At 31.4% G+C, this 56,968-nt stretch overlaps 2 protein-coding genes across 5 annotated transcripts; one reads left to right on the top strand and one right to left on the bottom strand.

Moving 5' to 3' along the window:
- Nucleotides 1-22,101: 22,101 nt before the first annotated feature.
- Nucleotides 22,102-48,761, bottom strand: LOC143048536 (malonyl-CoA decarboxylase, mitochondrial-like). 4 transcript variants are annotated; one of them, XM_076222254.1, is made up of 11 exons: nucleotides 48,549-48,659; nucleotides 48,023-48,078; nucleotides 45,206-45,364; nucleotides 34,450-34,590; nucleotides 32,632-32,772; nucleotides 31,612-31,764; nucleotides 30,663-30,827; nucleotides 27,139-27,277; nucleotides 26,026-26,184; nucleotides 25,054-25,287; nucleotides 22,102-24,562 (listed from the first exon to the last, which is right to left on the bottom strand). In XM_076222254.1, exons 3-11 carry the CDS (start codon nucleotides 45,344-45,346, stop codon nucleotides 24,333-24,335), a joined length of 1,503 nt encoding a protein of 500 aa, XP_076078369.1. In that variant the 5' UTR covers nucleotides 45,347-45,364; nucleotides 48,023-48,078; nucleotides 48,549-48,659; the 3' UTR covers nucleotides 22,102-24,332. The 4 variants fall into 4 exon arrangements, with proteins under 4 accessions (XP_076078369.1, XP_076078367.1, XP_076078371.1 ...); XM_076222252.1 differs by lacking the exon at nucleotides 48,023-48,078 and having other exon boundaries at nucleotides 48,549-48,761; XM_076222256.1 differs by lacking the exons at nucleotides 48,023-48,078; nucleotides 48,549-48,659 and adding an exon at nucleotides 48,370-48,462.
- On the top strand, nucleotides 37,448-56,080 carry LOC143048537 (all trans-polyprenyl-diphosphate synthase PDSS2-like). The gene is made up of 6 exons (XM_076222257.1): nucleotides 37,448-37,468; nucleotides 51,544-51,654; nucleotides 53,099-53,297; nucleotides 53,755-53,985; nucleotides 54,810-54,959; nucleotides 55,467-56,080. Exons 3-6 carry the CDS (start codon nucleotides 53,127-53,129, stop codon nucleotides 55,620-55,622), a joined length of 708 nt encoding a protein of 235 aa, XP_076078372.1. The 5' UTR covers nucleotides 37,448-37,468; nucleotides 51,544-51,654; nucleotides 53,099-53,126; the 3' UTR covers nucleotides 55,623-56,080.
- Nucleotides 56,081-56,968: the final 888 nt, after the last annotated feature.

Here is a 56,968-nt window from a genome sequence, read left to right as displayed (position 1 = left end):
GGTCTTGATGTATAGATTTTGCGTACTGACGTTGTTTATCATCTTAACTACGTGTTATATTGTTCTTTTATTTGTCCTTGTTCAATTATTAATATTACTTATGGTCTGTTTTAAGTGATATCCATTTGACGTGGCTCGGTACTTATACATCCCGTCAATGTGTTTGTATTATCTTTCATTTTTGCTGGTGTGTTTTCACGGTGGGTATGGTTGTCCTGCGAGAGAACGTACTGTGCTGGTGATTCGGTCCTGACGGGTGCTGGTGATCAATGAAAAAATGTAAACAAAGACGAAAATGATGATTTTTGACGTTTTCACTCATAAAAAATGGAAGAAAACAGTTGAGATTTTTCAATTTCGTTTCTTATGGGTTCATATATAAACCATTAAAAAAATGACCCTCTAAACTGTTTCAGTAAGCGTAACACAAAAATGCTCATTTTCAGAAAATCTCGAACTGAAAAAATAAAACAAAAATGCTCATAGAGTCCGCTTTCTATACCGCAATCCACACGACAAAACAATTTTGTGAAAAAACATTGCAATTTCTTAAAATTTAGCATTTTCTCATTTTATGCATGTCCTGATACTGTGCTGGTGGGTCCTGTCATTGTGCTGGTGGGTCCTGATACGGTGCTGGTGATTTTGGATAAGAAGTTGGTCATATTTGAAACAAATGTTACAAAATCAATAAAATTGGGCAGATAATTGTTGCCAACAGGATCTATGACTCCTATTTTAGCTCTTGTGCATCCATTTGGCTGTTTAATATGTGTTTTCAAATGATCTTAACTTGTATTACATAATAACATAAAAGGGCAACATCTTTCGTCCAATATCAGATAACAATATATAGTATCTAAAATAAGTTAAAAATTCCACAATACTATATAATTCATTTTATGTGTCAATTTGTTCGAAAAAAGTCGAAAAGAAGAGAGTTTAAGTTAATGTCATGATTATCTGTCGCTTTCTAGATCTATGCTTAGCATTTATTTCAGATGACATGGACTCCTCACCCTGATGACCCTGCTGCCTTTCAAAACTTCATCCGTATACATATATTAATAGATAAACGAAAGGCTGCAACTGGTATTTTTGTATTTAAAATGATTCGTTGTAACGAGAATATTTGTGGTGAATGGAAACTGTGAGGGTCAAAATCTTAAATTGCTTATAAATGTTGCTGTACCTAGTTTCGTTATCTGATCCGAATTTTCTGAAATGTGCAAGGTAGATAGACATTTTGATTTTTTTACTCGGTAATGAACCCTTGTGTTGATCCCATGGTAAACATAACAAAAATCTCTGTACAAAGGTCTGTGAATTTTCTACAAAAATAGTGATTTTATTTTCACTAAATTCTCTTTTTTTCTACTAAATACAATAATGAACTATAATAAATAATAATGCTTTGCAAGAAGTTTCCCCTTGATATATGCACATTTCGTAATTGACATTGTCATAAACCGTACACGAAAAGATAAAATATTGATATAAGTACTTAATTTGCATCTTTGAACCCCCACCCCGGCTTGTTTTGTAGGAGCCTGGGGTGTTTAAAAATGGTCGATTACAGACAGCCGAGTACGCATTTTACTTTCCAGGCGTGTTTATGTTTTTTAAATATAAATTAAGGCTACATTTTAATATAATAATTCTATGAATTCACAATATAAAAAAATGCAGAAAAAAAATGAATGAAGTGAAATATCTTAGTAAGGAGTCATAACTACAGAGATGGTGTGTTTGACACACAAAACTTAAAAGCTTAGTGATATTACCAATATTAAAATAAAAGTGTATTTTAGTTGGGTATTTTTTCCATTTACTCATTTTCAATTATAATCAAGGCACATTTGATTTTTATTCATGAAAAATATTTAAATATAGAAAAGTAGGACACATTGTTCACTTCCTCCCCCGTAATTCTTTATCAAAAATATTTATTTTGAAATGAAAAAGCTAAGAAATCTTAGGTTTTTTAGTGTTTTCTAGGTTATCTCGTCTTCATTCTCTGACATATTCTAGCTTGCCCTTTCATAAAATAGTGATTTTTTTAGTGTTTTATCGAATTTTCGAAAAACAAATACCTGATAACCGCTTAGACAAAAAAAAAATATGTTGGAAAAATCTTACAGCAAGTGATTCTTAATAGCTATAGCCTCGGTCACACCTTACCGGATAGCTCGAACGGACGCCTAACGGATAAAAAAAAAGTTATCCGTTGACAAAATTTGTATCTGTTGGGAGTCCGTTGGTGTACTAAGGAAGCACTCCACAGTTAGAAAATAAAATTAAAAATGAGCCCCAAAATGTTTTATCATCTCCTATTCCTGGATTTCTAATACATTAACCGAACTGTTTGTGTTGTACATGTGCATATGTATGTAATCAGTATCTTCCATAGATTCAATTTTCCAAAGTTAAAAGGGTGAAAATTAATTCCTTTTATGTGTATCCATGGCAACATTCAGCATTTATTTACCATAAAATATTGCAAAAAGGGGGGTGAACATGTCATATATCCCCCAAAATTCGGATCAAACTAGAATTTCAATGCCTTTGAGTGATACCTTTTTAGAAACTGTTTTCTTAAATCTTCCTAATGATCAAATATAAAATGGGTGTCTTTCGCCTCATTTTTTCGTAAAATCCAATCACAAAGTTCGTGCGATAAAAAGTTGGAAAAAAACATTACAATAATTGCCGGACCAATGTATGGTATGGACATGCAAATACGGACTGTCATACAGAAAACAGCCTATATTACATACATTACATAACCTTGATGTTCATATAAACCCAATACAAAGGCTATTTTAATACTCAGCTATCCAAAAATGAATTTTATTGCACACTAGCTCTCATATTTAAAAAATCCACAGGGGCCAAAATGCGAAACTACACACCTAACTGTGGAGTGCTACCTTAAGGTTAAATTTTTCCTCTCCTGCCTCAACTTTTTTTATGTTTTCTGTGTTATACTAGTTGTTACGATGAAAATGGTACCTTAGTTTTTAAAATTGGTTCAGTAATAAAGATTTTATGAAGGTTAGCAGTTGGTGTTGAAACGCGACAAAAAGTGATTTTAAAATAAATGCTGGATCATAGTGAAAAACTTCAAGTCTGTCTCATTTTTGGGGTAAATTTCTAAAACTTTTCCCTTTTTTTTATTTGAAATTATAAAATTACCTTAAAAGAGGACAAATTGTACAAGTTTTAGGTGTTTGAAAGCACTTATAGGTAATTTTTGCTGTAAATAGCATGCCTAACCTTGGTTTAGAAGCTCTCAAGCAGGGTATAAATTTCTAACAGTACTGGCATCATTAAATTTAATTAATGCCAAATTATGATATAAAATCCTGCTAAAAATGTTTATTTGACTTATTCGCATTCAAAAATATAAAGCGATACATTCTGAGATTATCATATAAAGCGCAATCTTTGGTTACAAGGGCAAAGCTAACGGGGTACAAATTTAAGACCGCAACATGTCTAAGTGTCAAAATGTGTATATTTGGTTGCTAAGGACAGTAAACAATAAAATTAACATAAATTGCATTCCTAGCAGGTTTTTTACCTTCAGAACTAAAACAAGAACATAAAAGACTAAAGATTTGTGGTCAATTTTAACTTTAAAAGTGCATTTCTGTGCTTTCTGATGTGCCATAAGGTAGCACTCCACAGTTAGAAAATAAAATTAAAAATGAGCCCCAAAATGTTTTATCATCTCCTATTCCTGGATTTCTAATACATTAACCGAACTGTTTGTGTTGTACATGTGCATATGTATGTAATCAGTATCTTCCATAGATTCAATTTTCCAAAGTTAAAAGGGTGAAAATTAATTCCTTTTATGTGTATCCATGGCAACATTCAGCATTTATTTACCATAAAATATTGCAAAAAGGGGGGTGAACATGTCATATATCCCCCAAAATTCGGATCAAACTAGAATTTCAATGCCTTTGAGTGATACCTTTTTAGAAACTGTTTTCTTAAATCTTCCTAATGATCAAATATAAAATGGGTGTCTTTCGCCTCATTTTTTCGTAAAATCCAATCACAAAGTTCGTGCGATAAAAAGTTGGAAAAAAACATTACAATAATTGCCGGACCAATGTATGGTATGGACATGCAAATACGGACTGTCATACAGAAAACAGCCTATATTACATACATTACATAACCTTGATGTTCATATAAACCCAATACAAAGGCTATTTTAATACTCAGCTATCCAAAAATGAATTTTATTGCACACTAGCTCTCATATTTAAAAAATCCACAGGGGCCAAAATGCGAAACTACACACCTAACTGTGGAGTGCTACCTTAAGGTTAAATTTTTCCTCTCCTGCCTCAACTTTTTTTATGTTTTCTGTGTTATACTAGTTGTTACGATGAAAATGGTACCTTAGTTTTTAAAATTGGTTCAGTAATAAAGATTTTATGAAGGTTAGCAGTTGGTGTTGAAACGCGACAAAAAGTGATTTTAAAATAAATGCTGGATCATAGTGAAAAACTTCAAGTCTGTCTCATTTTTGGGGTAAATTTCTAAAACTTTTCCCTTTTTTTTATTTGAAATTATAAAATTACCTTAAAAGAGGACAAATTGTACAAGTTTTAGGTGTTTGAAAGCACTTATAGGTAATTTTTGCTGTAAATAGCATGCCTAACCTTGGTTTAGAAGCTCTCAAGCAGGGTATAAATTTCTAACAGTACTGGCATCATTAAATTTAATTAATGCCAAATTATGATATAAAATCCTGCTAAAAATGTTTATTTGACTTATTCGCATTCAAAAATATAAAGCGATACATTCTGAGATTATCATATAAAGCGCAATCTTTGGTTACAAGGGCAAAGCTAACGGGGTACAAATTTAAGACCGCAACATGTCTAAGTGTCAAAATGTGTATATTTGGTTGCTAAGGACAGTAAACAATAAAATTAACATAAATTGCATTCCTAGCAGGTTTTTTACCTTCAGAACTAAAACAAGAACATAAAAGACTAAAGATTTGTGGTCAATTTTAACTTTAAAAGTGCATTTCTGTGCTTTCTGATGTGCCATAAGGTAGCACTCCACAGTTAGAAAATAAAATTAAAAATGAGCCCCAAAATGTTTTATCATCTCCTATTCCTGGATTTCTAATACATTAACCGAACTGTTTGTGTTGTACATGTGCATATGTATGTAATCAGTATCTTCCATAGATTCAATTTTCCAAAGTTAAAAGGGTGAAAATTAATTCCTTTTATGTGTATCCATGGCAACATTCAGCATTTATTTACCATAAAATATTGCAAAAAGGGGGGTGAACATGTCATATATCCCCCCAAAATTCGGATCAAACTAGAATTTTAATGCCTTTGAGTGATACCTTTTTAGAAACTGTTTTCTTAAATCTTCCTAATGATCAAATATAAAATGGGTGTCTTTCGCCTCATTTTTTCGTAAAATCCAATCACAAAGTTCGTGCGATAAAAAGTTGGAAAAAAACATTACAATAATTGCCGGACCAATGTATGGTATGGACATGCAAATACGGACTGTCATACAGAAAACAGCCTATATTACATACATTACATAACCTTGATGTTCATATAAACCCAATACAAAGGCTATTTTAATACTCAGCTATCCAAAAATGAATTTTATTGCACACTAGCTCTCATATTTAAAAAATCCACAGGGGCCAAAATGCGAAACTACACACCTAACTGTGGAGTGCTACCTAACGAACATGTAACGAATGCCAAACGGACACTGAACGTACGTGAAACAGATACGTACCGGACAGAATGGACGTCGAACGTACATCCAACGGACGAGTACCGGATAAAACAGACACCGCTATGGAAGCGTAACGGATAAAACGGATGAACAAAATAATCTGAAAATTAAAGGCAATAAACCATCTAAAAATTAAAGGCAATAAACCATGAGAAATTTCAATTGGCATTTGTCCATTTTACATCCGGTAGTCATCCGTTTTATCCGTTATCCTTCCGTTAATATCCGTTTTACATCCGTTTTATCCGTTAGGCGTCCGGTAGACATCCGTTGGTGAATTGGTCTACCGGATCTCCAACGGATGCATAACGGATACGTAACGGATACAAAACGGACGAGTACCGTACAAAACGGATGCATAACGGACGTTCAACGGACATTTTATCCGTTGGACGTCCGTTCAAAGTTTGAACATGCTCAAAATTTTCCACCGGACATAACGGACGTCAACGGATAAAACGGACGCTTAACGGACATGCAACGGATATGGACGGACGCCTAACGGATAGTAACGGACGTCCAACGGACATGAACGGATTGAGAAAAAGTTATCCGTTAGGCGTCCGTTCGAGCTATCCGGTAAGGTGTGACCAAGGCTAATATAAGATACATTTTTCTTTTACAATCCACCTTTAAAATTTTACGGGAAACTATTCCAAGCTTTCACTGTAACCTCGCTCTAACTTATCCCCCTCCCTCCCCCCAAAAAAACACCAAACAAACCCGCAATACTATTGTCATTCTTATAGTCAACACTCAATTGTTCACAAACAAATGTGTTTTAAGCTGCTAAAGACATGATTAAAACGCTCAGAAAGTCCTTTGTTCTATATTTATGCAAAACCTTTCACATTTTTATTTTATGGGTTATTGTTGAAGGTCGTACGATGACGTATGGTTGTTAACACATACTTCCTTTGGTTTCTTATGGAAATTTGTCCATTGACAACAAACATACCACATCATCTACATTATATTAAGTATTGTATAAATTACAACGTATTTTGGTGATCTTGCAAAATGATCGTAATCCCGAAAATCGTAAACATATTTTCTTATCTTAAAAGGGGGCAAGAAGGGTTCCATTAACAGGCCAATAAATAAGATTACAGTTAATTTCATTTTTTTTTTTTTTTAAATAGGGGTATTTTTTCTCTCATAATAACAGTAAACAGATTCACAACAATGTCAATTTCAAGAAAGCAGACAACAGCTAATTAGTAAACAACAGTACAGCATCAATGCTCTTGAATATATGCCACTTTTAACTAAAATATAAAAGCACAGAACCAGGACATTGGAGCACAGAACCAGGACCGTTTTTCTTATCACCAGCACAGCGTCAGGACAATTCCGTTTAACGAACTTGCTCGACTTTTGCAATATAATATTGTTGTAATATACTTTGCATGGTACTTATGACACATCAGAGAAAAATTAAGCAACAAAACAGTCGTTTTATTGCCGTTCTGATACAATGTAAACAAACCCACCAGCACAGAATCAGGACCCACCAGCACCCGTCAGGACCAAATCACCAGCACAGTACGTTCTCTCGCAGGACAACCATACCCACCGTGGTTTTGTATATGCGACTTTTGTGTTTCTTATTACGTGACTCTGTACTTTAAAGATCCCGTCATTATGTTATTACTCTATGGTAAATTCAATAATACAAAGACAAACAACTAAATTATTTTACTCGCGTAGTGGTATTAACCACATATTGATTCTTAAAAATTCTAAAGGCGGTCTGTTTCTGTAATTAATTCTAACATAACTCTTGATTTTTCAACCTTGAATACCACCATTCCCTATGTGAAATTATAATTGTTTTAAAAATATACTTGTTGAACGACAAAAATATCTTCTTATGTGACGTTTACATTTTCTGACGCCAAACACGCGAAAAAATGAATGTGTTACTTAATTTAATAGATGCTTTTTGTGCTTTTTTTTGTTTGTTTGTTTTGAGATTGTAACACAGTAATGACTGCTGTAACTATATTTTGACTATTTTACCGATTATGTCTGTTTTGTTCACACATCGTTGTAAAAATAACGGAATTTGATGCGACTGTCATACAAGTGAGAGGTTAAGCGCTATAAAACCAGGTTCAGGCTTTTCTCATATAAAAAAGCAGATCTTCGTTACTTGAAATAGTTGTCAGTAGAAGGATTTTTTCTGTTGTGTTGAATACCAGTTGACTACCTTGGGATATTTTCTGTTCTTTGATCGGAGTTTTGTCTCTTTTGACACTTTCTCCATTACCATTCTCAATTTTATCCTTAAAAACATGTTTAAATGGTAAAAGTCCATAAATACATTTGAAATCTTTAAGTGTTTGGTTACCGACAGAATTTAATCCGTTCTAACATCACCGAATTAGTTTATCATATTTAAAACACTTGCAATAAGCAATAAAAAGTTTATAAAAAGTAATAAGCCACAATTAGATTGGGGATAGGCCGGAAGTTTTAATATTATTTGGAGCTATGTCGATTTCATAGTAAAACAAATTCCTGTAAACTGTTGTACGATCTCTTATTTTAAATAACCCATGGCCATTCGTTCTCAAACAAGACTTTGTGACAAATACAGAAAGAAAATACATCATGCCTGGAGCAAGCAAACAAATAAACATGTTGGAAAAGGATAGACAATACTATGTCTCAACTTTGAAATAAAATCGAATTCGAAAGGACAAAAATAGTCAACAATCAATTGCACTTATAATAAAGAGTAAAACATAAGGCAATTGGTTAAATTCGTTTATAGATATAAAACTCGAAAGAACGATCAAGTGGTTGCTACAACGAATAAAACATACTTTTGGTCGGTTGTGAAACAATAATAGAGAGGCTGAAATGCAATTGCTTTAAGTTATGCCTTTATACAAGTGTCTAAAATCATTTTAAGCTTTTAAACAACTCAAGTCTAACACATGTAAGTAGAAGGAACCTTTACACGACCTACCATCAACACCAAGTTTCATACAAAGATGTATTCAATTAACAGAAGACTAGCACTGCGGTCAATATGGCCCTTGGCCTTGCACATGTTGAACAGGAAGTAGGATAGAACTTGTAATTTTCAGGTGTCAATCGCTCTTTACAAAGTCAAAATGATATATTGATTACAATACGATATTTCAAAAACAGTCAAACAACTATTGATCCGTCGGTTTAATATTCAAAGAGATGACTTCAGTGATACCATATTCTTCCTGATACATGTTATACGTAGTAATCTTGTATCAAGGAAATCCTAGTAAGGAAGCACTGTAATATTGTCTCAACTAGAAAACATGCAACTGGAAGACATATTAGGTGTTACCCAGAAATAGATATTTCTCAATGGGAACATTAAGGAATCTGTTGTTTCATAATGTAGCTGTCAATCGACCACACCATATATTGTTCGTTGCGAGTCCGTATACGAATCAAACTGGGTTGTTTTTGTGGGCTTTTTTTAATTTCGAGTCCAATGTAACAATGTCACTGATTTTTGAATTATAAAAGAAAGAATAATTTATAACGCGAAAGGTAATGTTTTAGGATACTGATAGATTCTTTCTATGTTGACGAAACGCTCCCGTAAAAAATGTGCCTCGTAAGAATAGCGGAATAAAACATCAAGTAGAGGAGAACAGTTGGTTCCCATAAGACCATCTACTGTTGGTTGAAAACACGTACAGATATCGTCAGACAAAAATAAAAGATATAAGTATTTAGAATAAGTTTCGTAAATCATTTGGTAGACTCAGGACAATTATACAACTGCTATCATATCATTATAAGTCGTTTAATATATGAGGAACGGTGATAGCGAAAGCTAGACGCGAACATGTGCCTTTATCTACATATCAAAAATTGTATTCTAAATATGATGAAGAAAATTTTTAAGATTTTGAGTCAATCAATGCTTGTTTTAGTGAAGGAATATGCAGGAACGAAGATCATTGTAACAGGAGCTTATAATGGTCTTCTTTTGACACTCGTGTTTTTCGTCTTTAAACTTATTTTATAAGTGGTTATACAAATGCCAAAGGCTATAGCGGCTTGCTCATGAACTGTCATCTAATAAATTACAAAATTCATTAAATTTTTAAACCAAAAACCGTGAAATTTTGAATTTTCAGGGTCGATAATGGTCAAAATTCTAACTGGTAGACCCAACACAGTCATTAAGAAATTGATAAAAACTAGATATGGACAATGCCCCATATGCTCTGCCATTTCAATGGGTATAATTCCACATACTTTAGATTTAACAAACTATTATGTTGGAGTACAACTTCAAATTGTTGCGCTGTCTGTATGAAACAATGCCCCTGGCTGACAACTTCCCGGTATTGACTAAATATTTGACAACACTAAACGAATCTGTTTTATTTCATTGAGGACCATGAACTGGAGTATTACAAATCCTATTTATCTGTATAGCAAGTGAGAGGGAAATACAGTCTACCTACCATTTTTTGTCTTATATTCAAGTACACCCCTTTTCTTAATTTCCGTACCAAAAAAGTCTTGAATTTCGAGAATTTTAAAAGAAAATCTTGAGGTCATGCATACATCTATTATGTGTATAAACATCCTACAGCATATCATTAATAGTTATCCCATAAGGACGCGGTGTGTCAGTGTAAGATCACCCCGATGGCCGGAGGCCAGAGGGTGATCTAACACTGACACACCAAGTCCGACTGGGATAACTATTTTACATCCCAGCTGTTTTAGATTAGACGAAAAACCATTTACAATTCATAAAATCTAGTTTAGAACGCCACACAACCATAACAATATACTTTATATATTACTATATGATGTATACCCTTTTTGACCCCCAAACACGATGAGTAGATATCAAAAAATGTCAACTCGCCCCAATTGCCAATCGGCCCACGCTATATCGCCACTTTATAAAAATATCGTCCCAATCTTGTTTACCGACTTGCCCCACTTTGAAAAAGTGTAAAATCAAATTGAACAATCAGTCTGAAAACTCACAAATTAACGTAAAAGGTTAAAACCCCACTGAATAAAGGTTTGACAACTCGCCCCACTAATAAAAATATCTTGCTTCCTTTAAGTATGTCAAATTACTATTATTTCGTATCAAGTCGTCCTGGTGTAGTGGTATGTGTCGTGGCTTGATATGCTAAAGGTCTTGAGTTCGAATCCCAGCCTATCTAGTGGATTTTTTCTACGTGAATTTTGATAGATAGTCTTTTCCGTAAAATTAATTATAAGTTTTATAGTGGATTTGACATTCCCGCCAAAATGTTACAGAACAAAGGAAAGCATGCATAACAAAGAAACTCAAACTAGGGTGATCTGGCAGGGGTGATCCGGCTCAGATCACCCCTGTTAGAACAAAGGAGCTGGGATGTAACAGATGTTCGAGAATGTATTATTAGCTTGACCATTACAAAATGATTCGGGTGCTTTGGTTACAAGGAGGGAAATAAATTGAAAGAGAAACCTTTCGAAAATGAAATAAAACACCAAGGTTTATTCGAAGTTACCTTGTTTCAGATAGCTATTGATTCCCGACAAAAAGTAGGCATGTGGACCTTCTCTCCAGAAATGGAGAGTGTTTTTGGATTTCTTCTGTTATACAATATATATTAATAATAATGTTTATCGGTTTACTGATAATACATGTTTAATAAAAGTTAAAATTCCGCTTTTATTTTCGAGTCCCCCTTTTTGTCTTTGCATTCTGAACTTTGACTGTGTCTGTCACGTGACGTTACCGTATTGTGACGTCACTTCTCAATTTTCTAACGTTTGAACGGGAAGCTTGTTCAAAATTGTTTTTGTAAAATCCAGTTCCATCCTCAACACGGATGAAACCTCAGAATAAAAATAGGCAACCGCTTAATAGTTTACGATCTGGTGCAGAGAAAAATGCTACTTCTAAGCGTAATAAAAGACCAAATGTTAGTAAAAGTCATGTGCATTCTGATCCAAAAAGACTTATGGCTCCTCGTGGGAATCAAAACATTATTGCGGCGGGTAGTCATTCAACTCAAGTTAAGGTAAATGTATGCGGAGACGAGATTATTGCCTCCAACCAAAACCAAAGTGACCGTGCGGAGTTCGACCCTGTGACAGTAGCCATTCCTGGACCGTCATCTTCGAGAGTTCCGAGGTCGAGTACAGATTTTGAGCGACCTGAATTGTACGATGTCACCACAACAATCAACAGAAGAGCAGCCGATAATGTTTCTAGTATAGTTTCCCAAGTCGAGTTGGTTCCACCACCCTTTTATCATAGAAGAAGATCCCAGTCGCTAATTACAGGCACGCACTCGGCCAGTAATGACATTTCCCTAGTTAACCACATTCCGGAAAGCATCCCTATCATATTTGATCCGATTGGGGCTCATATTCCATTAAAGATTAAGGAGAAAATTTGGCGAGGTGAGTTTATTCATTTAGGTTTATTGCTAAAATCTGCTGCATTTTTGGGGTCTGATTCAACTTTTGATGGTGATTTTGTTTTGAAAGGAGGTGCCCTGACTGTGGTTAATAAGAAACCAGATTCTTTGAACAATATAGAACTTTGGACTTCGGTCTTTATGATTTGTATTGCAATTCTATTAGAAAAATGGCCTATGAAAGCCCAAGAGTATTTGAAATATATGCAAAGCATTGGATTAAAGTCGTCTAGAGGTACCAATCATGGTTGGGCCGTGTACGATGATCAGTACCGACTAAAAAAAGAGCGCTTTCCATCATCTTCCTGGGACGTCATTGATCAGGAATTGTGGGTTTTGTGCGTGGTGACGGGGAATGTCAATCAGTCATCGTCTGTAGTCATGAGCAATAATTCTCATCCCTCCTCGAATTATCAATCAGCAAGGAATATGACTTAAATATATCATGGCCTATACAAATTGTTGTGTTCACATGTTTTATAGCTTACTTATCGTATTCTGGATTAACATCATCTACAATCAATACATACATGATACTTATCCGGGATTAGCCATAAATCATAAATTTTTAGGTATAACTGACATTACATGTACTTTCATAGTTTCTAAATGTCAGACGGAGTTCGAAGGAAGAGTCCCAAATTATCAGGTATTCGCGCTCCTGTTAAAAATTTTGCACAAAATTATACGATCACTACCATCCGTTTGCTCCTATCATGAATCTTGTCTGTTCGCTTCTGCATTTAGTCTTGCATTTTTTGCTTTATTTAGAATAGGTGAGATCACGGCCGATACGAGTACATATATCGGAGCCCACCAATTTTCTTTAATAATCTGTCATTGAAATTTTCAAATAATAAATATGAATTGCATTTGAAGATTTGCAGTTCGAAAACTGACCAGAGAGGTACTTCAACGACTTTGGTTATTCCTCAAAGGGAAGCAAATCTTTGTCCTGTGAGCTGTTGCGTGCCTTTTGTGGAATAAGATACCCTGTTTCTGACAAACCCTTGTTTTAACATTTTAATTGGTCTCCATTGACTCGTTTTCAGTTTATTTCTGTACTTAAGAAACCCCCTTTATTTTGTGGCGTTAAAGACCGCATTCATTCACAATTGTTTAGAATAGGCGGAGCATCCCAGTATAGCAGGATGGGGGCTTCGGATTCAGAAATTAAGTGGGGACGGGAAGTTTGGTTTATGTTGATGCATACACTAGTTACATTCGTATTTGATAGATTTATAGATACGAAGATCTTCGAAGCTGTATTTTAATATGTTTTGTAAAGGTTTTAACAGAACATTAAAAATTTTGTCATTGTAAAATCTCGTCAAGTTTTGGTCATGGGATCATCTTTTGTATATTGGGCGGTCAGAAGTGGAGATGTTATCCATCTCCACAAATTTTGATCATCCATTTGGGTTCTAAGTTTTGGGTTTAATCAAAGGAAAAAAGCTAATTGAGCAAATAAAATTGGACATTGTGCAATCACATGTGTTATTGCAAAATATCTCCTTGGTGTGGAGTGAAATTTTGCCTCGTAGATACTGACACTTGTCAGACAATCAGGTGGCTATCAATTCGACTCGTAAACGAGTTAAGGCAATTGTTCAATATGTTCAAGAAGAATTAAATCATGGCCTTGTAATTTGCCATACAAATATAAAAGCTCAAGATAGAGGTTTATTTCAGGCTTGACGGAGTGCACTTGTCAGTTGAAGGTAATGATGTTTTCTTAAATAATGTTCAGGGAGCTTTAGAGTTGTTTGCAAGTTCGGACCGTCGAGTATTTCCTAATTGATGAGACTATAAATTATATTTCAGTACGGTGTAGTAAACTCGTTTCGTTGGGGATTAGAGTGTATAGACCTTCTCATTTTGGTGGGATCTGGCAAGATGACAGGGGGGTCGTGACCCTATAATTCTACGTTAGACCATATGCTAAAATATTCTACTGTGGTACCACAGGGAAGTTGTGTTTTTTATAAACGGCTTTCTCTTGTTTACCAGAGCGGCCGGTTCATCACTGTTACCAGTTTTGAATTTTATCCTCCGAGTACCGAGGAAGCGTTATTCAAGTTATGGCCTAGCGTCAGTGAGTCAAAAATTTGAAATTCTATGACCAAATGTCAAAATCAAAAGCTAAATCACATAAAACTAATGGATAACAACTGTCATATTCCTGACTTGGGACCGTTATGTTATTATTTTCTTATAACTGTGTATGAAAATTCATCTTCTCCTGATGTTCATCTTGTTTGGCTTCCTTATGTCTTACATTTTTTTCCTTTTGTATTGCATCGTTTACACTAGAATGTAAGAAAATAGAAGATAACAAAGGGACTTTAAAATGCAAAAGGCGAAGGTCCTTCCATGGGTTTTCATGTAACTAGATATCTTGAAAATAGCATACATCTGTTACTATTGTAGGAAGTCATTATATGGCCAGTGATGTTCAGCATGTTCAGTATATGAAATGTATGAGTGTTCATTCAGTCGCAATAACATTGTCCTATGAAAGGTATATCTGTGCCACAAGAATATTTCCAATAATTATTTTTGAAGTGTATCTAGTCAAATGGTTAATACCAGCGTCTGTTCCAACATTCCAATCAATACAAATAAATCAACAATAGTTTGTTAAACATACACCACAGAAACCGTAAAGTTATGGACATTCTAAAGAGGTCATTTTATTTGATGCGACTGTCATACAAGTGTGAAGTATAGTGTTATATAACCAGGTTCAATCCACTATTTTCTACATAAGGAAATGCGTATATTAAGTCAGAAATATGACAGTTTTTGTCCATTCGTTTGATCTGTTTGAGCTTTTAATTTGGACATTTGATTAGGGACTGTCCGTTTTGAATGTTCCTCGGAGTTCAATATTTTTTGTGATTTTACTTTTTGATAGATCCAGCATTGATCTTTCTCAGTCTTGATTCCAACGGATCAAGTAAAGGGTCATTGTTAGAAGAATAACCACATCACATATCATCATATCAAAGCTGATCTTTATTTATCTCCTTATACTTTTAAATACGGTAACCGTAATTATAATTCTTCGTAAAGGAAAGGAAATATACCAGTTCAATCTAAATTAAATTACCGATCTAAGCTGAAACATCCAGCGGTAATTCTAAATATGTTCGTCTGATAGTCTTTAATACCTTTGTGTATGTTGAATATCATAACATTTTGTAATCAAGTCTTCGTCCCATATCTTTCTGTTGCATCATTTGTGTATACGTCGGGCTTTTCCTGTTCTGGTTAATACATAAGAGCCCTTTGAAAGCACCAAATGTCAGAAAATATGCTTACTTTGATGAATAAGTCGTTGATTGATTCACTTTTGTCATTTGTAAATAAAAGTGCTCCGGATAAGAAATAGTTAGAAATATGGATAGAATACAGCAATAATTAATGATAATGGTTTTTAAAAGAATTGATAGTTTCAATTGTCTACTAAACAAGTACTGAATAATTTAACACATGACTTTCAATTTAAATCAAGTCTTAACATCCATTTAAAAGCTTCCTCAGTAAAAGGATATTTTTTATGCCATATCACCCATGATGATTGTCTCGCAGGTGATTGTAACAATTTTGCTTGCAGACTAATTCTAAATTTTCGTTTGATATATAATTTGTTAGAATCGTGTACAAGGACTAACACTTTAAAGGAACACGAAACCTTCAAATTAAAACAATTTTGTCGTATTCTGAGTCTATCAGGGCAGTGCATATTAATACTATATTATCATGTGCATGCCATTATTTATTTTGGATTGTATAAGAAATTGAATCTATTAATATTGTTTTTATTTACATGATAATATAAAGCTAGCATACATGGCGTCCTGTCTGTTATGGACGTTCGAATATGTCTGGTGATACTATTCCATCTTTTGCAATATATATACGTATCCCTGAGATACTCTATTTCATTTTTGTAACTTTAATATTATCGAAGGTCGCTTATCTACATTGTAAATTAGTTCTGTTTGTACAATTTTATGCATTAACAAGCATTCTTATAAGTGCCTATAAATAGCAGCACATGCAAATATATGGGAGTGTGGATTAATCAGTACAGAGATTAATTCAATTACACAAATTAAATTATAGATTGCCTAACAATGTAATTTTAACACACTATTTAGTATGTAAATATAAGAATGTTTAAAATATTAACAAAATGATGAAAATAAACGCAATATTTCGCTAGACCAACTAGCTTTATGCATCTATTCAGGTGAAATCGGATGTAGATGATAAGAAACTTTAGCAGCTCAATGTATATGTTGCACTTAGTTGCCTTAAAAATAAGAAAATTTTGCAGCTCAATGTCTACATGTATATGTTGCACTTGGATTTAGCTGCCTTGAAAATACATAATTGGAAGTTGAAAATAGCAACGTCCATTGGCCAATATTACGGGATAAAAAGGATGATGCTTTGTTTTAAGTTATTCTTTATCTTTCCTGTATCTTTTCTCGTCTTTTTCGTTAAGACCATCAGGTTCTAAAGTGTGGAGTTGGTGGATCCAAATGTTTTCTCTTCTCCTTCTCGCCGTGGTGTCCCACTCGGTGTTGACTTCTATAATTTGGAAAGTAACATTATCAAAAGGATGTTCCGTTGAACGAAGATGTCTTGTGAGAGGACAGTTTTTGTTGGTTTTGTACGATGAACGATGGTTATTGAGCCGTATATTAAATTTGTCCATTGTTTCTCCCACATACTGAATGCCTCAAGTGTCACATGTTAATATATAAATTGAGTTCTCCGTTTTACGTTGGAATTGGAGTAGATGGTATAATTTTGTTTAGTAACGGAGCTGATGAAAAAACTGCTTGTGTTGGCAGCTTTACAACACAAACAATTCCTTCGACCACATTGTTTGTAGCAACCGGGCGATGGAGTAGGTTGCTTTGATAATACAGATGTCACTAATTTGTCACGGATGTTTTTAGGTCTTCTGAAGGCCATGACTGGTGGTGATGAAAATACTTTTTTTTAGATTTAAATCATTTTCTATAATTTTCCAATGCTTCTGAACAATGGATGACACATTTTTAAAATCAGGATGGTAAGTGAGTACAAGGGGTATTCTGTTAGCTGCTTTATTCTTATCTTTGTACCCAATAAGTTCTTGGCGACTAGTTATGTTTGCTCTTTCGAAAGCGCTATCAATGATGAAGTTATTGTATCCTCGAACAACTAGATGTTTACGAAGTTGTCCAAGTCTAGCATTTTTCGTATTTTCCGTAGAGTATATTCTCTTGATTCGCAATGCCTGGCTGAATGGGATACCACGGGAGCAGTGTTTAGGAAGGCAACTTTTAGGAGAAAGGAATTGATGTTACTTTGTCCGTTTGTTTGGTATGAAGGTCCGTTATAATGGTTCCGTTCTTGATGTAATTCGAAGTATCGAGGAAGTTTATTTTTTCCATAGATTATTCATATGTAAATTTTATTGAATGGTGGAAAGAGTTACAGTGTTCTAGAAATTCATTAAGATGTTCTTGTGAATCTGTCCATTTGAAATCAATATCGTCAATGAGTCGGAACCATGATATCGGCTGATATGGAGCACTAGCCAAGAGGCGTTTTTCAAGTTGGCCCATAAATATGTTGGCATATGACGGGGCCATTTTTTGTGCCCATACTAGTACCGCTTATCTGGAGATAGTGTTTTTCATTGAAAGAGAATTTGTTATTCTCCAGTACTAGTTTCAGAAATGTAACAAGGCCCTCAGTAGGAGGATTTTTTTCACTACGAGTGTTCCATGCCTCTTGACACGCTGCTATTCCTTCGTCGTGTGGAATGTTGGTATATAAAGAAGACACGTTCATGGATGCAAGTATAGTATTGCTTGGAAAAGGATTGAGGCTTTCCATTTTCTTTAGATACTCAGTTGTATCTTGAATGAATGAGGGTAGTTCTTTCACATGAGGTCTTAGATGATGGTCTACAAATTCTGATACCTTTTCAGTTGGATGACTATTCGCTGACACAATTGGTCGACCTGGATTGCTCGTTTTATGTATTTTAGGCAACATATAGAATCGTCCGGCCTTTGCGTCGTTCTCAAGAGGTCGGAGACAATCAAAGGTTTCATTGTCTATATGCTTATTGTCGAACATCTCTTGAAGGATGAGTTGATCCTTCGAATAGTATTAAGCGTTGGATCTGTGGTCAATTTTTTATAAAAAATGGAGTTTGAAAGTTGACGATTCCCCTCTGCTATATAATCTGTTTTATTCATGACAACCACAGCGCCCACTTTGTCGGCAGGTTTTATTACAATATCCTCTTGATCTTTTAACGCTTTCAAAGCTATACTTTCTGACTTGGATAAATTATAATTTCTTGTATTTGTTATACAGGACTTTATACATGTACATAAATTTTAAAACTAATCTCATCATCGATCAGTTTAAATGACGCATCAGTTATGCTAGAATCAAACAAATTAAAAAAAAAAGGCCCACTATAAAGAACGAAGTTGATGAGCATGGAAGACCCGAAATCTGGAGATGATATGAAAGAATAAATCACAAAAACTATACCGTATCCATGTGATACTTTGATGAACTATATTTCACGTTTATAAGTGTTATATTATCAAAGGTCGTTTATGTGACCTACATCAGTTCTGTTTGTATAATTTTATTTATTAACAGTCATTCTTATACATAAATTTAACAAATAATATCATCATCGATCTCAATCTAAAAAAATTTAACGCCAGACGCACGTTTCGTCTTTTAAATACGCACCAATTACGTTCGAATCAAACAAGTTTAAAAGGCTCACTAGAAAGTACGAAGTTACTGAGGATGGAAGACCCACAATCCGGAGGTATAAGCCAAATGCAACTACGGTAATACGTTGTGGTGGTAAAACATCCTTAGTATATCAATCATTTCAAAGTTCGTAAACATAAAATTTATAATTAAGTATGACCATATCAATGTAAATTCATGTCTACACAGAAGCACTGACTTTTTGGAAAGCGATATCAGTGGTATCGACCCAGTGGTTTTTAACAACCTTATCATTGTTATCATCATGGCTTTAAATTGTGTTTGTCAGACGCGTGTTTTGTAATTTCAAGACACACTAGTAACGCTCAAATAAAAAAAAAAGTGAAAGGACAAATTAAGTACGAAGCTGAAGAACATTTAAGATCCAAAATTTTGAAATCCTTTGCTAAATACAGCTAGAGTAATCTATTACTAAAAGGCAAATTATTTTTATCGAATAGACCAAAACAACAATTCGGTTTGATGTAGTGCAGTGAACAAAGAAAATAATATTCAGCGGATAGGTCTTCAGATTCGGGGTGATGTAGTCTATTTCCATTTCTGATCTAACAACATATTGTTCCATTTTTGAAATTTCAAAACGAAGCATGAATACATATGAAAATATGGTTTTTATGTGCCTAACATGTGATTCTTGAACGAATATTAGCAGGTGGTCATCATATTCGACAAGTAGTAGTGTCATTGGCTGCATGAAAAAAACATTTAAAGACAATTCTACTCCAAAACTTATTGCAGCTGGGTCAGATATTGACGCTATCTAAGTTCTTTATAAACGCAGCATTTTTTAATTGTTGCAATGGCCGACAACTTGGTTTACAGGCCGCAGTATTTGTATTTCTTTTGAAACATCACTCTTTTCATATATAGTAAAATCTGTTTAAAGAGACCATTTTAGGGAGAGCAAAGAAGTGGTCTATTCAGACAGGTGGTCTTTTAATAAAGGTTTAATTTATATGAAATGTACTACAGAGGGATTTAAAATTAATGTTCTTATTACATAGGTTTTTGTTTAATACAGGTGGTCTCTTGAGCAGGTTTGACTGTATATCGAATTGTACTCAACTGACAATCTTTGCAAAGTCAAGATATGATGCAGACTTAACTGTATCTGCTTTAACCTCTATCTTTGATTCGATGAGAAAGACATGTAAAACGTTCAAATATATAATGACAGGATTGATTAATGGATGATTTCTTAAAGCCACATCATCACAAAAGGGGTATATATCGCGACGAGAGCGAATTCAATTTAATGACAGGACGTCATCCATTAAGGGGAAAGTTAAGAAAAAGGATAATGTTAGCATCTTTGTTTTCGTAATGAAAGCACCTTTATAAATAAAGAAACAAGTCGACAAGAAAGAGGTGTACAGTTGTCTCCTATGGTAATGCTTCTTATTTACTGCAAACGTAACAAAGGATGTCATTTTCAGGAATCTTTTTTTAAATCACTGGGTTATTTTTTTGGGGTTAGAAAGTATGAGATTTTTATCTACTTTGTGATTTCTTTAACGTTTTTGATGGGAAATACTTCTGTGAATGATAGACAGGTTAAATATGATTTTGTGCTTAACAGAAAGATACTTAGATTGTATATTACATACGAAAAGGAAACTAGCACAGGTACAATCCAGAGTTGTTGACTTGATGTCGTCATATTGAGACCTGAAACACGTGTTTATCATTGAAACATTTAGTTTTAATAGGTATCATGAAGGTATAAGATATGATAGGAAAGTACTGACCATTAAAGTAGGGAGGTATTTTGTTTACAGATTTATAATGAAGAATGTTGTCTATAGTAATGGCTTTTAAACCTTTGTTTTAGAAAACATTCTTTTCCTTATGAACTTCCTAATATTGACGACAAAAATATATTCATTTGAATTTCTGTGTTTCATTTCTGGTTACATCAGCCAAGTAGGAATGTTCGTATGTACAATCAGCAAACATAAAATACAAAAAAGCGATATGCCCAAGTTGATTGGTCTTTGGTAAGAAACATTACAAACAAGAATGTGTCCATAGTACACGGATGCCCTAATCGCACTATCATTTTCTATGTTGAATGGACCGCGAAATTAGGGTCAAAACTCTAATTTAGCATTTGAATTACAAAGATCATAACATAGGGAACATGTGTTCTAAGTTTCAAGTTTTTAAACTTTAACTTCATCAAAAACTATCTTGACCAAAAACTTTAACCTGCAGCAAGCCAGACGGACTAACAAACGGACGGGTGAAGGAATAAACGGATGGATGAAAGAAACGAACAAACGGGCCAGAGACCAGAAAACGTAAGGCCTATTAATTGGGCATAAAAATGCCCAAAGATGGCTATTTGTCTCCAGTATGTAGGGTCAGTAACATGACTTTTGAACATCGGTATACTACTTTTGCCTCTACTTCCTACCAGAAATTAATGTCTACATCAGTAAAGTGTTTGTATTCATCAACACATAGTTAAAAGCATTTATGTGATACAGAATTAAAATAACCAGTGTGGCATTTAATTCAAAAGCTTGGAATATAATAACAAAACACATTCAGATCATTGATTTTAAAGTAACTACCTTAATGTATTGTTGTACAACTTTTAAAGTGACCATCTATTGGTTATACTATAATTTTGTCTTGTTTCACCCATGGTTTCATTTGTGTTAAATATATATATAGGGTGTTCAACTTTTCTTTGATTGTTTTCCTTTCATTCCAATCTTTGTCTATTCTTCTGCATAATATATATGAAATCTTGTTGCAACAGTGAAACGCATGCATTGTACAAAATACTGATCATGAATAAGGCGCTTTTATCATTTTCCACACAACAGTAAAAACAAGAGTGCACACACTGAAATGTCTCGCCTTTTTTACTGAAGATTGATATTATGTTTTAGTCCTGAATATAAATCTTTACTACAACTATCACAAAAACATAACATGTTCCAACAAAATGACTAAAGTTGCAGGCTCAACAAAATTCAACTGAACAAATAGCAAAGCAACAAACAGAAACTGCATAGATATTTTTATTTATCACTATTTCTAAACATCACCATATCTTTCAATACATTAACATTTGTATATACAATGACTGACGAGTCACAAGGGTGCTTTATAAAGCCAGTTTCCTTCATTGACAACTTAAACATACAAATGTAACAGTAACAATTAATCAAGCTAAGGCTTGAAAACAAAATATAAGTATGTACATGGTAAACATGTATCTTAAATTATAAATAGCACATCATAATATTATATGGCACTGAATCTAAAACGAAAAATGTTTGTGCATTGCATTTTTAAGTGAAAATATAGTTAATATTATTACAAATTAATTTGTATTTACAAATTCTACTTTAATCCACAAAACATGTGGTCTTACACTGTATGATATGTAACACCACTTTTGATAGGATGTTGTTTGCGAACAGAAAAAGGTGGTCAGTCCCAGTCATTGCTGACAATTGTGCACAAATGCAGTTAACATTTCCAAGATATCTAAAATGGTATTTTTTTTGTATTTTTAAAACTAGTATTATATTGTATAAGAATAGAAACAGTATTGTGTCTGAAGAGTTGTAACAGTTTATTAGGAATTTGAAGGGTGGGAAATATTCATTTCATTTAAACTGCACCATATAACTAGTAAAACTGCATTTGCTACCATCAGAACCCCAATTAATAGGAACAAATGTTCACAGTATATCCAGAAAAGCACTTCATGTGTACCAAACTTCATACAGAGTACTATTTTTCTGATTTTGGTATTTAGATCTATTGGAATTAAACAGAAAAACATCATACAATAAATGTGAAAGTTAAAATTTCTAATACTGGAATGTATTTTTTAATCAAATTAAAAAAAGTCACAACATCTAGGAAATCATGAAAGAACATTTATTACTCAAGCTCACATACCTCATACCATCAATTTAGTTTATGAGGGATATTTACAAGTCCCCCCTATAAAGCATACACCAAAACCTTGTGTTTGGTAAAAAAAATTTCCTAAACAAAGAAAATGAAACCAAAACAATCGAATTACCTATAAAGTAGGAAACTAACCAAAGATAGTACATGATGATATTTTCTATTGCTTTAGATTAAAGATGGACATAAGATTTTACATACAAAAAAGTAACCAGCTGTATATACTGTATGACAAAATCCAAGTATACATAACAAATTATAAAAGCAATCATTGAAATACTGAACAAATCTTTAAATAACACAATAAAATGACAGAATTTTATTCTGTATAATTTTCTCACTCAATCATAATATATTGCACTATAAATTTAGAAAAAATATTATTCTGACTATTTTCTTAACCTTTGGTTAAGTGTCTGTTATGATGTTATGACTTTTGAAGTCAGGAACAATTTATGATTTATGATTCAATAGGTTTAGTGGTACACTCTTAAAAACAATCATACTATGAAACATTCACATTCAACTAAAATAAATAAAAGCCTTAACTCTTAAAATGAAACACACATTTCAAATAAACTACATTTAGAAAAATGGATTTCATGAATCTATGGAAGACCATTAATGACAGCTGCCTTTTATTAACTATTTGATTTGCCCTACTTTTATGAACACTTAGCGACTGATAATTTCTGTGAGTTTTCAATGTATCATTCACAATTCTTCAGACTAAGAAACTATGTTGTGTCTTGTATTACAATCTTTAAATCTGAGAAATATAAAGCAAGATCACATTTTTTAAACTTTAAAATGAATAGATGTTCCAGAATTGAATGCATTCGACCATTGGAGGTACTCTTTTTAGACCCTTACCACACAAAAGAAACACAAATGAAACATTTATGATTTCTTATAATTCATGAAAAAATTCTATTGAAAAATACAACCATCATATTTACAATTAATTGGAGTGCCTCCCATGATAACGGCCCTAATTGTACAGGAACTGCTTAATCATAATAAAGTCAATTGTATTTTGGTCATCATTAATAATTATAATTTCCTGTAATTATAGTTTTGGTGCAAAAAAACAGGCTGAAATAAACGTCTGATGGAGTTTTCACCAATAAAAAACTAAACAGGTTAGGGGTTATAATTGGAACCTTTTTTTTTATTTAGCACATCCTCAATTTGTGACAAAAAGAAAAGAAGGGAACATTTTGTTCCTAGAAGCACAACATATCTTTTGTCCTTATCCTCATATTTCTTTAGAAAAGGGCTTTGATATACAATGAGAATAAATAAATTTGTCTATTCATCTGTATCTTTCTTCAAATTTTTTAAACTGCCTAATTCTACGATTTCTGGTGAAGCCTCTATGTGATGGTTCTCCAGGTATCGTTTACTGTTTTCAGTGGTATTGTCCAGGAAGTAGCGATAATTAACCATCATTCCACATGATTGATTGATCCCTCTCATGGACATGTCACTTAACCAGTTAATCCTCCATAGTACTGCTCCATTACTCAGATGAAAATTGGCTGAAATATAAGATATGCACTTATTAAATTTACTGTAACACAAACACAATTTAACTTTTTTTACTTTAGAGCTGAGTTTGATAAGTATAAAGAAATGAAAATATATTTTCTTCAACGGATAATTTGTAAATTCATGTAAATAAAATTGACATTTCTGATTCATACTTCCAGTTGTAACATTTCTTCCAGCAATTTTAATATCAAAAACAATAACTTCCAACATAGTGCTAAAGTACATCATTTGAGTAAGATTCTGAGAAAATTCACATTATTCTCTTAAAAGTTTAAGGTGCAGTATTGGATACAAAAGTGGAACAAATAGACAAACGAATAGGCTGAAAGATACACACCCAAACACTATAATATGTATAGCCTGTTTCAAAAGTAGACGTAAAGTAAAGTTAGACATAAGTAAAAAGTATACATCTCTGAAACAGTGACCATTAACATGATCAATAAAAATCTATGATATAAATTGAAAGATTTCTTACCAACAGGATTCAATGCATATCCTCTTCTTTTTTCAACATACAAATATCTAGCACATAGTCTTAATAATATACTTTGTAGAATTTTACACACGTGTTCCTTAGACACCCATTCATGTGTAGTTAACAGTCTTTTTAAAGCTTCATACATATTTGTACAGTCTGATGAGGAAACTGATTTTAATTTTTCTATTTCACTGTCTAATAATAAAGGATTTTCAACTGTCTCTCCAATATCTGTAAAAATATAAATAAATATAAAAATTATAAGTCTAAAAGCAAAATGTTTTACATAAAACACAAGAAAACTAATCAATTATAAATCATTTAACAGAGTCTGTTGAAAGTATATGTGATATAAAAGTTTTTTAATAAAAAAATTACGAATTCATTATTATTTTGTATTTTTTTTACATCAGAAAACTGGGGCACATTTATTGATCCAATTACTGACTTTTTACCTCAAAAAGATCACTTTTATATGCATGAAAATAGTTACTCTTTTATAAATGAAAAGATTATTTTTTTTCTATAATAAAAAGGTTGACCTGCTGTGAATATTTCATATTGAAATTTGAAATGTATTTAAAAAATGACTGAAATTCTAAGAAAAATTTAGTTCTCATTTGAAAAAATAAGATTCTCACTTGTATTTCAATGTGTGTTTAATATAACTTTACATATATCCTGTTCTAGCTCTATGGTCTTTAAAATTGTTCGGTATTCTTCAGAAAATAGTAAATTAGTATTACATGCATGTTTATTGTAGGGTTCCTGATGCCAAGTCTTTAATTATTATGTTGTATTTTGTATACTGATGTTTTTCTTTCAGACCTTTTTCATCTTTTTCTCATGGCAGTGTCCATTTCTTTTCAACATATGAGTTTGACTATTCCATTGATAAATTTTGCCTCCCTTTTATTGCATTATGAGTAAGTTTTAAACAAGCTTATTGAAAATGAATTAGTTTCATACCGTCTGCATGTAAGTTTCTATTTATTTCCATTATTAACCATTCTTTAAACCCTGGTATTGGCGACAGACTAGAAAACTGGTAAATTCTTGGAAATTCTGACTGCAATTCTCTCACAACCTGTTTTATTAAATAGTTTCCTAAATCTATTCCTTGTAAACCTGTAAATATACAGTTTTAGTTAGGTTTTTTAATCTGCATGTTTCATTTATTTAGTTTGTCAGTATTCACTGTAAATAAAAATTTGATGTTACAAGGAATACTACCAGAAAGCAGTCAATTATTACACTTCTATTAATAGTATTATCCTGTTTATAATTGTTTGGTACCTTATTAACTTAATCAATTAAAAAAAGTCATTCTATGAATCCAAAACTTTCATAAATATAAGTTGATTTGTAAACTAAAATATAAGCACATCCTATTGAATTCAAATCTATGTAGGTAATTTCATTTACATTTTTTTTTTGTAATTTGACTTTTATTTTGTAAATTAGAGTTATCTCCCCTGCACTGTACAATGTACAAATAACAAGAAAAGTATCTAAATTCCAATAACATCTTTACACATTTGTTTACAGCCTTATCAAATTTAAAGAGCATTAGCATAAGAGATGTTCCAGGAAAATGAACATGGGAAGGAAGGGTCTCTTATGATAGCCAAACCTATTAAGTTTTTACCAATATCATTTTCTAGATCCAAACACCAATAGAAATATATACATTTGCACCTGTTATAAGTCAGGAACCTGCTGTTCAATGGTTGTTGTTTGTTTGTGTTTCTCATTTTTTTTTTAATTGTTGTTTTTCATGTTCCAATGGTTTTACACTAGTTATTTTTGGCCCCTTTAATACTTACTGTTTTCAGTGAGAGCCAAGGCTCTGTGTTGAAGACCATACTTTGACCAATAATGGTTTACTTTATCAAATTGTGACTTGGATGGAGAGTTGTCTCATTGGCACTCATACCACATCTTCTTATATCTATTTATTATTATAACAGACATAACTGGCCATTTTTCTGTAAAAACTTGGGGGTTTTCCTTAGACAAAATTTAAAACACTGATGTTGAATGAACATTTTGAATCTTTAAAAACTAAATTCCAATAAGAACCTTTTTGTGTTGATGTTATTGAGTAAAATATAGCTGTAGTAATTTTTGAAGAGTCCTCAGTTTCAGAATTAACCGACAAATCTTCCTCTGGCAGATCACCATCTCTGATTGGCTTAAATTGTCCTGTCTGTAATATTGACTGAAAAAAACAATTGTAAAAATGTAATATTACTAGTAATAAAATATATAAGTTACATACACACAGAAAATGTTATTTGGCTGTTTCTGAATACAAAAATAATTAATTCAACATTGAACGTATAGATTTACTTTTTGCCTTATCTTTTTTTAAATTCATAATTACAAAGAATTAACAATTCAACATTTGTAAGGGTAATAAAAAAATTTTCAAATTGTGCAAAGACTGCACTCTTTTTGAAGTGCTAACCAGATACTTTGCAGGGTGCAGCTTTATACGACTGCAGAGGTTGAACCCTGAACAGATGGGGCAAGTATTGACACAACATTCAAGCTTGATACAGCTCTGGATTGTGATTACATATATAGTTGACACAGCAAAGGTTTCTGACACAGAATAAATGTGGTCTAATGAACTGAAAAGATTTTTTTTTTACTTTTGAGCAATACACTTTGCTGTTGAATAGTATTCCCCTAAAAAAATAGTTGAAGAAATAACTACTCATTTAATAAATACATCATAAAGTATCAAAATATAAAATAACTTAGTCATGGTTAAAATTAATATTAATTAACAGTAACTTCTAAAAAATAAATTTACAGCTACACATCTCAAGACAATTATCACTTCCTTTAACATAAGTTTCAAGAAGTGTAAGGGAGGTAATCAAGTAATCAAACATATATATTATATAACAGTATTCTTTAAATTTTAATTGGAATTGAATTACCTCCATTACACTGCTTTTAAATTGTCTAAATTGTCCTTTAACCATAAAAACCCTTGTCCCCCCCCTTTTTGCCCCTAATTGCTGAATGATTTGATCCATTACCCCCTATAACCATCCCTTTGTAATATGGAAACTTGTGGTATAATTTCAGAGAGATTTATACACTTTTAAACACAAGTTATTGACTGTAAAACTACAAAAATGCTTTCTTGGGCCCCTTTTTGGCCCCTCACTTGTCCTCACTTGTTGAAACCTTTGAGCAAGAACCACAAAACTCAATTCCAGCATTTCCTTTGTAGTAAGAAACCTTGTAGTATAATTTCAGAGAGATCCATACACTTAAACACAAGTTATTGTCTGTAAACTAGAATCAAAGAGCATGATTGCTCTGAGGGATACGATTGTCATTGTCTCATTGATACATGTATTAGTTTTATTTTCAAAAATAATTCAACTGCACAAAGTCATGTAAAATGTAATTTAAGTAAGTTAAGAGTAACTCAACTTTAAAAATAGCCAATCCTCAATACAAGTGTATGAACAATGTAATTATTGTGTTTTATTTTTGTACTATCAATTCCAAGTTTACTTTCCACAGCAGTCACTAGAATGAGAGCAATTATTTCACTTCATATCTCATCACCTAAGGCTATTTTCCTACGTGAATTCTACTGAGGAGGAACCCCATTTCTAACTCTTTAAATATTTAATTTCTTTTGTTTCAGTGGGAATGACTCCTTTGCGTACACATTCCTTTTTTTAAATTGCGATCGCTTTTAATATAATACAACATCTTTCGACAGAACGAGTTGATTTTTCTTGACGTATTGTTGTATTTGGAAGTTACTTGCGGAAGGGAGACAACTCAACTCAAAGCTATAATATGGAAGACTCCATTTCGTCTGAAGGTGTGTTCTAGATACATCTTTACGTCGTGGACTCCATTTATTTTAATTTGAATGATGCATATGGTTTAAAATTATGCAATGACAATAAACCTCAATAGCAGACAGACATAGAAAGGATCTACTAAGATTCAAATTAATCAATGGAGTGGGGAATCCAGAGCAACCATTTAATCTGATACCCCTTGAAGTCAAGAAAACTATATGCATGCGCATGATTACATAAACAAACCCTAAACTTGTGATTTGTAGCAAGGACGTATATTAGATGTTAATTCACAGATTAAAAGAACTAAATGGTTCTCCATTTCTTTATGGAAGTACAATATCACATATCAGTTTCATAACAATGCCATGTAAGTAAATCTCCACTTCAGTTCTTATATAACAAAAAAAGATTTATCGGAATTCAGAGAACTAGAGTTCGAATTTTATCAAAACTGGAGAATTCCCTCTGACGTGTTTCTAACTTTATAAAAACACTAATTATAAATACTACTTAATTCTGATTTTCCGTGTTGTTAAAAACACGCATATAAGTCAATGGAAATATCAAAACATGAAGGTTATGAGAAGAACATTAAAGGAAAGTTGTTTAAATTCAATCCTTTTGTTTTTTTTACCTTTTTAAGCAAGACAATCTAAGAATCTGAGATGTTCCTTAATGTTTAGAATAAAACGATTGGCGTGAGGGCATGGACCTGAGTCAATGGTATAAGTCTACAGATTGATTGAAAGCAATCTCATCCCAAAAATGCTTCTTTTTGGTCCTTTTTTGGCCCCTTATTCCTAAATGTTCAGGGATATTAACCCCAAACTGACACCAAGCCTTCCCTTCATTATATGAAACTTTGTGGTACAATGTCAGAAAGATCCATACAGTTAAACATAAGTTATTGTCCCGAAACTTCAAAAATGCTTGTTTTTGGCCCTTAATTCCTCGACTGTTTGCCACATAACCCTTAATATAATCCAAACCTTCTACTAAATGGTATGAGCATTGTGGTACAATTTCAGAGTAATTGAAAAACTTATACACAACTCATTGTCCTGAAACTAGATAAATGTATTTTTTGGGCCCCTTTGGGCCCTGAATTCCTAAACTGATTTGACCATAACCCCCAAAATCAATCCCAACCTTCCTTTTGTGGTTATAAACATTGTGTTAAAATTTTATTGATTTCTTTAAACTTATACTAAACTTATTATCTGGAAACCATCTGTTTTTGGATGACGCTGATAACGACGACGCAGACGACGTGATACCAATATACGACGGCAAAATGCCTCTTACCTTTGTAGATATATATCCAGGAAAATTCTGTTATTTTTTAGTATAATCAACAGTAAAGTAATTGGTTGATAGTTGTCTTATATCTTATATATTTGGCTTGGATGAATGGAAATTTAGAAAGTGCTTCAGGCCCATGAAACTTATAAAGTGTTGTTATCACTTTTTACTTGAAATATAATATTAGTAAGACACAACAGTACTGTAAATTCAGAAATTATTGCGAAAAATGTGACGGAGTTGTACACGCAATAATTTCAACTCGCATTTTGAAATATTTTATATGAATTAAACAGGATTTTTCTCAAAATCGAAAAAAATAAAAATCGCATTTAAGTCGAAAATAACAAAATCGTAATAATAAATGCACGCAATAATTTCTGAACTTATTACAATGGTTTGGTTCAGAAGTATAATTTCTGAATTTACTACAATGGTTTGGTTCAGAAGTATAATTACATGAATGCTTTTGGTAATTTCATTGGTTAAAGCTGTGTGTAAAACTACAACAGGTTCCCTTGGCATACTGCTGTGTGTAAATACAAAACAACGTCGGTATGGACCAACTCTTCTTTTTAAATCTGTCCAATTTCTAATCGGGTGAACTGCTTCATAATCTGATACCTGTAAAATAATAATAAATACTTTTGTCACATTTTTTTCTAGCTACTTTTGTGTTATCACATGCAGAGATTAAAGATATCTCATTTGCAGCATAGCTTGCATATTAAACACCTTGTATGAAATCAGAAACTTATTTGAGACAATGTATAAACTAAAACAAAACTATACAACATATCCAAAGATAAAGAGTTAGCTCCCTTTGGTTGTCTTATTTTGTAAACCTTTTGACACATTTGGTTTTTATTCATTAGTGCTTTCATTGTTGCTATTCCTTGACCAGCTGCAAAAATGTAAAATCAAATTAATGTGAATTGCAAAAATTTGTTAAAAAAATAAATATTCAGATTATGAACATGATGAATGAGAGTTTTTTTTAATGGCGAATCTGATACTGTCACATTTATCCCATAAAAATAAATAAATTGTGAAAATTTTTTAGTTTACGGTATTCTATTATTTTAGTTTTTTTCTCTCTCAACTTATTTTAACAATATCACATGGTGATTCCCAGGAAGATAATCCACCTTAAATGGTCTCACCTTTTGAACCATATGATATCAAATGGGGATTTTGGGGAAGATTGTCTCCCTTTAATTTTGTCATCTTTTGAACCATATTAAATGGAAACTGTTGGGAAGATTATCTCCTTTTGGTTGTCTCACCTTTGAACCATATGCTATCAAATGGTGATTCCTGAGAAGATTATCTCCCTTTAAGTGTCTCACCTTTTGAACCATATCACATGGTGAACCCTTGGTAGATTATCTCCCTTAAATTATCTCACCTTTTGAACCATATCACATGGTGATTCCCAGGTAACTCTCTGCAGGTTAAGGAATCCTACAGTAAACCACAATGTTAACAAATCTCTGACTGAATTAGATGTTGATCTTAAATAGGCTGAATCCGTCTCATTTGAAATAGATGTAATATTTGTCTGAAAAAGATAATGACATTTATTTAGTACATTTTGTATTTTAGCTATGTTAAACAAAATACTTTGATAATCAGGATAATTTTGTTTACAGCAATTAAATTATACAATTATGCAAACTCAAGACTTGCTTTAACTTTATAAAATCTAAATAAACATGGTATTGAAACTAATTTTATGAATAAGAAAGAACAAGGTTTAACATAATATAGTCTTGAGCCTCCAAAACCAGGTTACGGCAGGTCCCATGTAGTTAAAGTTTTGATGTACATGTAGTTGCAGTCTGCTAAAATTGCAATAAGTTTGCTCTGTTGAAATGTTTTATGTGTTTCTAATCCAAGGTTTTTTTATAGTTTATCAAACAGTATGGGTGTTTCTCATTGTTGAAAGCTGTCTGTTGACCTGTAGTTGTATACATAATTTTCAAAATTTTCAAAATTTTCAAAATAATTTCGGAACAAATATTTCTTTCAAAACATTTGTTGAAATGAAAAAAAAAGAAGATTCTGTTATTTTCTGACACAAATTAACTACAGGAACATTTAGTTAATAGTTATCTCGTTGGCAATTATCATCAAATTTTCATAACATATCTGACAGTTTTGGAAAATCTTAGTGGCGTCATCAAAAGTGTTTAAATTTGCATGAATCTTTTGTGTGCATGTTTGTTTTTCTCTCTCTATAAATAGTGTTTAATCTTTTATTTTGTTTTAGGTGTATGAATGATTATGAGCCTTAGATTTTATTTTATTTCTATGGTTCTAAATACTGATTTTGGTAGAAAATGAAAACATTGTAGAACAAAAAATTATTAATTATAATGAATCAAATAAACCTGTTTTTGTAGTGTTTAAATATACATATACCTACTAATATATCAGCCCTCATGTCAACCAAGAATTTGACCCCTCCCTCATGCCTGCTGACATTTCTAAATAACTGTTGATACTGAGGGACTAGTGATTGTCTCAATCTTTCTTCTACTCGTAAAATAACAGCATCACCTCTTTCCTATAAATATAGATCTAATCTTTAGATTCAAAATTGGTTTCTAGATATCAAAAGAAAACATATATTTCCACTGTAGCAAATAATAAAATGTTCTATATTTATGCTTCATCCCTATTAAATTACATTTCCGTTGAAACTTATCAAATAAGTAACTACACAATTTTTTATATTTTAATATTATCTGGAATAACATGAATGATCAGTTAATAGATGGGAAGACTGACTTAGATGGTTATATTCCAGTTATTTTAGTGGTAAAATATATGTAAGGCCTAAATTAAAATATTGTTTGTTTGCCCTTTTCCGACCCTATGTTTTGAAACAGGGTAGGTAGGTAGGTAAAATATTTTATTTTTCTTTCCCAAAAAATAACTTAGCTCAGTACATTTTTTGTCATGGGTAGGCAGGTAGGTATAATATTTTATTCTATAGATACAAAATCTGCATGATGTCATTTTTGTCTTTATTGCTTTTGTTTAAGTATGGTTTAACTATTAAGTTTCTGGGACAATTAGTATAATAGTCCCAAGTTTTGAAAAAAAAATATCACGTAGAATGTGAAGTTAATTCATATGCACTACAATTTTTTTCAAATTTCAAAATATAGGGCTGTGCGGCATATTTTAAACGTTTACATACCTGGAATTTTAAAGAATTTTAACTTACCCTAATAGTACTATGTACCTTGAACGCTTACCTAGACCTAAAGTTTTTCTGTAAGCAGGTAAGAGATAACTTTGTTCTGGTAAAATATGTCCTGGCAGAAATACATTGTACATTACTAGTAGAAAAAGTCCCTAGAGTGTTTAAATTTTTGTGTGTGCCTGTGTTTCCAATAAAAATGCTACAAGACTTGAAACTCAATTGTCACGTATTTTTCACCGCATTTATAAATGATCTGTATGGAAAAACTTGGCGATTTTACTGCCAAATATTCTCCCCTTTACAGACCTTTGGTTCATGTCAGATATAAATCAGAATATATCAATGCTGGTCGAAGGCATCATTAACATAATCATCCTAATCTACGGACAACCAAAGGCCATCCCTACATAGGATACAAAGTCTGTTTACAAAATATTTTGTACACACGTTGATAATTTAGTATTGGACGAACTTTTTTTGAATGAACCCTGCTCTTCATGTATAAAGACACAGAGTAACGTTCGTTAAATCATGATTTCAAAGCTTTCAACATCGATTTCAAACAAATGCTTTGAAACTCCAAATGCAAGTATTCATTCATGTCAAACGCTCATGTGATACCAAACGGACTAGACCTTATACAGGAAAGATAAAACCTGAGAATTCCGGGAAAAAAGTTTTGAGCGGGAAATACAAATATAAGATTTTTGGTAGGAACAAAAAATAAAATAAAATAAAATCTTGCTGGGAAACACAAATAAAAGATTTTTAGGCGGAACGAATTTATAGGGTCGGTCGGTAAAGGGCAAACAAACAATATTTTAATTTAAGCCTAAGCTATACATAATTAATTTGTGTTGCCATATCACAATAAAACCACAATACATTTTATTTGTTTCATAATTTGAATTTACGTCTTCACAATATTGAGTTCACTTTGTCTAGATCCAAATGACTTCTATTCAGTCCTATGAAATACATGTAAACGTCACTTATTTTGGAATGTGTCTTATTAAAAAGAATTTGTCTTACCTCAGAAGCTATAACATTTTTAGCAGTTTCTAATACAATATCTTGATGTAAACCATACTGTCTGGCTAACATTGACAAAAACACCATTTTGTCCTTTGTCTCTAAGTTACTGTAAAACTGGCAAAAATCTCTACTTTTAACCTGAAAATCAAATAATAAATTCTTAGACAAATAACAATCATATATAGAAATAAATTTTGCATCTTAAAATATCGTCTTCTTTGATTGGGTTTATCAAATCTCAATTACTTCTTCTTGATGCAGTGTAAGACTACACAAAAGTATACCCTCAAAATGGCTTCAGGAATTCTAATGAGCAATTTTATTTTTATTTTAAGACCTACAAGTAGTTGTGAAACATTAGCTCATTGGTCTTTCTGATATTTTTTTGCCAATATGTGAGAGAAAAATGTGCATTATTCAAAATTGAAAAAATATTAACTTCCAATTACAGCTACATTGTTTCTGTTTGAAACTTTGACTATAAGCACAAAATTAGCAATTAGTATGTGTAAAAGTATCCTGTAAAGTTATAATATTTCTGAATTAAAAAAATGTCTGAGAAGTTGAAAGGAACTGATGACAATGTGAAAGTAAATCATTAATGCCCTGCTGAAAATCAAATTAAGAAGTTACAATCAATAAAACCCAGCCAAAAGAATCAACCATCAAGATTTATTTTTATTCTGAAAAAATCTGACCCTGCTTCATATATCTCATCACTACAGCATTACTGTAATAAAATTATTATGATTATATAAGAAAAAGTTTGTTTTATAAAATTTGGTAACATGCATATGTAAAGCATCAATAACATCTATTGATAATGATGAAAAAAGTCAGCCAAAAAATATAACATTTCCTGATTATAACAACCTTTTATTTTCAAGCAAACATGTGTAGCACAATCAGCTAATTGAAGAAAGGGGGAAAAACACCAATAAAATAAAGATTGCTAACTTTGTTTTGATTCAATTATTTTATTTTATATTTATGTCAGCCTTATTATATTCCCTCTTCTAGATAGTAATTTTAAGCCTCAATGCTGTATTAATTTTCATGTATTTATATCTAAAATTCATGTTAGTACAAATGTATATATATATCATTGTTTAAAAAACCTGGTTTTTCCGAAAAAGTATAAAAATATCACAGATACGTGGAAGTTTAAAAATAGGTGTACACGTTGTAATCGTATACAATCTTTGAAGGTTAAATAAAACAGTTCTCAGAATTAGTCAATAGATATATGTATTAGATGATTCACGTCTATTTAACAGAGTATCTTAATTCTCAGAACTGTATGCACAAAATATTGATTGCGTTGCTATGAAAGTGCAACAATTGTAAGGTGCACGACATTTCTTCTGTATCTTATTTTTATAAGATGTTTGATAAGAGAAATGTACTAAAGGACTTAAAATTTTAACAGGAGTTCAACTTGACAAAATTGTAAATTATAATGAAGAAAAAAATTACTAGCCTGTAACAAAAATGCAAAACAAAATAATAAATAAATATTCAAGTGATTAATAAAAATTAGGGTCATGGCAAGATATTTATAAGTATTACCAAAAAAAATATAAAAAAATAGTAGAGCCGACACTATTTTTGAGAAAACAAGATGAAAATAGCCAAAAATGAAAAAAAAAGTTTTTTTTTAAATTTAAACTTGATGCATGTTGGTTATTTAACACAAATAGCCATTAACCCCGCCACATTTTTGCGCCTGTCCCAAGTCAGGAGCCTCTGGCCTTTGTTAGTCTTGTAAAATTTTAAATTTAGTTTCTTGTGTACAATTTGGAGTTTAGTATGGCGTTCATTATCACTACTAGTATATATTTGTTTAGGGGCCAGCTGAAGGACGCCACCGGGTGCGGGAATTTTTAGCTACATTGAAGACCTGTTGGTGACCTTCTGCTGTTGTTTTTTTTTTTTCTATGGTCGGGTTGTTGTCTCTTTGGCACATTCCCCATTTCCATTCTCAATTTTATTAGAATTATATCAAATAACCAAATTAAAATTTTACGCATGGCAGGAGTAAAAAATAAATACATTCCACTCCCCCCCCCCTCCTAATTTCTGGATCATAAGTACTGACATAAGTATCTAAATATATGATCTGGCAGCCTGATCTGAGATTTAGATATTTGGGTATGTTTTACGGGGAACATATGTATTGGATATACTGTTCCCAGATTTAACTTTGCTTTAGCTACATTTAGAAAATAAGGAGGAACTTGAAATATAATATCAGAATCCTTGATAGAACTGATCTTCAACGGAAACATTACTGTTTTATCCCTAAAAGCTTAAGTCTAGTGTTACTTCTATGGTAATTTAAAACCTTTATAACATAGATTTCAAATACAACGGTTAAAACAGTTATGGTTATTTGACAAAATCATATTCAATTCTCAGAAGTGAGATAGAAGTTCGATGAATTTTATCTGATACCACAAAGGTCAGATAATTTTACAGCATGCTAAAGCAGATTTGTAGATTAAATGAAACAGCAAATGATGTATTTTATTGCTCAATAACTAAACTTGACTTGCAAAAATAAGTCAATTTACAGTTATGTGTTACTCTTTTTTTTAATTTTTATAATCATACACTTCCAGATTTATCTAAATAACAAAAATTGTAAATGTTTAAAATTTGCAGCTTTCCTAATTCTAAATAAAGCACTGACATCAAACTACTTTGTATCTCACGTAACATTAACAGTAAGCTGACTTTTTAACTCTTACCAGATGAAAGTAATTACAATGATGACTTTTTTTAAATCTAATTATAAATGAATAAATACTGATGCATCAAATGTTTGTGATTTTTCTTTATTTTAACTGAAATTGTGACAGGATAGGTTTTATAAAAGTTTTAAAAGTAACAGATCAGTACCACCAAGACCACAAATAGTATAGATAATTGACTTCTACTGAGGAACTATTTTCTGTCCATGACATGTAACAATTATCTATGGCTGATGGGAAGTCATCACTTCCAAGAACTTCAGGTAGGTTCAAATGAAAGATATGGATACGAAAATAATATCAATTACAATTCAATTATTTATACCTATCAATAAGTACACCTGTATAACTGTTTTTGTGCACAAAAAGCCTATAATTAGATCTTGACAATTGCTAAAAAATAAAAACCTCCTGTTCCGAGAACTATCGGTTACGTCTTCTTATGTAAACAAATATTACATCAAATTAAAACAATATAAGTATGTCAAGATCATTTTTATCAATCAACTTAAAGGTTTTAAATGTTACTTTAGAATGCACTTGTTACACTAAATTTCGAAGATTTTATCTTATTTTTGTTTGGGCTATCAAATTTTCAAAAAAAATTTACCTCTGAAATAATAAAATTCACGCTACATATTACTGAATTTTTCAGTCATAAATGATTTTTATCAAGAATTCTATTTACGATATTAATTGAAGTTTATTTATTTACATATGGCCAGTAAAACTTGATATATCTCAACTTGACCCAAGATACCCAGACAACATTTCATGGTCTTAGCATGTACCCCCTCTAATAATTCAAGTATTGGAAAACAGAAAGTAGCAGCTCTGATCTGACAGATTGGGAAAGTGGATACACATTACAACTGGTGACTCTTGAGCTACAGACCATTGCAAATATGGATGAGTTTCTGAAAAAGTGCTCTTATTATTTTTTATCAAAGTGTCAGGAGAAAGGAAGACTGTATTTGACAAATCTTAAAAGTGCTTACAGATAACACCTCATCAATGTTGAGTTTCTGACAATATTTGAAGTCATTCTGTTTCAATAGATTCCGAAAAAAATGTGATGAAAATTTTAAGTTCTTTCAACATTAAAAAAATCAAAATATTGGAAAACAGGAAGAATGTATCTAATAATTTCCATAAGTACAACCAATTGTTACAATTCATCACTGTTTTGAGCTCACCAAATATGAAGTCAACTTTGTTCCTAACCTTCCAGATTAAAACTGTCATGACTGTATAACTTTTATTTTTGATATCAGATTAAAATTAACAATAAATAAATATAAATTGTTTTCAGAGGCTAATAAGAAAAAAAATAGATTGCTGAAAAATTGAAAACCTACAGTATACATTTGTGGATGAACCCTTTAAAATCTATGATGATATAATTTACTAACAGATTTCACACTATGGAGCTTACATAAAATGTTTCGCGAAACCCAGTGTCTCACCTACTTTTGCTGTTAATCGCAGGCCAAACAAAAATGATGAAAAAAAATCAATAAAATTATTTCTCTTGATACTATGGTATCTTTTGATTGTAAGAAGCTTCTGTCCAAGTTTGGTAAAAATCCAGGATAGTTTATGAATCTTTAACTACAGTTTGTTTGTACATGATGTAATGTTAATTGGAAGAAAAACTAAGTCCATTTATAAGTAAAATACAGATACACAGGTAAAAAGTTTTAACAAAACTTTGTTCTAGATACTAGCTTTTGATCATAAACCATCTTTGGTACAAATCCAAAATATTATAAGAAAGTTATTGAAATTTCAAAAACTTTAACCACAGAGTGAATGTGTTGTTTCCTGGCAGAAAATCTAAGTCCATTTAAAAGTAAAAATCGGAAAAATTGGAATATTATTTTTACAAAATTTACTTCTGGATACTATCTTATGATCATAAACAAGCTTCTGTCCAAGTTTGGTACAAAACCTAGGAGAGTTTAAGAAAGTTATGAAAATAGAATTTTATTTTTACAAAATTTACTTCTGAAAATGTTCCTTTATCCAAGCATATCTTGGATGTGCAGGATGAAGGTCATTCTTAGAATATGAGCCGGAGGCTCGAAAGTAATAAATTAGCTTAACTTCTCTATGAGGGGTGAAGCTTACATGTAATATCTCTGTTTAAAGAAACAAACTATAACCACCAGACCATAGCTGGCCAGTGACCTTGACCCTAGTATATAAGCACCTGTTCCATAATAACTTGTCATAATTTAAAGCAAGTTTGTGTCGACCAAATATAAAACCCATTGGAAAAAGGGTGGGTCTGACTGATAATCCCTAGGGTGGGAATTAATTACTTTCGAGCCTCAGGCTCATATTCTAAGAATGACCTTCATCCTGCACATCCAAGATATGCTTGGATGAAGGAACATTCTTATTCATATTTCGCCTTCGGTCTCAAGTAATAAATTAGCTTGTTTAAAGTGTAGACACAAACTAAAAACAATTTTTATAAATGCCAACATTTAATAAAGCATAGAAATCACAAGATCATCCAGTAACTACAACTGAAGAAAAGTGTTTTAGTACTGATATTATTCACTTTCCCTTTTATAGAACTTATAAAAAGTTTTACCATATGTCCAGACTAAGCTGTTGCCATAATGTTTTTAATAGAACATCCTGAGGCTAAATGCACTTATGAAGAGGTTCCTCTAAATGAGTAAACCTTAAAACCTCGGCTAAAATTAGAACTCTCTCTCTAACTATCTAAACTTTACGAAAAGACTTAGATGAATTCTCTCACATATTTTGTACACAAAACATGATAAATCATTGTCTTAACAACACAAAGTTTTGGTTTATCAAAACCCTTGATCACCTCATTAGGTAGACTAACTAACAGATTTAGTATTTTTCAAAAACTCATGTATATGAAAAAATAAAGTGCCATGTCTCTGAATGAAAAACATAAAATGTAAATCTACAGCTGATAAAGATTGTACTTTGGCAGTTGAAGTCAAGGCAAATAAAGACGCAAGTATAAAAGACAGTCTTCAATGTAAAATCCTCTAATGAATATAAAGAACTTAAAAAGATAGCACTAAATTCATCTCCACAGTGAAAGAGTATCTAACTCTTCAATTGCAGATTCAGGCTTAAGCAACCTTTCACATATGCATGTAGTAAACAAACAAATTTAGTAACATCTACTTCTTAAAGGATCAAGTCTGTTTCAACATAAAACAAGTAAAATTCACATTAAACATGCTGAATATGAAAAGCTTGTGTTTTACAAAAAATTTCAATAATCAATAACATCCTTTTTAGATGGTGATAAGGAATTGGTTCTCTTTGAACACACCAAATAATGAAATTTCTCAAAAAATATTGATAATGCTTGATCATAGATGCATGATCTCCAAGATGAAGTGTAAATATATTTTACAAATGATTTTGAAATCTCCTGTTTATATTAAAGTGATTTCTGAATATAATACACACGTTTTTACCCTACCGCACAATCAACCCTTCAGGTGTTGGTTCACTTATATTTTTTACAATACACAGTTAAATCAAATCTCTTCATAATGGAAAGGCATTCTTCAGTATGTAACATTGTTACTAACTTTTATGTTTAGCAGAACTTTTAATTGTCAAATAAATTAAAATTGGTCTTAGCAAAGAAAACCAACTCTGAGCAGACCAAAAGGAATAATCAAAAGAGCCTTCTGAACTTTATCACTAATAATTTTCTTTATAATTACCCCCAACAATGAAAAAGATTGGAAAATATAAGGTCTTAAATCTGACCATGAAAAGTACAAACATCTCTGAAAGGAGCTTGTTGGTCAAAAGACAACGAATCAATTATCTACAGATTTGAAAATGAAAACGTGATAACAACAAAACAAATATATCTTCTTTCAATTGCCATCCTGTTGAATCTGTAAATTTTTTAGACATATGATTAGCATCAAAATTTTCTTACCAGGAATATAAAGAGCTGTGATAAAAATGTTCTTTCTTGAACACCAAGCCCAAATAATGAAATATTTGTAGTAAGCATGTTTTAAAAGTGACAAAGAGGTTATACCTCCTATTGCATAATAAATGCTACCCAAATTGTATTTTCTGATTGTATAACTCTCTGTGACTAAAAATTTCTCTCCAAAAGAAAAATATAGCCAACAATTCTAAGAAATCTATATGAAATGAGCGCAAAAAATATGTTCTTAAAGAAGCTCCATCTACCAACAGAAAAATTTTCTTCAAATTTGGATCCCAAATCCTTCTAATGAGGCATCTGGACCAATCCAAAAACTTATTTGGATGGGTCTAAAAATCAATTCTTAATTTCTGATTTAAATTGTTAAAAATTTCACCTATAGATTGATGATAATAAACACTGTAACAACTATACAGTGTTTCAACATTATTTCTCGCCATGTTTCTGCAACATTCCCACAGATACTGCATTAAAAGCATGTGCCACAAGACCAATATATGATGCAAATCATCTATAATACAGTTACACAATTCTATTTAAGAAGAATTTCCCAAGGGAGATAATTTTACCATTTCTCATCTGTCATAAAAAACTTAAATAGCTCAGTATCAATAATGAGACAAAGGAAAACAATGTGCTTCCAAGGAATGAGTACCAACTTCTCAAAATTTATTCCGAAGCACAGCTTATCAAGCATTTGCACCACTTCTTCTGTATTCACAATACAACCATCTAAATTCTGATCCATAATAAAAGAATCATCAATGTATAAACTATAGCATGTATATACTTCAAGTGACATTATTTCATAAAAATACATAGACAGGTTTTAAAACCTTAGTAAAAACTCTTGATGCAGAAGCCAATCCAAAACAAAGAACATAAATATCATATCAATGTCCTTTCCACATGAATCAGGAAATTATGATATAATCATAAATGATACTTAAATATGCATCTGTGAGATCTATAGATGTTAGCTCTCTCTCTCTATATATATAGATAACCATCCCTAAGAATTACATCTAAACAAAAGATAAATGGTCCTGCTCCAAATGCTGATTAGCCACAAGCTAAGTTTGTTTGAATTTTTCAAATAGGTATAACAGGCCTTGAAGACCCATCTTTCTTAGAAACTAAGAAAGTATAGGAAATAAACTGATTTTCCAATGATCGATCAACCTCTTAAATAGCTCCCTTAGCTATCAATTTTTGGACTTCTGAAATTATTTCATCCTTATGAAAGGTGAAATGTACTTTATTCAAATATGTGGTACATCACTAAAAATAATTTTATAACCATTTCTTATTAAATTTAATATCAATAGATCATTAGTAACATTTTCCAAATCATAATATTTAAGTTATCTACTGTATATAGCAACTGGTTGAGAAATGTGACCTCTTTGAGATTCTCTGTTCCCTTTTTGGAAACCTCTCCCTCTCAAAGAAGGGAATTGCCTACTAGTATACGCCCTGTTGACCAACAGAGCCTCCGCAGTTAAAAGACTGATATTGCCTTTCCCATAACAGCTGGGAGTAAAATAATTGCTAGACCTGGAACCTCTTCCAAGGAATCTAGAATTTGCTTTAGAATCTTTGTATAATCACCAAGTTTGCTTCATGCAATCATAACTAAAAACGTAATAAATCAACTATCACATCAGAATTACAAATAAGTTTTATCATCTAGATATTTCTGAGCATCTCCTATGAGTCTAAATAGAAACTCATGGTCAAACCAACAAATATAATTTTACAATAAAATCCTCAACAATAAGGGTGATGATCAACCCCTTAATAAAGTATCTCTGGGTTTCCTGCATCTTTGAAACCACATAGTGGGCCTGTCTAGGCAGTGCCATTTCAATCTTGTTATTTATCCTAGACACACTGAATTCTCACAGTTCTCAGGGTGATAGTATTACTCCTCTATGAACTTGATATTTTCCTGATTTGATATTTACTGACATGGTAGTATTATTAACAGTCACAGAAAGTCCAGAAGAAAACTTAGACACAGTTTTCTGCCTTTTTAAACAATTTTGGGATTTTCCCAGCAAAATCATGATTAAACTGTTCAACAAACAGGATGAGATAATGGACCATTAATCTCACTAAGAGAAGCCTTAAACATGTTAAAGGCTTCTGAAAACCTTAATGCAGGATCAAAAGACGTATCAAAATTCAGTTCCGGCTGGACTATCATCAGCCATGACACAAACTCCAAAAGGAGGTACATGAACAGTATCATTACAGTAGTTCAGATCAAAATTAGAACTAAATCTTCATTAAAGTAAGCCTCTAATGGCAAAATTCGAATAAAGCAGCAGGTTTCTCTACAAACTCTGCTTGAGTTGAAGGCAGAGAAACTGTCTCAAACCTCATGATTCATACATGTTCTTTACTACATTAATAATAATGAGTCAATGCATCAATATGTATTGTACATGCCTATCTTAAATCTCAACAGCACTATCTTGAGAAAATTTCACAAATGAAGGAGATTTTGAAGCTATACAAGTAGCACTAGATTTTAAAAACTTACTTTTGACTCGTTCTGTTGCTTTGTCAATTATTTCAAATTGCAATGCCATTATGATCTTTTATAAAACTACTAGGTTTTATAACTGTTTAAGAAGAGGATTTATTCAAAATACCTCTTGTTTTCCTATTAAATTTATCATCTTTAATTTCTAAAACAACTCAGAGGTGATGAAAATCATAGCCATCACCCTTGTAAGTGTAAACATAATTCTAAACATCTTGCAAAAGCAATACATTTGCATAATCAAATTCAGCCATTGTAATAAAATAATGTGTACCTGTGCAGGTAAAACATGTGTAAACTCTGAAGAGTACTCACGACCTTCAGGTGAATAGAAATACTTTTAAATATCTACCTGTTTAACAAACAGGAGTATGAATTAAGTAACAAATGTGCTGTACATCGTACTAAGGCAAATACTTAATGAATATATAAAATTGTCATACATCGTAGACAATAAAAATTTTAATTAATTTCCATCGACACTTGTCATACATCGTAGACAAGAAATTTTTAAATTCATTTCCATCAACACTTGTCATACATCGTAGACAATTGAGGAATTATTATTTCTAATTAACAAAATAACATTAGAACTTGTCGTACATCGTAGACAAGTTAAATGTAACTTTAGTAACTTTCCCCTAAATCTTAGATAAAAATAAAATAACTAAAAAGAATTCAAGTGAAGTGTTCACTTCACACCCTCTAGAAAAATAATGACAAGTTATTATGGAACAGGTGCTTATATACTAGGGCCAAGGTCACTGGCCAGCTATGGTCTGGTGGTTATAGTTTGTTTCTTTAAACAGAGATATTACATGTAAGCTTCACCCCTCATAGAGAAGTTAAGCTAATTTATTACTTGAGACCGAAGGCGAAATATGAATAAGAACTATCTTATTATCATAAGCAAGCTTCTGTCCAAGTTTGGAAGAAATCCAGTATAGTTTAAGAAAGTTATTAAAATTTCAAAAATTTTAACCACAAATGAATATTTGTGGACGCCGACAACACTGACTGAAGTCAAAGGCTCGACAAAAATAAGAAAATGTGACAAATCTCCACAAGAGACCATGACACAGAAATTCACAACTATAGGTTACTGTATGGCTTTCAACAATAATTAAAACCAATACCTCATAGGCAGCTATAATTAGCCACGAAATAACAAATGTGAAACATTTCAAAAGAGAAAACTTAAAATGCCTGATCTATGTACAAAATAATGAACAAAAAATAAATATGATTCACAGCAACAAACGACAATCACTGAATAACAGGCTCCTGATATTTGACAGGCACATATAGAATGTGGTGGGTTTAAATTAGTTTGAAGGAACGCCAACCCTTCCACAACCCTTGACAGTGGTGTAACAATTCAACAAAAGATTTAAGAACAAGCATCACAATAAATCAATATTCTCACAGCAAGATGTTCTCATCATCTCAATATACATTTGACAAAATACAAACCTCTGATGATAATATGCTGACATCACTTGATGAAAAGACAGATTCAAGAAAATCTGATGCTCTCTCAGTGAACAGTGTTCTCTTTTTCATATGAGTGTCTCCTCCATTCATTATTGCCATCTGACCTTTTGTTATCGTCATTAAAGCTCTTTTGTGAACCTTAAATAAAACAAATTCAATTGATTATTAATATTATTGCAAACTATCATGATTAAATTTATCATGAAAGTATTCAACTACATGTACAACCATTTTTATCTTCCTCAGTCACAAGGACATGAAGGATATAACTTTTAACTTTATTTGCAAATAACTGTTTTCTTTATGTCTTTAGCATTTGTCAACATGGTCAAGAGGCTGAGTCTTTTCCTTTTCCAGGAACAAAAAGGATAAGTAATATAAAGGATATAGATCATGTAGATACATGTACTGAGAATTTATCTAACAGCTTTGTTAATAGAATAAAGGTATTTTAGTCGATTTCATATAGATCCAAGACCCAAAACATGCAAAAGGGAATATTGCAAAAAGGCTATTTCTTTAACACTGGAAAATGGTTAATAACTTAAATTAAAATAATTTGAACAAGTCAACTACAGGTTTCATGTATATTTTTTTAATTTGCTTGAAAAAAGTTCTTAAAATTGGGAAAATCAGAAGAAATTCCTTCAAAGAGTTAAACTATTTCAATTTTTTAATAGACCTTTATCTTTATGGATTAAAGCTGTAGAACATGATTACTAAAATAGGTGATTTGTAAATTAAAATATATTTCTGATGTTTTCTTTAGTGTGAAATTTACCAGAGAATAAGTTTCATAAAACTAAGAATTATTTGAAAAAAATATTTGCGATCACATTTCCTGAAATTACAAAAACAATACTAGTAATTTATCTCACATTTTTGTTTATTGTTCAAATATGCAATCATAATAAAAAGTGCATGCACAAATTTCTAAATTAAGACAGTACTGTCTATTGTAAATTTTGCTGATAAAAAAATTAATATACTGGAAAAAATGGATTTCACATAGACTTCATATATTTATAAATGTTCTGGTCTTTACAATGCTTAATCATGTTAATACTATAAACAATGTAATCATTGATTTATTATAGAGTTGCATCCCTTTGAACATAATGAACTTATTCTATGTATACTGGACCAGGTGCACACATTGTACATTGTAATATCAGCAATAATGTAATGTGAAACTTACAATATTTTGATGAAAAATAAACATATTTGTGACACACAATTATTTATTTATTCAATTTTCATTTCAACAAATTCTAATAAAAGATAGTCAGGATTCTACTTCGTCAAAATTATCTCCCCATTACGCCAGTTAATTTTCACGTAGAAATAGACGCCATTGTAGGGATGACACGCTGCCAATTTTGCTCTTGAAAACCGATAAATTTATCCAGATAGCACCATTACGATCCTTATATGTCAGTTGTATTTTAAAAGACAAATATGTCTACTGGCTAATGAGCATCAGTTTATGATCTTGTCTGCATTGATTCAACTGAAAACTATTGTCTAATCGGTTGTCAGGTGGAATTTTTGAAAATTCATAAACATTTAAAAAAATTCTAATGAAATATTACGTGGAAGGGCAGGCTAGATTTTTTTAGTCGTTAAAGAACATAAACATGATAAACCTTAGTTATAACACACAAAAAATTATTATTTTTCGAAGATATGCATTTTCATCATCCAACTTGAAAGACTGTCATCGTCAAGTACTTTTAGTAAAAAAATAGCTATTCGAACACACCTACTCTGTTTTTATGATTCATTAGATAGGTACATGTATTTCACTTGACCCATATATTACATCTTTTAGTACTGTGATTGTTTTATGTTATAAAGTCAACCTGTCGCTTTAATATATAAAAATGATAGAATCTGAAGCGAGATTATATATCAAATATTCTTGCTTTGTACATTTTCAAGACAAAATATTAAACTCAAACACACCCTGACATAAAAAGGTGCACTCGATTTTCTCTTTTCGATACAATTGTAACCCATTTTTTTAGATTTTTTTCTTGAGTCACATAATGATTATGGAAGGGCAGACACGAAAATTACTGAACTAAGAGATTAATATGTTCTCCGTCCGTGGTATTTTTTTCCAAAAAATCGGTGGTTATGCATTTTCTACATCCAACTTGATAGATACCCATGTCGTCGACTTGATATCTAATTGTTTGGCTTAACTATGTAATAGATAAATTGAAACCTTATGCAAATGGTGTTTTTAAGATTGAACACTTCATAATTGAGAAGAAAATTATCATTTTATTTCTATCTATTAACTTTTAAATTTTTTGTTACTATAGTAAACATTACAGTAAGCATTTATCACCTTCTCTAACAAAGAGCTTTGATTCTTTTGTTCTATTTCAACTGAGTTTCGGACTGATAAGGTTACGATTCTATTGATAAATCAATTCAGTTTGTTATCTTTACTCATAGAATGACTAAAAGTGTAATTAACAATTAAATCAAATAAATGTAGCCTAGAACAAAATAAACAATATTTATTAACTTACATGTATATATGTACCATGTGTTAACTTACAACTTGTACAATGTAATTAGTTAAAAAAAATCATTTCTAAAGTAACATGCACAAACAAAGTACATGACATGCATGATGTCTTATTAAATCAAACAGGTTATTAATGTTCGTAGTTTACCAATCAAAAGAACTTTTGAATAGTTTAAACACATGCACATTTATTTTTATATCCAACATGTCCAATGCATGCAGAAATAAAAAAAATTATGAAGCAATTTTCTTACTCTAGTTATTCACATTTCTTCCAAAACATGCTAAACAGCTAACAGAGATGAAATTGCTGAGACAGAAAATAAACAAAAAGTTATATAATTAAAGATAAATATGATGCAAATGATAATTATTTAAGTAAGCATTGAGAAATGTTAACTTTTTTTCATGAATAAGAAAAGTAAAAAAAGACTTACTGTCTTAGTACAATATTTACAAAGTTTGAAAAATCCGCCAACATTAAGCAGTTTGGGGTCATATAATTTTATCCCTCAACGGTTCTATTTTATATGCTAATAATATAGAGCATATTTTCAAAAAGTCAGTGGTAAGATGGTTCTCAGAATTTGATTTTACTGACCTACTATTTAAATTTAAACATGCAATGCATTTTCCGAGAAGCCAGGAAGGAAAATGAAATATAAAATTCCAAGAACGTGACCTTTAACTTTCGACATGTGCTCGGCTAAGGAATTATTTAAGTATAAAGACATATGTTTTATCAAAATGAAATTTGTTTGGAAGAAATAAAACACTAACACATTTAGATGTTGGTTTGCATGGCCTGGCATTTGTTAAAATGGATAGGAAACATCGACGGTACATTTCGTCTGTTTGTTTACAGTTTCGCTTCAGCTGTTCAGCGACACCTTCCGTATCCCTTAGAACCTCGAGAAAAATGTATCTCTAGTCGCTACACTTGTTTATTTATTATCAATAATCAAACATGAAATATACGTCTTCTGTATTATATTCGATAATGATAAATCCCCACGCTAAAAAGAAAGAGAATTAAAGGTGTATCACATTCAAAATGGGTTTAAGCGGCCTCTAGTTTATCTCTTTACCAAAATCTTTTTCAAAATATGTAAACTATTTTACATTTTTCACAAATTGTAATATCAAAATTAAAATATTCACATTTCATGGAACGAAAAAGGAAGTGTATATATTTGATATAATCAGAAAAAGTCATTAAATGAATTCATTCCAATGTTTTGGAATCATTGTATACGTTGGAAGTTGGAAGTATTTCATTTTCGACCGTTGCTAAATTTTCTATTGTAGAGTTTCGTTAGACCCGAACACAGATTCTGTGACGTACAACACAACCAGTGTTAGATATCATGGATATTGCCCTTGTAAAAATGCACATTATTTTTGAATTATAAATTTTTATCGTGTTTTGAAAAAAAAATATAAAAAAAGAACATCATGCATTTATCAAGAATATTCAGATCATTATCTTTTATGAAGGATCCTATTTTTTTGCTGAAGAGTCATCATATTGCATCACATTCTAAAAGTTTTCCCAAGAAATGTTTTGGAATTTGGAGTTCAAAAAAAGTAACAGAATGGAACAAAGCAGTTTCAGATGCAGAGAAACTTGTTGGCTATCCAACTTCATTAATGGGGCTCAGATGTTTTTTGAGTGATGAAATATCAAATGTTGCTATTCAAATGAGGAAACTTGTTGGTTCTAAACATCCTCTACTTCAGACAGCTAGGTAAATCTATATACCAATTTCAAGTTGTTTTATGAATGATTTACATCTCAATAGGTGTAAGCAAGGTAAATGAACTATCAGTTCTCACTGTCGCATAATAAATGTTGTGATAATTTGCTAAGAAACTCCAAAGTTGTCTAATATGAAGCAGGCATAACCTGTGAATGTGGACGAAGTCTGTATGATTTTTTTTATAAATCAAACATGTTGAAAAGAGAAACGGAAATACCGTAACGTTTCCGATTTTGTTTCTGTTGTTAGGGATTTAGTTGTGACGCTATGACGTCATATTCAATGTAAACAAAGAACGTAACGTTTACGATTTTGGTTGTGACGTTATTTAAGTTATGACGTCATATTTAATGTAAACAAAGAAACGCTGTTATCAGGTAACGTTTTTTTCATATCAAACAATATTTAAAAATGATTGGGTGTTGAATTCCTTCCTATAATTGTTGATATGTTGATAAATATACATTTTATTCAAAATCTCATGCAAACAAGACTGGAACAGGAAGTGGAACAGGAACAGATCTGAAAAAAAAGTTAACGATTTTGAGTTCATTAGTAGAATAAAAAATTTGGGAAATTTTTCCCGATTTTTTTTTTTTTTTTATTGATTTTTTTTACCACTTCGTCCCCATATTAATTAATTAAAATTGTATGTCCATGTATATACTTTTAAGAACTGTTTCTTATTTCTAATGCATCTCTTATAAATTTGTATAAATGATTACATTAATTACATAACAAAATGATAGATTTAACAATACCTATTACCATGATTACAAAATAATATTTTTTTTAATATACATCATGTACATTTGTCATGTTTGTAAATATTATCATAATATTTTTTTTATATAGATACATTTGTAAATATTATCATAATATTATGATTGAAAGATTATGAATAGATAAACAATATATGTCTTTTTTATATTTAAGATATGTATTTATAAATTAAACATTTCTTTAAACATGTTTATAATATTACATATATATTGGTGTAGTGACATTTATATAAACAGTTACATCCGCTGATAATTGATACTGTGACAGTTTCCTGGAATGTCTCCATTTAACATTTAACAATATTTGATAAATTAAAATACATGTACATGTATCTATTCCTTTAAAATCTGACAACAAAATAAATTGAAAAGGTGTTGTGATCTATAGGAATTTCTGAAAATAATAATAAACATGATAAAAAGGAAATATTTAGTTAAAACATGCATGTTAAATATTTAAGGTAAACATGGTATTAAACATTCATGACATTACATTGTGCATGCACCTTATATGATTTTTATAGATTTTAAATTAAAACTGAAAAAGGGTTAATGGAAATAATAACCCTGATAGCCTGTATTAAACATGACATCATGCATTGTCATGTGCATGCATGTAATTACTTAGAATGAAAATATTGATTTGAAACAATTAAAACTCTTGAATTAAATCTGAATTTGAAAAAATATGTAGGAAGATGTTTGAAAAAGCTTTTCCCTAAATCATGTAAATTACTAAAACATTGACTGTACTTTGACCTATAATGATTTAGGGACGACATCAAAAGTTCAATGTAGGATAAAAAACTTAATTCACATAGTTTTTTCATTGACCCCCCCACCCCCCCTCTTAACTTAATTTGGGAAAAATTGATTTACCAATAGGGATATATGTAAAAATCGATTTTAGATATACAAAACTTGCAGAATTTTAACCCCCCCACCCCCAAACTATTTGATTTAAGTTTTTTATCCTACATCGATCTTTTGATGTCGTCCCTTACTTTTACAAGTTATGACTTTGATGAAGAGTTTTCTCAGTGGTACACACAGGCACTTGTCTCAGAAAAATTTTTCCTATATACCTTATTATGATAAGGTATATAGGAAATTTTGTTCTGAGACAACTGCTTGTGGTGGTACATCTTCTTATATATCATGTATATTATGTACATTTTTTTGTGTAAAGGGCATTGGAAAAATCCATTAATTCATAAATGTTGTGTATTATAGAGGTCTGATTTACAATGATTCCCACACATTGCAGACAAGAGGATTAATTGTTTTACTTGTATGTAAAGCTGCAGGACAGCCGTCGGGTTCTGATCAGGACATAGATAACAGGTAATAAGTTGTTAGGCAGCACTAACTTCGAGGTAAATGTACATTGCCATTTCAACATTTCAGAGATATGATGTAAAGTCACCCTGGTAATCAGATATCTATTTAACTGGTCTACCATACAGGCTTATAATACTCTCAGGGTTCTCACTAAAGCAAGTTCATGAGTCATATAATTTTGCTTATCACAAAAATATGTCTGGACTCATTTTTATCAAAACTAGTGAGTCCAAAGATGCATCAAGATTGTAAACTGTTGTATCAAATTAGTCATGGCAATAGTATGAAAACAATCAAAACTTGGTGTCCTTTGTCTATTTGGTCATGGGACTGAAAAATATACTACAATACATAGCAATAAAGTTTCATCTTTTCACTGTTGGACTCACTTTGTCCATAAAAGGTCAAAATGAATTAGTGAGAACCCCGTGCTGTGCTCCATAGTAAACACAACATTCATGTGGCAAGATAACCAGATATTAACCCTATTCTAGTAGCATACTCTGAAAGGGATTGATGATTTGGCCCAAACCATGATAACACACCTAATTAGTATTGGTTGATTTCAGATAGATCATTGCTATAACATGTATTTTGGATACAGTTATATTTCCTTTAAATCATTTAAGTTGAAAGCAGTATACATGTACCGGGTACATTGTTTGTCAATCTATGAAACCATGTCCCTTCAGTTATGATTTTGATATATTGAATTGTTTCATTTCTGATTAGAAGTATTTTAAAAGATTTTTCTAAAGTTAAACCTCTCCTTTGATTTTTGGTTTGCTGTTTTGTGATATCAATTCATTTTAGGCTTAACCATTGTCTACAGAAATGGATGTTCTTTACCCACTATCACGCACACAAGTGCCTTTATGGAATCTTTTTTATGGTTTTAATATCAAGTTTATAAATAGATGTTTATGCAGACATTAATGCAATGGGTTAATTATTGTTTGCTTTACTTCCTGTGCAATGTTTTTAATGCATATATATTCAGGATAAAGTAGCAATAGATTGGTCATTGATTTTTAGAATGCTGTTACATTAACATCATTGCATTACATGTTCAGGAAGAATATAAAATTTGCATTCATGACCATCATGACATACAAACCAATGTTGAGTCATCTTAATTTATTTAGACTTGGTGTCAGTAAAATGTGTTTATTTTACAGATTATTACATTTATGAAGTTCATTAAATTTATGTGAGTCCTTTGCTATATATGTTATGCTGTTGAACTAGCATCCATGCTTTTATTTCCTGGCAGATTATGAGGCAGTTATGATTCAGTGTCGTATATAACTGTATATATTTTATTTCCGATGTTAATTAAGTTTACAGCCATGACGCCTGGGGTTTGTAAGTGATGAATTACTTAAATTTATGACAGCACCTTCCTTTAAATATTTGATATGTTTAATAAACTGTATATTTATAATAGTCAAAGAGCATTAGCTGAGATAACAGAGATGATATACACAGCTTGTCTGATACACAAAGGTGTGGTCAATATGTCAGATTTTGATAGGGTTGATGAGGTGTTAGAGGGGATGTCATCTGGAAATAAAATGGCCACATTGACAGGAGATTTCCTTCTAGCTAATGCTTGTACAGAATTGGCCAGATTAGAAAATACTCAGGTACTTATTTCATGTATTGTTTATACGCTATCCAATTTTTCAGAGTCTTTTTATATAGAATAGAATAGAATATCTTTTATTTCCATAAGAGGTACCCTCAAGGGGCATAGTGCATATACATATATGACAATATAAAGTTACAATTTACAAATACAATAAAGAAGAACAACAAAACAGTATGCTAAAGTTAGACATTATAAATATTGCTAACAGTATATATATATATATATTTGTGAAATATAACAACTTTGAAGTAAAACAATGAAACTTACACAGAAGCTTCTTGAAAAAGCTGGTAGTATTTTTTTCTCAGTGTTTGACTGATAAATTGACTTATGTACTAATTAGTCAACATTACACATTTACTGTAACAGCAGAAATAGCAGGCAAGAATTATTATCATTTTTTTATAGCCTGTCTCTAGTTTGATCCTTAATCCAAACTTCTTATCTTTTAGGTAGTAGAAAATATTTCATGTGCAATTGGTAATTCAATGGAGGCTGAGTTTACCAAGATAAAGAATTACAAAACAGATCTAACATTTGATGATTGGTTAGACCAGACATACCTTACATCAGGGAGTTTACTGGCACATAGTTGTCAGTCAGCTTTGTTGTTAGTTGGCCACAACGAATCTTACCAAACTGCAGCTTTTAATTTGGGTAAAAATTTGGCAATAACTCGACAGGTAAATACAGGATAATTTTTTGGTTGAAATTACAAATGGTATTTAACAAGAAAATTAAAATATCACATATTTGTATACAACTATAACTTGAAGAAGTTTTAGTTAAATTATAAGAAACTTTAACAGACCAAATAATTTGAGATTTTTTTATTACTTTATGTACATGTATCTTTATTTTAAATAATTAGCCTATGCTTCTTTCAGAGCATAATATTCAATATCCATGCAAGCCTATCTTTTTTTGGTATCACAGAGAATTAAAAAATAAATAAAAAAAGGTAGTTTTCATTATATACATGTATCAGTTTATTTTAAGCTATTTTCGCATGAATTATCTCCCTTACCATTTAAAGTATCCAATGACCGTATATTACCTTGTTTATGACTTTGACAATGCATTACCGTAGAGTTTTTTTTATAACGTCAATAAAACATACAGGTTTACAGAAATTTTACGTTGTCCGCTCCAAATTAGAAAATGATGCTTTTTACCCAAAATGCTTCATTTAAAACAGTTATAAGAGCTGCAGTATATAAAGAATAACCATACATTGTCTCGAAATATCAATGTTATTTGTACTCGTCTCAAAACAGGTTAATTGTTTTTTATACAATTTTCATAGATGTATATGAAAATTTTCTTTGTTACAGAATTTCTGATAACTAAAAAAATAAAAATAAAAGCAAAACCAGATACGAATAAAAATCCCTGTAATGATTAACAACTGATTTTCATAAAGACAATGATAGATATCCAATGTACAAGTTGTAAAACAATGTTTTCTTGTTTCTTTATATTGAAGATGTAATGTGTTTTGTTTCAGTTATATGAGGATATCAACAGGTTCACACAGCCAGACACAGATGATATATCTCCTAATATTCTCTCCACAGCACCAGGGGTCCTGTACTTAGGAAAAAGATCTTTAAACTACACACAAGAATTACTAGAAGATCCTAACGAACAAAAAAAGGTAATAAAAAATCAAAAGATAACATTGATAAGTCAAACTTCTAACAAAATGCCATTGTGCAACAACATGAACAAATAGCAACTAAAAAGAACTTTGCCAGTTTATATTAAAATTTTAGATGGCACTTAAAGTAAGCATCAGATATTTAATTTTACTTAGTATAGATTTGGTTTTTAAAGAAGAAAATGGAATGATGGTGGTATGTTTTGCAGTATCTACTTAATAAAGAAAGTAATACAAATTATCTACCTGTTTATAGTATGCCAAAAAAAGCCATTAGTTTCATTTATTAAGTAAAGAGTGTTTTAATGTTAGATCCTCCCGTCATAATTCTTATACCATGACTTGACTGCTTATATTCTGGTTCTTTTAGACATCAGCATAAACACAACTCACATACTAAAATCATGTTATTTTATTTTTGAAGGTTGTAAAATGATAAAACAAAAATATACTCATAAAAAAGATTCAAAGAAGTAGTAAACAAATATGATGTATCTTTTTCAGATTTTAAAGAAAATAAAAGACAGTGGGGAGTTACAACAATGTAAAGACCTATGTAAACAGTATGGTGTAAAAGCTAGACAATCGTTACATGTATTTGAACAGTCTGTACCTAGAGATGCTCTGTTTAGAATTATAAATGCCACAACTGTATCATGACGAAGAATATAAATATTTATTTAATATAGTTTCTGGTTGAATAGACCTATTGTCCAGTAGTTGGTTTAGACATTTTTAGATATCTTTCTCAGACAGCTAAATAAAGCAGATTTTTCTGTTGATCTAATGGTTCTAATTTATCATGGCTACCACACTACGAACAAGAGTGATAATAGACTTATGTACAATTTTCTACTTGTATTTATCACTTGTATCTTGCCATTTGATAATGGATGAACAGCAAGATAAATTGCCATATTTTTGCTAGTATGATGCAGATCACATGTCTAATTAGTTCTGATATCATCATCCATGCGAATACTGGCAAAATTTTTTAATTGGTATTATATATACAGAACACTTTTCTTATTTTCTGATTATTTGATAAAAAGCAATATAGAAGAAACTTGTACTACATTTTTTTTTACCAGATATGAAAAATAAAAAGCCTTTGTATACTGTGGATTCATTTTTATTCGTGGTATACCAATTTTCGTGGGTTTCGTGGGTCACAGCGAACCACGAATTTAAGAATTCAACGAAGAATAATTCCGAGAAATGTGTATGGAGTCGGATGTTTATTTCCAGTTATGTTATGCAGTTCTAGTATAGTGTTGACTGGTGATAAACATTGTAACATAACACGTGTTTTTTATTGAAAGAAGATACAAGTATTTTGATTAAATCTATAATAAATATATCGAATATCAGTGATAATTTACTTTTTAAAATTGATTAAAACTGTTCATGGAAAATAACTGCAAGTTGTTAATTACCGTGTCATAGTTTGGTTTACCAGTGATTAAAAATCAATAGGATTAAGTACGGGGATATTGCCCGTAGGTAATATTGTTTATGACAGGAACATTTATTTTCACACCTTATACTTATATCACTGTTTATTATATCGTGATTAGGGAAATGAGCTTTCAATCATAAAGTTTTGAATGCCTTATAGGATTCAGACAAGAATTTATAAATTGTAAAACAAACAAATAATTAGTTGTCTCTCTCCATTATTGTAATCGAAGTTATCAATGAACACTTTAACCTAGAATGACCAAGCGAGGATTTTGACAATTCAAAACTTTTCCCATGAATTCCTTCTTTTTTGTTTTGTTTTATTATTGATCAAACCAAGGAGGTTATATGATCACATAAATCAAAAAGAAATCCACGAATTACGTATCTAATTTTTTGTTGTTGTAATCAGCGATCCACGAATTTACGTATACCACGAAACGTCTTTGTTTCTCTATCCACGAAAATTGATACCCACGAAAATAAATGAATCCACAGTATATAAGTATTTGTTGTCATATTCTTAAAACAAAATGGTGCCAGTG

The sequence above is a fragment of the Mytilus galloprovincialis genome, chromosome 10, assembly GCF_965363235.1.
Source record: "Mytilus galloprovincialis chromosome 10, xbMytGall1.hap1.1, whole genome shotgun sequence".
In the NCBI taxonomy this organism is placed as follows: domain Eukaryota; kingdom Metazoa; phylum Mollusca; class Bivalvia; order Mytilida; family Mytilidae; genus Mytilus; species Mytilus galloprovincialis.
This window is presented reverse-complemented; position numbering and strand designations above follow the sequence as displayed.

Coding starts and splice junctions, on each gene's coding strand:
- LOC143048536 (XM_076222252.1), bottom strand. CDS start 48,614: ATGTACCGTCGATGTTTCCTATCCATTTTAACAAATGCCAGGCCATGC. Junction 34,591..45,205: donor TCAGCATATTATCATCAGAG/GTTTGTATTTTG, acceptor TTTGATTTTCAG/GTTAAAAGTAGAGATTTTTG. Junction 27,278..30,662: donor AAATTACCAAAAGCATTCAT/GTAATTATACTT, acceptor TGTTTTTTTCAG/TCAATATTACAGACAGGACA.
- LOC143048537 (XM_076222257.1), top strand. CDS start 53,127: ATGATATACACAGCTTGTCTGATACACAAAGGTGTGGTCAATATGTCA. Junction 53,298..53,754: donor CCAGATTAGAAAATACTCAG/GTACTTATTTCA, acceptor CTTATCTTTTAG/GTAGTAGAAAATATTTCATG. Junction 54,960..55,466: donor ATCCTAACGAACAAAAAAAG/GTAATAAAAAAT, acceptor TATCTTTTTCAG/ATTTTAAAGAAAATAAAAGA.